This window comes from Furipterus horrens, unplaced genomic scaffold, assembly GCF_987537825.1.
Source record: "Furipterus horrens unplaced genomic scaffold, mFurHor1.1.pri manual_scaffold_5, whole genome shotgun sequence".
NCBI classification, from domain to species: Eukaryota; Metazoa; Chordata; class Mammalia; order Chiroptera; family Furipteridae; genus Furipterus; species Furipterus horrens.
The window spans coordinates 188,750,721-188,822,809 of NW_028327175.1; positions in this window are offsets into that span (position 1 = coordinate 188,750,721).

Consider the following 72,089-nt stretch of genomic DNA (forward strand, 5'->3'; position numbering starts at 1 on the left):
GGACCTAGCCTGCAACCCAGGCATGAGCCCTGACTGGGAATTGATCCTGCAACCCCTTGGTTTGCAGGATGGCACTCAATCCACTGAGCCACACCAGCCAGGGCTGTGTACCCTATTTCTTATTAACAGACCAACAGGAGCCTTTCAGAAAGTGTTACCTATGCAACACGGTTCACGATCAGATGTTCCAGATGACTTTTACTGTCAGTTGCTCTGAGTGCTGCATGGGGAAACCTTCAGGAGTGGGATGGGGAGGTGTGGAGCCCATGGTGAGACCCAGATGACTCACTTTTAATATTTCCTGCAAGGTGCACGGGAGAGTTTGCTTGGGGACAAGGCTCATTCTGATTGGGTGGGACTCTTCCTGCTCCTTCTCTAAAGCTTCACTTCTGATTTCCTTCTCACCTTTGCTCAGCTCTGCTTCACATCTGGAAAGTGCACTGGAAATGTGAACTGCATTGGAATCACTTGAGCATCATCTTGATCACACTTTGCCAAGGCTGATAAGGGTGTCTTTCTAAAGAAGGCTTAACGGGGAATGGATATGTGTGCTGCCGAAATTAATTTGTTGTGAAAACAAAGTCACTTCATTCTCCAAATTCCTTCAAATATTTGATCTTTTCTCTAGTTTTCTGGCCCTCATCCTTCATGACCCATCTCTTTTCTGGGAACTTTTTCCTGGCTTAGAATCCCAGCCTTGCTCTGAATGACGAAAAGGAGGTTGTGCCCAGATCGCTCTGGAGGAACCAATGGGAAGACCCACCCAGTCCACTGAGCTTCAGGGGTGCACGCCAAGGTCCTCAATTTCTTAACATGTCTGTCTGAAAATAGCTTTCTTGTCATAAAGTGGGCCCCAAGGGGGTTGTCAAACTGTCCAAGCAAACGAAAGGAATATATATACATGCCCATTAAAATTTTATATTATTCATGTGATTCACTGTATGGTTTGAATTTAGCCTAATGGCTTTTAGAAATGTCATTTAATGTTTGCTGTGTCCTTAGAGCCTTCTCAAGTCTTCTCCCACCACCTCTCCAGCCTCCCTGGGGCCTGAGTCATGCCTGACACACAGTAGATCTGTCTTGGAAGCAGTCAGGACCCGGGCTGAGCGTTTGCTGATGCTGCCCTTTCACCTGGCTTCTTGGCTGATGCGACATTGCTTGGGTCAGGGTGTGGTGGGTTTTGTGGAAGGCCCCTTCTTCTCCGCTTCTCATTCACTTTTAATTTATTTATCAGTTGCTTGCAATGTCCCAAACACTGTGCTCAGCCCCAGATGCAGAAGGGAACAAACTAAATATGGATCTGGGCCTTATCCAGGACCTTGCAGCCATGCCAGAGGGTTGAGCCATGCTCCTAAATATGGGAACCAGTTCAAGGTAAATAATAACAGGTAACACTTAACTGCTCGCCATGTGCTAATGCTGTGTTTATTGGCATTCACATATAATTGCCTTCCATTTTTACCCTACTGAAAGTGTAAGTTTCCCCATCTCGCCAATGAGGAAGCTGGGGTGCGAGGAAGTGAATGGCCTTCTCCAGGTCCTAGCACTAGAGCTAGGATCTGTCCAGTTCAAACCTTAAAAGGTGATATATACACTAATAGTGATAATTCTCTCATTTCTCAGTTTTGCATCCATAAAGCAGGGTCACTGCCCTGATGCTCTCCCCATAGGGCTGTCGAGAGGACAAAAGCTCACATGGGAGAAGGTGTTGATATGTTGTGAGGACCACGGGGGAGCCAGGTGGTTTGTATTTGTTTTCTGGTGGGATTATAATTAGAGTCTAGAAAGAAAAGAGGTAGAAAGTCTGGCATTTTATGTCCAAAGACATGGCACTCCTGTTGATGGGAGAAGCCTGCTTGCTCGGAGGTGGCTCCTGCCATGGCTGCTGTGACACAGGATGTCCTACTGTCCAGCTAAGCCCCGAGTTGCTGTTCTCTGGGGGATAAATGAGGAGAATCTCTCTCTGCTCCGTTCACCATGTTTCCTGGTCCCTGGGCTGGGCTGGGGGTGGAGAGGAGGGCCCTGACGGCCCCCAGCCCTCCCGCGGACGCTGCGGCTGGTCTCTGCCGGATCCGCTCTCCAGTGCTCACCTCTTTGCCACCCACACTCTTCCCTCCGCAGCTGCCTTTGAGAAAAGGCTTCAGGGTGTTTGGCTCGCCATGAGCAACACCGTGTCATTGTGACAGGTGCCACGGGCCCCAGCTTGTGGCTTCAGATCTGGGATGTAGAAAAGCATGAGCTCAACCATAGCGACACCAAGGCTGATATCAATGCCAGGGCTGGCAATAGCAAGGTATCTTCTGGGCACTTTGACCTGCTCACCTTTGCCTAACAGAGTTGTCTCCCTGCCTCCCTCTACCCCAGATTCACTGAGATATAAATGACATATAACATTGTGTAAGTTTAAGGGGTACAGCGTGTTGACTCTGGATACACCTATATCTTACACTATGATTACTACCATAGCTAACACCTCCATCACACCACATAATTACCATTTCCTTTTTGGGGTGAGAACATTTAAGACCTACTCTCTTAGCTACTTTAAAATATGTAATACAGTGTCTTTAGCTGTAGTCATACTGTTATACACCAGATCTCCTGTTTTTGAACCTAAGCTATCAGGGCCCTTTTCCGGGGCCCTGAGCCTTAGAGAGCCCTACTTTAGCTCCCCTGCTGTGCCCTCACTAGAGGAATTTGCCCCTTTCAAGACTTCATCCCCTCTGGCACTGGGAACCCTAGAATTTCCTGACTGAAGGTCCCTCTTGGGGAGGCCCCTTTCCTGAATCCATATTCCTGAGGTCAAACCATGCTGCTAGTTTGCACAATGGGTGGCCATGGGCCAGGGTGAGGATGGAGGGTGGTGGGGAATGCCATTCTCGGGGGCTATGGATGAAGCTTGGCATAAAACCTGGAATGTCTACCCTTGACAGATCCTGGTGGTATAGAATGGACCTGGGTGGAAAGTGGAGAGGAGTAGGCTGCAGGTCGGGGAGCCTCTGCTTGCAGTTTTGCCCCAGCCCCCTGAATGTTAGGGGTGACCTGTGCTGGGCACCGTTGCTGCATTATCGCCTTGAAACCTCACACCCAGCTCTTGTGATGTGCACCCTATCATCCTGCAGATAGAGAAGCGGAGGCTTAGAAAGCCTTGTTCAATGTCATAGAGCTGGACTTCTAACTCAGGTGTCTGTCCAAAGCTCAGACTATACACCACTCCTTACGTTTATGGACAGTGGTGTCACTGCGGGGTCATATTCCAAATGCAGATTCCTGGACTTCAACCCATACCAGTGCATCAGGATCCCTAAAGGTGGGGCCAGGAGATCTGTTTGTAAACAGCTCCCCATGGGACCATAGGCTCACTAGTAGGGAAAAAATCCAGACCTGCCCTGTCCTAGCTATGCAATCTTGGCCGAGTGAATTGACCTTGTTCAGCCTCAGAGCCCTCATCTGTCAATAGGGATAGCAACACCTGCTCTTGCAAGGATTGCAGTAAAGACAGATCTTGCATGCTACTCATTTGGCATGGGAGAGAAGCTTAGTCAAGGTGAATTGAACATCTCTCCCTTCCTCTGATCTTTCCACTCATCTGGTGTCTCACCTTCTTTGTAGGTCATACTGAGGTCTCACTTCTCCAGGGCTAAATTAATTTATTTCTGAGATCTTGGCTGCTAAGAGTTTATAGCTTAATAATATCTTCTTTCGCTATTGATAGAGGAAAGGGGACTCTTGGAGATGGAAAAATGTTCAGCATCCATGAGTCTGTTTTCCTGACATGAGATTCTGGGATGTTTCAAGGGCAAGGGAGAAAGGCACAGCTTTTTATCAAATGAGAATCACCACAGAGGAAGCTGCAAATTGTGACCCCTCCCCTGACCCAGCTTTTGTAACTCTCTGAACATACCTGTCACTCAGAACCTGCACTTACATCCTTGGGTCTCTACTATAGCTTAGCCTCTCGTTTTTCCAGCCTCCTTTGCCATGAAAGATGAAAGGAAAAAGAAAAAAGGCATCTCCCTTCAGATGGGCTGTGCTCACAGTTTCCATGAACAGAGCCTGCCTCTGGAAGGCTGCAGAGGAGGTGTGAGAGTCTGACAAGTGTCAGGAGAAATTGATCACATGAAGGTAAGATGCCAGGGAATCAATTGCTCGCCCTCCCGGGGTGATGCAGACAGACAAGCTGTGGGGAAATGCGTACACACTTTGTACAGTGCTGTTGTGTTCAGGAGGAGGGAGCAACCTCCATAAATCTTTGTTTAGTCAACATCCTCAATGTGTGCGTTGAGGCTCCAGGTGTTATGAAGGGTGCAGGTGTGGTCTCTGGCCCCAGGAGCCTGGCGCTCACCAAGAAGACAAGGCACCGCACTCAGGAGACCCTCAGTCACTCCATTCTGGGTGGGGTGGGTACCCTTCCAGAGGGCAGAAGACCCAGAGGGTTGAGTTCACTCTCCTAGTCTCAGAGAGGCTTCCTTTAGGAACTGCAGCTGACTGGCCGCGAGGATAGATGGGGTCACTCTGTTTCCTGAAGCACATTCACATCTTTGTCTCACAGAGTGAAGTCACAGAGATGTCTTAGCTAAACTCTAACTGTTCTTACCACTGGGGAGGGCGCATTCTGGCTCCTGGCATGCGTGGCAACTGCTATACTTGGAGAGGACCTCCATCCCTGGGCCTCGCTGACTTGTCCCGGTCACCAGGGCACACCCCTGCCCCTGGGTACTTCTGCCATACAGAGCTGCCTGGGTGCGGCACAATCACTCACCCCTTTGCCCACGTTTCCTTGTGGCCCCTAGAATGCCGCTTCCACCCTCCGTGCTCCAGCCTGGCGGACCCCTGCTCCTGCACAGACCCTTAATGTCTCAGCTCTTCCCTTGCTCCTCTGCCCATTCTCCCCAAGGAAGACTGAGGTGCTCCTCCTCTTTCAGTGCTCCCAGTGTACCTGGGCACATGCCTTCCTCATGGAAATCCCCTTGGGTCTCCATTGTGGCTACTGCAGCAGTTTTCCTACCACACACCAAACTCCTCTAAAGGCAGGGGCATGGGTCAGTCCCCACTGTCCCTTCACTGCTCCTAGCTCTGGCCTGGCCCATGTTTTTGAATGACTGAAGGACTGGGAGGGGGCAGAAACAGTACCAGCCTGAGAATCAAGGGTCGTGAGCTGTAAAGCAGACTTGAGGGGACCAAACAGCCGTGTGACCTTGACCCAAACCGCCCCACCTGTGTGAGATAACTTTCACAAAGGCAAGTGGGAAAGTATAGATAAGAAGCCAAGGTCCTCAGGGAATTGTCTTCATTTCCTGGTAAGCCTGTGACGTCATGGAGAACAGTCAGGGGACATGTTTTTCATCATTAATGGAAGCATGAGAAAGTTGGCCTCGTGCCAATTATCAGGTCCTTAAAGCCAGGAATTTAGTTTAATCACTGACATAAATGGAAAATATGATCCTGGAAAAGGCACATAAGGCCTGGATTTCAGTTGTGGCTTCCCCCTTGTTAGCAGGGTGACTTTGGGCAACATCTCCCTGACTCAGTTTCCTCAACGCACTTGTCTATGACTTGTCAAATACAACCATCAAACGTTCTTGCCCTGCCGGGCCCCCAGGAAGCTGAGGTGGAGGGAGATGGTGAATCATGGGATAGCACACAGGAGGCTGCAGAAATAGGTGGGTCATGCAGGGGACGCAGCCGGCGGCCCGCCCAGGTCCAGCGGCCGAGTGTCGGCCATGAGGGCGCGCAGCTGCGTCTTTCCTGAGACTTGCTGTTGGAGGCATGGGCACCTCCTCGCAGACAGCTGCCCACTTTCCTGGCCTCCCGCAGCCCACGGGTATGACTGTCGACAGGAGGGCACAGAAGAAAGGCCAGCCTCCTCACTTCGAGATGGGCCTATCTTTGGTGCTCTTGGTGCCTGGCATCCCCTCCAAAGTACCTGGTGAACCCCAAACAGCCCCTTTAAAGTGAGCTGCCCTGCTAATCATTTTGTTAATTCTTCAGAGAGGGTCACCTAACTTCCATAGATCAAATATTAAAACCACTAAAAGAACTGGAATGACTAATATGTCTATCTTTTAAACACTGCTGTTCACAGTCCCAGGGTTATGGTGGGAAACCCCGGGGCCTGTTGGCATTTATGTAAAAAAGAGGGAGGCCTAGAGCATGGTGTGGGTTTCTGGGCACAGATCCAACCTTCTCCTTCTAGTGATGAGGTAGGTAGCTGTGGCCCTGAGAGGTGAAGTGATTTGGTCAAGGTCACATGGCTAGTAATAAGCAGAGCATGGTCTAGAAGTCAGCTTCCCTTACTCCACGATTAATGCCTCTTTTATTGTACTTCTTATGCAGCCAGAACTCTGCCAGGAAATGCAATTCCTCTTGGTTTGGTGAGGGTAAGACTTATAGAGGATCGGGCAGGGTTATGAGGACCAACAAAGGATATTGGGGCAACCCTATACAAGCAAGATCAGGAAGCTTCCACCATCTATGAGCTTGCAGAGTCTAAGGGAGAAAAAGGTGTTATTGGGACCCAATGTAGCTGGGTGTGGAGAAGGGGAGGCAGGCAGCCCCTGCCAGAAGTGTGGCCCAGAGCAGCAAGTGGGTGGCAGGGGATTCCTATCCCTTCTCCCGCCCTCTATCCACAGTCAGGCAGCAACTTGGCTCTGGTGATGCAGGTCCTAGGGGCAGGGAAGGGTGGAGTGTGGAGCTGAGGAGGCAGAGAATGACAGGCACAAGCTAACCACTCAGTCATTCCATCTGCCCAGGTAGTAGCTGGTGGCCAGGCAAGACCGCAGCATATTTCAAGGCAGGCTTCCTAGAATGTAGTGTGCTTCGTGGTGAATTTAGTACCTGGGAACATGCTCTCTGTCCCCTAGCCTCAGAGCTGTCTAATGTTCTGAGAGAGGCCTGTCTTTCTGAGGGCCCAAGGAAGAAAAGTTTCCTCTGGTGGAGGGGGAGAAGCTGAGAGGCAGGACCGAGAACCCCTTAGACAACTCCATGAGAAAAGCAGCAAGTTCCAGAGCAGACCAACTCTGCAGACTTGGCATGAGAGATTGATGGGTGTGGATCTGATGGTTTGGACAAAGTCCGACTCCACCCTGACAGACAGGGTGCCCTGAATCCTAATATGTAGATTCTGAGGCTCGTTGTTTGCAAGTTGTCTCTATGATGAACTTTTTTCAGACCTGGGCTGTGTATTATGGTTTTGCATATCCTAAAGAGAAAAGCTTGCTTCTGCAGGAATAATTTTATGATGTATAAAACTCAGTCTTGTCTTGTAAATTCTTGCCCCTGAGGAGCAGAGACTTTCCTTGGCAGTTCTTCAGAGAAAGCCCAGGGGACCAAGCAACACTCCAACTATTTTTAAGTCAAGCATTTCACACTGATTTCAAGTTCAGTGCGATGCTCTTGTTGACTCACTGAGCATGATCCTGCATAAGCAAAGCAATTATTGACTAGAAGGCTATGTTTCAAGGTGGAATAGGGAATATGTTCCCTCGGTGCCTTTCTAGAACTCAACATGACAAAAAGAAAGTGATGCACATTAAAAATAAGATTTCCTGTTTCATATGGTCGTGCCCAGAACATCTGCCACAACAGACTGTTGGCCGTTTGCCTTTCCACACTCCTCCAGGCCAACTTCCTCTGATTAGGGTCTCCCTAGATGTTGCTAGCAATGCTCTATTTTCTGATTGGGTAAGGAGTACCACGCCTTTGAATGTCATCACCTTTAGATTCTTGTGGGTGCAGTGAAGAAAGTTGATGTTATCTAAGCAGATAATTTGAGGGACCCTTGGGAAATCCTGTCCTTTCTACTCTGTGTTCTTCTACTAGGGCTTTAGAAAACCTGTTTAACTCCTAGGTGTTCCCAACTTATATGGGCTGTGTGTACAAAAATTAGCTCCGAAGGAACTAATCTTCTAATTTTCCTCATCAGCATTAGTAGGACATGTTAGAGAAGCTGAGACACAGGAGTCAAAATTGTATGAGTATATGGACAAGCTAAGAACACCTCTATCTTTTAGCATTTGGCACAGGGAGACCACTTATCAGCTACTTCCTTATCATTCCTCTTTTGTTCAACTAATATTTCACGAGGAATTATTATATGTATGGCAACGTGTTAGGCACTAGGGCTATAGCTATAGAGGAGGACAAAACAATCTTGTCCTCAAGAAGCATATAAGTGCAGCTTTTGACTTAAATTTTTTTTTTCAGATTTAATGTGTTTTATTGATTAAATTATTACATTTGTGCCAATTTCCCTTCCCTCTGCTCCCCTCCACCAGGTGGCCCCCCTCCCTCCAGTTGTCCCCCCCTTTTAGATTATGTCCATTAGTTGTGCATACAGTTCCTCCCAACCTCTCTCCGTCTATTCCATTCCCTCCTACCTTGATCCCCAATTCCTATATCATCTCCCTCCCTTTCCCCATTCCCCCTCCCTGTTGACCTCCCCCCAATATGCTTCCCGTACCCACAGTTCCTCTTCCACTCTCGTTGCCTATTTAGTTTGCCTTTGTTTCATCTCCCTAGCTTCTGGTTTTTTTTTTTTAAACCAGTCCCTTTAACATCTCATATAACAGTGGTTTGGATCTAATGAACTCTTTCAGTTTTATTTTGTCCTGGAAACACTTTCTCTGTCCTTCTATTCTGAATGACAATTTCGCTGGATAGAGTATTCGTGGTTGTAGGTTTTGGATTTTCATTACTTTGAATATTTCTTGCCAGTCTCTTCTTGCCTGTAGGGTCTCCCTTGAGAAGTCAGCTGATAGTCTAATTGGGACCCCTTTGTACATAATTCTTTTCTTCTCTCTTGCTGCTTTTAAGATTCTCTCTTTATCTTTAATTTTTGACATTTTGATTATAATGTGTCTTGGAGTGGTTCTCCCTGGGTCCAGTCTCTTGGGAACTCTCCTTGCTTCCTGGACCTGCAGGTCTATTCCCTTCCCCAAGTCTGGGAAGTTCTCCTTTATTATATTTTCACTCAATTTTTCAAGTTCTAGTTCATCTTCCTCATTCTCTGGCAAACCAATGATTCTTATGTTGGGCCTTTTATAGCTGTCCCAGAGGTTTCTGATCCTTTCATTGTTGCTTCCCATTTCCTCTCGCTGCATTGGTTGACTGCTTGTTCCTTCTCCATATTCCAGTTTGTTGAAATGAACTCTGGATTTTATTTCCTTTCCTTCTGTCTCGTATGCTGTTTTGTTCCTTTCGTTATGAAAGTTTTTCGCTTCTTTCATATCTTTTTCCTGCTCTTTTGTGAATTCTGTAAGCCACCTGATAACAATGGCCCAGAACTGAGCCTCTGACAGGTTTCTTATCTGTTCATCTGTCAGGTTCTCTATCTGCTGCCTGGTGAGTTGTGTTACCGGTATTTCTAAAGTTGCCTGCCTCATTTTGACAGATGCGTTCTGTTTTCTTGGGCCGGCTGTCGGCTGTCGGGGGCAGTGCCTGTGTACGCGTCACAAATCAGCGACCGGCCGGCGCCTGCCTGTCCGCGACCTATTTCGCAGCCCTGTGGTGCTTTCTTTGGGGGTGGGGGTCCAAGATGGATTCACACAGTTATTCCGCTAGGAGACCGGGATCCGTCCTCCCGCCCCCCTGGGCCTCACTGTTCAAGGCGATGCGGCGGCCGCTCTCCCCAGTGCCGGAGTCGCGCACCGCCAGGGGCTTGCGCAGCCGGGATTCCTCGCCACCCCGCCGCTGTCTCAGGTGCGACCGCAAACAGCACTGCCCTCTTTAACTCTTACCTGCCCAAATGGCACCGCTGGTTTATAACTTCATATGTTGGACTTCCGTGTAGTTTTATTTTCTGGAATTTCTAGTTATCCTTTGTTTTGAAGTAGTTGTATTCCTCTATAGTTGTAGAGGGAGACCTAGCGTGTCCGTCTAAGCCTCCATCTTGGCCGGAAGTCCTGACTTAAATTTAATGTAGTCTTTTGTTCTGTCCATCAGCTTGTCTTATCACCTGTCCATCCATCCATCCATCCTCCACTTATCATCCCTCCATGTGTTTGCTTCATATTGCCTTACATTGCCACCTAGTTCCATGTTGCTAGAAGGGTGATGGAGGAACACTAAATTCCATGTCATTATCCATAATTTAGCTAACAGATCAGGTAATGTCTACGGGGACCATGATGATGCCTGAGACCCTGTTAGTAAACTGGGAGGACTGAAGTGTAAGGGTTCTCATATGATAGGAAAGATGTAGAGTGTCAGCTGGAAGCAGGAGCATGTCCTGTGGCTCGTGGCTCTTCTCTGGTGCTTCTTGATATTTAAATTTATAATATTTCTTATTGATGCATGCATTCATTCAATAAATGTTGATTAAATACCTGCCATGTGCTAAGTAGTAGGGATATAGAGATGAATAAGGTATGAGCTGTGCCTTCAAAGGATCACAGGCTGGAGGTTTAAACTAATCCTTAGTCAATCTTGAACTAGAGGTTAAGATTTGTCTCCTTCATACTGCCCCAATCCCAACCTATTTGACGGTTTGAAAATGGGCGCTGTTTTTGTTCTCATGACTCTTTCTAGAAAGTTGGGCCAGGCTTTCCACATTCCCCTTGATGTGTCAGTGACTAAGTACTAGAGCAAATACACATTTGGGATCCCTTCATAATAGAGTTTCTGAAAAGCGAATGTCCACGTGGACTTGGGTTGGGTATGGAAATCCAAGACAGTGCAGCATTGGTTTTTTAGCTGATATTCCAGCGCCAAGACCATCCAAGCAAAAGCCCAACTTTCTGACTACTAGTTGGATGACCTCAGACAAAGTGACTTAACTCTTTGTGCCTCTATTTCCTCATATGTAAAAGGGGGGCTATCATTGTAGTCCCTAAATCATAGGTAGACATGTTCTATGTGAGCTTGCGTTAGGGGGTACATGACCGTGCATTTATCAAAATGCAGAGAACCACAAAGAATATATTTCATTGTATGTGAATTAAACCCCCACCCCCACCAGGATGTGTGTGTGTGTGTGTGTGTGTGTGTGTGTGTGCGTGCTGGGTGGGTGGGTGAGTGGAGGGCGTTGGAATGCAGACTAGAACAAACACATCTCATTGTGTTTATAGTGACTCACATAATCACACTAAAGGGTATGGAGGAGAAAAGAAAGGAGCTGACAGAAGTAACCTTGGAAAAACAATGTGTACTTACAGAATCAGTAATCAAGGAAGAAAGAATTGCACGCAAACAACCGTATTGTAATCGGTGAATTTGTTTCTCACAAGAGTGTGGGTTAGCAATTCTGAAACTACTGAAATTTATCTTGCTCACAACTAATGCTTTTTTAATTCAAGGAATTTCTCTTAAATCCTAGAAAATTCCTGACTATTAGTCTTTCCTCCATGATCTATTTTCCTTACTCCTTGCTCTTTCTTTTATGACCCCTAACTTTTCTTTTAGCTTCTCCAAGGACCGTCTCTCTATGTGGCATCCTGAGTATGTTTTACAGGATACACACGCCTCTTCACTACCTCCCTCTTCGGCTGAGACTGTCTATGCTTTGAGTGGTCATCGATGCTAAACCTCCCTGACTCTCCAGCACTCTCTGCCACTGTCCCCTTGCTTGCATTTGCTCCTCAGCTTCTTCAAAGAAGTCATGCTTTTTGCCCCTGAGACTTTGGCACACGCTGTTTCCTTTGCCTTGAAAATCACTCTCCCAAGCTTTCTTTTCCTGGCTGGCTTCGCTCATTCTTAGTTTTCATAGACCTCACTCTAAGTAAGACTCTGGGGAGCTTGCCTCAGAGCTAGATGATATTACTCCTCGCTCTATGTGCTCAACATCCCTATGATTTCACTGAGCTAACACTCCTTTAACACCCATTGACATTCTCCTCCCACCGCCCCCACCCCCAAATTCCTCTTTTTTGCTTGGTGGGAAATGCGACGGGTGCACCATGTCTATGTCATATTCCCAGGACCTGGCTTAGTGACTGGCACAGAGTCTGTGCTCATTTCATATTTGCTGAATGGGGGGGGAGGGGTCAGCATCAGTGTTGGCAGTTCTGATTAGTGTCAGCTCAAAATGGACTTGATCCTTTGGATGGCTTTAGTGCTACTCCTCAGCTGTCATTTTCTTTCTTCCCCCTCTTTTTCCCTTTCTCAATTTCCCCCTCAAGCATGGCAGAGATGGAGAGCGTTGCGTGATTCGGGAGTGTCCATACTTCCCACCTCAAGCCTCCCTAGTTCCAACCTTCTTCTGCATGTGCTTGGATGCAGCAGGAGAAGGAGGAAGCAGATCCAATCTCACGGTCGGCGTCTTGGGTCACCGTGCCCTCTGATGGATTATGTTCTCCTTTTTTCCCATCCTGGGAGTCAGACTTCTAGTAAGTGATCCTGCCACTGAGCACTGCTGAGTGATCAAGCCCTCAGTACGTCCAGAAAGCATGGCTTATTTTTGATTTTCACATGGCTCCTTCTGAGTTCATCTCATTCTGGGCTTCAAAAGAGGATGGCATTTGCTGAAACAGGGCTGAACTCATTCAACAGGGAGTCCTGCCGAGGGAGTCATGTGCGTCCCCATGATGCTCTCGCCTGTCTCACTGCCCTTGACCTGATGTCCTAACCTTTCTTGCCCTGGTAGCCTGGGCTGTGGGGGCTGCCATTTGTTGAGGACCTGGGTTGTTGAGGCGGCCAGGTTAATGGCTTGCTCCTGCTCACCAACAGCCTTGCAGGGCAAGCGGGGAAACTGGCTGGTTATCTTTATCTGTAAGGAGATTCAATCCACATAAACGTCAAACTTGGGCTCTACTTTCACCCCAATGGATCATGGAATGGGGCTAGCAAGGGCCTGTGCAGGACTCAGCTGACTTCCCTTCTCTACGTCTAACAGCTCATTTGGTTCAAGTGCAGCTGCTGAGCACCATAAAACCCCCATAAAAATGCTTATTACAAAAACTTCCAGGAAATATTGCTAATTCACTTGCAGGAGCAGAGACCTATTGAGCAGCACCAAATGGTGTTGATTAACAGAGAACAGGAACAAACATGACTAGAAACCGCCCGGGAGAGAGGCAGGAACAATGTTGCCAACTGAACTAGGAGGGGCAGGCACCAGGGTAGCGGAGGATGGTTGTCTCAGGCTGACCCACTCCCCACCTCCCCTCTTGGCTCAGTTGGGGTTCCTCTAAAAATAGACCCTGAGATGAGAATTTGGTGCAAACAGTTCTTCTGGGTGGTGGTCTCAGGAACCACCATGAAGGAGTGGGGCAGGTGGGCCAGGAAAGAGACAAACCCAGTGAAAGGTGAGCTAGGGAGTGGGAGGGAGCCGTTGCAGGCTGCTGGGGCTCCGTCCTGCTGGAGACTGAGAAATCGTGTAGGCCACACCTCAGAGCTGCTTCTGCCCCTCACCCTGAGGGTGGGAAGAATGGCGATTCCATGGGCTGCAGCACTTATGCATCTATCCTAGCTCTGCCAGAGAACTGCGCCAGGGCGCGTGTCTGCGTGTGTCCACCACTGGAAGACTTAGGTCCCTGCGTAAATCAACTTGAAGGTCAAGATCTTTGCTTTAATGAATCACTTGCTTCTCTGCCCTCCAGAGAGCTGTGTGTGGATGCCTCCTTGGCATTCTGCCTGGCACATGAGAGAAGAGTGTCACATCAGGAGGCCATCAGGCGAGTGACTTGGTGCCACCTCTCATTGTTGGAAGGCAGCTGTGGGAATTCTCACTTGGTGCTCAGCGTTTGGGAAGGGTCTTAGAAAAGCTGGCTGAGGGTCTGTCAGAAGACGACCCAGGCTCAGGGCTGGAGTGCACAGAAGCTAGTCAATGGTGGGTCAAATTAGGACTGTTCTGATAGCCACCCTGAAGTTTAGATTCGATGATTTGATTTTTAGGGGAAGACTGAGATAATTCCCTTTTCAGGTTCTTTTCTGAGTCTTATGCTTAGGGCTTGCTTTTGTTGGTATAAGTTTGTTTGGTAGGTTGCTTGTGTTATGCATGGGGCTGACCATCCTGCTGAATTGCAGCTTGGCAAAATTTGGGGGTGGTGCTATTTTATAGATCTCTCTGATGTTGGGAATCTTTTCCCCACTGAATATCAGCTCTCAGTTTCAGTGGCTTTATGAGTTGGGTCCGTGTTTCACAAAAACCCAACCAAACCCCAGATACCCATATCTAACTAGTTTGAGGGAAAGAAGAGTTTTTTGCCTTTTAAAAAATGCCAAGTCCACAGGCTTCAGACATGGCTGGATCTAGGGCTCAAATGAAGCATCAAACCTCCACTTTCTTTCCTTCTGTTTCTTGGCTCTTCTCCCCTTGGCACAGTGCCTTCATTCTCTGGCAAATTTTTCCCATTTGGAAGGAGAGATGGCTACTGGAAGTCCCAAGCCAGCATCTTCAAAGTTCATAATCCAAAAGGAGGAAGGACTGGCTTCTTCCAGTGTCTATATTTTCGTCCCAGGCATGATTCTGATCGACTCCCCTAGGGAGCGATGCCCATTCTGGAATTAAGCACTGAGGCTGGGGAAGCACACCCAGCTTACTTTTGTGCAATGCATGCCTCAGCTAGCTGTGATTCCTACCCCAGACTCATGGAGTAGGTTTCCTGAGGGGAGGAGGAGTTCTCTCACCAGATGAAGAGGGGGGAAGGGGTGCTGATGAGAGGAAAACAATAACTTTCCACCATAGCAGCCAAGCTGGTTTTTCTGTCGGCCTATGGGGTAGTGTCATGGGCTCTGTTTACACTTCTTCCTACCATTGTGAGGTTATTTAATTGCTTCAGCTGTGTAATTGGCTAAATTGATTAATGTGCCTCATTCTGTGGCTCCATAACCAGCCTGTATGCTCTCTCTTTTCTTTCTCCCATTCCTCTCCTGCCCTCCCCAACCCCCATCCCTGCATGAGTCATCACTAGCGTCTTTCCAGGACTATACTGCTTTGGCAGGGATAATTCCTTACATGTATCGGAAGAGGATGAGAACAATTAGCTGAAGAGCTGGGGTCAGCATCCATCCAGGCCTCCTTGGAGGATTCTGTGTTCTGTGGGAGAAGGATAATCAGGTTAGAAGTAATTTAGGAAAGCCAATGGGATGAGGATGGCTCTTGGGTTTGATGGAAAGGGCACTTCCCATGCCTGCCAGGGTGGAGCATTCTGAGCATCTCAGCCTGAGAAGCTTGGTTTGGGGATATCCTGTGTCTTTGGGCTCACTGAGCAATCATCCAGGCACTGGTGTGTGTGTGCGGGTGGGGTTGGGGGAGGAATAGAAAGCATCATTCTTATTTTCAAAAGATGCTCAGTCTACTTGCAGAGATTTGGAATACAGGAATGAAGCATCAGTGACCAATGAGAGGCTACATACAGTATGTCTAAGCTATGCATTGGGTTAGAAATGAAGAGACAAAGATTAAACTGGGATAAAAAATCAGGGAAGGCTTCCTGGAGGTGGCCTTTGAAGTATGAGTAGGAATTGAAAAAGTAGTGGGAAAAAGTATGCCAGATAAAGGAAGTGCTATCAACCACACCACAGAGAAACAAGTGGATGTGTGCAGGAGCCAGATTGGAAAGTACCCTGGTGAGAGGCAAAGAGGTGTGGAACAGTGGAGACTGGACAATAAGGAGACGAGAATGTGCTGGCCTCAGCCTAAAGTGAGAGATTACCTTCCTGACTTATCCACCATGCAAGAGGCTTTGTCTTTGTTCTGAAACCTCCTAATCTTGACTTTCCTTGATTCCATTTATACCAAATATTAGGTAAATTTCCAGTGCTGGTTACTGCGGACTATGGGAAGTATAGACTCTCCGTGAGGTTAAAGACCAGACAGTAGAAGGACTTCCTATGGGCTCTGGGATGTCCAGGGTTTATTTCTAAAGGATGGAAATGAAGAGGCTTTGGGACTCAAGTTTATTAGTAGACTCTTATTAGTTGGAAGTTAGATAAGGCATAGGACTCAGCAACAGTGGCTAACAGTCTGGAAAGTACCAGGCTCCTATTATGGACGAGGGAGTTTAACAATCATTTACAGAGCCATTACCGACTGCAAGAAGCTTACCATCTAGTAGAGTCTTCAATGGAGAAGAAACGGGCACAGCAGCAAATGTAGGTTTGGTGGTAAGACAGGCCTGACTTTGAATCCTGACTCTGCTAATTGCTACCGGTGTGACACCTTAGACAAGTTGCTAAGATATCCCTAAACCAATTTTCTTCACCTGTAAAATGGGGCTAACCCCTGCTCTGCAGAGGTTTTGTGAGGATTATAGATAACATTTGCAATTTAGCTACCTGGCTCACAGTAAATACAAAGTGTCAGTTACCGATATGATGTGAGAGGAAATCAGGACAGTATCCTTAGCGGAGATGAGGTGACCGCCCTAGAGCATAATGAAGAGGAACCAGAATCTACTTTCTCAGTCAATCTTTACAGGACAGAGCATTTTTTTCATTGGAAATGCAAATGCATTTGTGTTTCCTCATCAGCTAATAATAACATTTAAAGTAAATCATCTGAAAGGCTGACATTTGGGTATATCTCAAATCATAAATTTTGATGGAAGATATTGAAGTGAATGTCATCTCTTTAGCATCCTCTTACTAACCATGACTGTGCTCTGTCCCAGGTTCCTAGCATTGTTGGTCTATTTTGCATTTAATACATATTTATTGAGTGATTACTATGTGCTGGGAACTTTTTAAAGTAATAGATTTTTGATTGTCTATCACAGGTGTAGAAAGGTTGACTAACTCTCCAGTCATCACCCTGGTTGACACTGATGGAGTTGGATGTAAACTCTGGCAGTTTGGAGCTAGAATCCAGCTCTCAGCTTTGACCATGGGCTGCCCATTTTTATGCAGTTCTGCCACCAGATGTTGGCTGATGCTAGCGTAAAATGGAAATACCCCTAAGTATGTTCATATTTTTGTAGGGAACTCTTTTTTGAAAAATGTTTTTTTATCATTACAGTGTTGACATAAGAATGTCCAAACCTGTAGAAACATTTTATGAGTTTATTTGAGCCAAACAGAGCATACACCTGGGAGCAAGTTCTCAAAAGACAGAAAAAAAAAAATGCTTCTTGCAGGGAACACTTAAGAGTAAGCAGGGCCCCACAGACTAAACTTCTAAAAGTGAAATAACAGGGTCTAGGGTTATTTGTTAGTGGCCAAGTTTTTCTCCTGAACACCCCCTTCAGGGCACCTCTGCAAATGATCGTTCTAGCACTGCTGGTCCAAGAACCCCTGGAGTCCCTCACGGGCCAAAGAGTAGCCAATTCCAGGACTCCTGGGAAAGAGTCAGGGGCTCCCTTGAAAGTAGAAGTAGTTGATAGTTAAAAGGGTCTTTGGACACTGTCTGGCCCAGGCTTCTTTCTAGTATGAGATTCATCAAGATCGGCCAGGAAGGCTCCAGCATTCTGTTCTCAGCTTGAACACTGCCTCTGACAGATAGCTCGCTGCAGCTTCCGTTCTGTCCCTGGACAGCGCCAGTTGTTAGAATTTGTTTTCCTCTTTTCAGTCAAAATCTGCCTCCTAACATCCACCAACATATTCCGTTTTACTGATAGAATAGATTTTATTTGTACTTTTGGATGATAAAGTGGTGGAGCGAGAGTACGTTACTGTCGGTGTCTGATGCAGGTTTGGCAGGAACTCCCTGACTTGCTGCCACTCATTTGACCACTTACTTAGATATTTTGGATTCTGACCTCTCTACCTCTCTCTCCAGGGAAGAGATGCTCACGCCTTGGAACCCTGGTGCCCTCTCACTGCTTCTTCTGTGTTTTTTTATCCATCAGTTATCTCTCTTCTCATCTTTAACCTCTTCTCCATTGGCTCAGTGCAATCAGTATTTAAATATATATCTTTTCCATTTTAAAAGCAAAAACGAAACTCTCTGTGGCATCCTCAGCCCACTCCTCTGGTTTTTCCTTCCCCTTCACAGCCAAACTTCTCAGAGTTGTATCCTTCCCGTCTTCCAATTCCTCACCTTCTATTCTCTCCTCAACCCACTCTAAGCTGGCTTCTCTCCCACCCACTCTCGGCAGTGAAAGGCTCGCCAGATGAAAGTTACCTGAGGTGTCTTTGTGCTTAAATCCTGTAGATACTTTTCGAGTCTAATCTCACGTGACCTCTGTGTAATGTGACACCATGCGCCACGCCACTCTTTAATGCAACATTTAGCTTTCATGACATACAGTGCCCACTCCCTACCTATCTCTACCTTACTTATTAATTGCTTTGAAAAACCATATTCTGAAGTCTCAAGTATTGGGTTCATTGGGGTTCTGTCCTTGGATCTCTTCTGACTTGAAGCATTCAAACTCAGCCACAGGCCTTTGACACCACCTGGGTCTGATAGCAACACCATCTCTGTATTGAGTTCAGATGTACCTCCTGAGTTCCAGATCTGTATTCAAATGTCCACGTAGCATTCCCAATGGATGGCCCACAAATCCCCCAACTCTATACACACAAAACTAAATTTGATATTCTTCCTTTGAATTTGCTTCTTTGCTGGTCTTTCCAACCCAATATTTGGCAGTACCATTCTACCTATGTCCAGTCAGAAACTTTGGCGATGTTTCTGACATTCCTTTTTCTCCATATAAACCATGTCTTGCTTATTCTAGTGTCTAAATATTGGGTTGACCAAAAAGTCTGCATGGGTTTTTCCATAAAATAAAAGACACACTTTTCATTTTCACCAACAACTTTATTGATCTGTGTATTTTGAGTATGTCGGCTATCTCCCCCATGGTATGATGTTGATTGCTCTCAATGTCTCAATTTGGTCACTATCAACTTCAGCTGGTCTACCTGCTGGAGTATCATCCACTGAGAAATCTCCATCATGAAACTTCACAAACCACTTCCGACACATTTGATCGGTCACAGCACCTTCTCCATACACTGCATAAATCTTTTTTTGTTGTTGTTTCAGTTGCATTTTTAGCTTTCTTGAAATAATAAAGTATAATATGCCAAAAACGTTTTTTTCTCCATCTTTAATATTAAAATGACTACACAAAAATTCACCAATTTTGATGTTTTTTTTTAAATGCATGCTGATATGACAATTGTCACAATACAACAAAAGTGTTTTGAATGAAGTTAAAAATAAGTAAGCTCTACTAGAGTCATCTTACAGATAAAACCAAACAAATTTTTGGCCAACCCAATATTTTTCAAAACTACCATCCTATCTCTAGTTCCTCTGTCACTACCCTTATATAGTCTATTATATTTTGCCTAGGTTAATGTTTCAGTTGTTATCCACGTATCTATTTCCTCCTCTATTCCTTGCACTAATGCATCTGAGATCTTGTTAAAGGTCCAATGTGTGGGTCTTACTCCTCCACTAAAATCCCTTCAATGGCCCTACATTTCTTTCAGGATGAAGTTCAACTGTGTTAGTGTTCAGTGACCTGAGGTAGTGGTGGGTTGGACTATGGGCAGAGGATCTCAATTAATAGATAAAGCTCAGTCCACTGATGGTGGAACTGTTAGTGAAAATTGAGAGACTAAGAATGGGCGTGGTTGTAAAGGAATAAATCGGGACTATATAACTGGAAGAGCAATGATAAGGAGTTGAACAAGGGCCGGTGCCAGGGGCAGTCCTATAGGTAAGACCGTGTGTGCCCAGGCTGTAGTAGCCATTGAGACAGCACCAGGGACAGCTCCAATGCCTTGGTCCAGTTGTAGCAACTTGACCCCTTGCAATCAAATGGTTTCACACTTTATTAACTTGTTTGGGCCCTTTGATGCTAGAAGGACAGACTGAAGGATGTGACCGACTGCTAGATTGAATGCTGATCCTCCAATAGGCCATATCCTTGTCCTTTCAGGACTCTCCAAAGTTAGAGAGAAGGCAACCCCATAGTTCTGGGTGGGTGATTTGGGGCTCAGGTAAGGGAGCTTGGAGAATGATTTGTTCTTGCCCTTAGGGTTCATCTCATGGGAATCTTTTTTGTCTGAGGACTAGAGCCTTGGTATGGCTCCCTTTTTGTTCCTCTCAACAGCAGATTCCCCTGCTCCTGACTTCAGAATGTATGTTGCTCCAACCTGCACCATGCTGGGTTTCTTCCTCATATAGTTGTGGAATAGTGTGATGAAACATTACAAGCAGATGCTTGGAGTTCTCTCCCCAGGGCCCTCTCAGGGACTTACTCTATCTGGGGAACTTCAGGAAAGGAAATAGAGGAAAATCACTGAGACTGATGTTGCCTTCCTCAGGAAACCACTGTGGGCTCAGTTCAATGGCCAGCCCTTCCATACTTCTTTTCCAAGCTGCTCCTTTCCTAGATATCCAGGTCCTTAATCTGGAAGATTCCAGGGAGTGATAGAAATGGAACTGGGGGAAATCAAACTCTAGTTCTAGTCATCATGAAAAATAAATGAGTTTATTGGGGAAACTGCTGACTGCCCAGAACTCAGAGACAGATCCCAGATACTTTACAGATATACTCCCAGGAAAGTGAATTCAAATTTTAGCATTTTGCCTCCTAGGCTCAGCCAGCAAATGTGTTTCTGCCTCCTGGGGAAAGAAAGTTTTCTTCCTGGCATAGTAATGGAGCATATATCATTAACCCTTTAGGTGGGCATGAGAAATGAAGAATGGTTTTCCTTTGGGGGTCGGGTAAGAAGGGTAAACCCATTTTCTCAAAGACCTATTCGCTGAAGGCAGCAGGCTCTAATGGCCCAATTTCTTCAAGACTCTTTATGTTCAAGAGAAGTAAAAGGAATTTATTAGTTCCACTTGAATATTTGATAATGGCACATGCACAGGACAGAGAGTGGGCCGGATCAACCTTATCACGAAGCTGTGCCAAGAGTTGCTGATTCTTCTTCAGCAGGCGGATGAAACCAGCCTGGAAGACAAGGAGAGGAAATCTTAGAAAACTAACCAAAATCTTTGCAAGGCATCCACTTGGAACTCGTACTTGGATCCTGAGCTACACTGTGGTATTAAGGTGGCAACTGGAGAGAAGAGTTTTAAGCCCATTGTGTGCTTAGTACTGGGGAGAGGGAGGGAGGTAGAACCCAGATCTCTTAGTTGCTGAGACAACTAATACCTGATATCACAACTTTTTACAGGGCTCCCCTAACCCTCTTCTAAAAGCTAACAATTCATAAGTGAAAAAAATCCAAGCAGGAACCCTAGGAACAGTTGGAGGGAGGCCCAGACTTGCATAAAAACCTCCACGTTCCACGACACAACTAGTGGGAATTTTATAATTAGAGGAACATTTTCCACCAATGTTCTCTTAAAATGTTTCAGCCCGATGGACTGCATTTTGAGTCAATGCCCAGGGCCAGCTGCTTGGTTTTCAAAATTTGGGGAGACCAAGAGAGAAGTCTGGAAATTCGCAGAGGGAAGTTTGTCATAATTCTCAATATATTCTGATAGTTCCATGCATCTCAAAATTTTCCCAGATTGTAAGTGGAAACTAACTGGTATGGAGATAAGTATCCTGGAGGTGGGACATGGCTTGAAGGGGTTAAATAAGGCTTTGCCATTTCCTAGCAGGATGACATGGGACACAAACTCTCTGTGCTCCAGTTATCTGTATAATAAATGGAGGAATGGCCCACATCAAAGTGCCACTGGGAGAATTCAGTGATGATTAATGTAGGGCACCCAATGTAGTACCAGGCCATAGCAGGCACATAAGGATACTAGTTGTATGGTTAGGAGACTGGAATTTTGATGTGGTCCCTTCTAAACATCACAGCTCCAGGAAGAAGTTATAGCATGTCTCATTGAATGTACTGTTTGGGAACTTTGACTCTGGATTCAAACATATTCGGGTTCAAATCCCAGCTTTATTGCTTAGCAGCTAGGTGATCTTAGGTAGGTCTTTTAACCTCCCTGTGCCTCCATTTTACATCTGTAGCATAAGATAAAACACCACAGACATTACTGAGTTATTATGAGAATTAAATAAAATAGTCCGTATGGAAGGCTTTGTAGAATGCTTCGCCCAATGAAAATGCTCTTAAATTTAACTTTTTAGTATTGTTGTTTTGTAATTATTGGTTATATGGTGATGTTTTGTTCTGGGTAACTTGGCCTCACAGAAAGAGGGAAAATATGATATAGCTGTATCAGTTAATTGAATATACTCCCCCCTCTGCCCTGAGCTTGATGTTCTTTCTTTTCATTTAAATCTCATCACCAACTTAACAGAAACATTTTCTAGGCTTCAAATTTGGTGGACTTTTCTTTTGTTAAGTGCCTTTGTTAACCCAACTAGTTTTATCTGGGTGGACCAGCTGGTTTTATCCATTAGAATAGCTTCTAATGAAATGGTAATCTCCTCCCCCCAATCCAACATTTAGCACTGATCCTGTCCCAGAAGGGGCAAAGAAGGCATAAATGGATTCAGTAGGCGTTTGCCTTGGGAAGTTGTAACATTCAGTTATTGTACCTGGAATTTGGGGCTCAGGGAAGTGTAAAGTCAGAACCAAAGTTAACCTGAGAACTGGTGCTACAGTCGGGGGAGTTGAAGGACATTGTAGTTAGTCTAGGAGAACCCTGTGGAAAGAAGGCAATACTTGGCACTTTACCATTTAGTTCCCCAAGGGTAAGAAAGGTGATAGGTTTCTGTCACAGGCTGTCTGGTAAGGTTTCTCCCAGTGCCAAGGCTGCCCCTCCAGGAATGGCCAATATCACAGGTTTAGTGGTTCCCATGGCCTGCCCTGTGTGACATCTGGGTAACAACAAGGAATTTAGTACTTTATGTGACTGATTGGCCCAGAGGTGAGTGCCTGATTAAACCCTGATGGATGGCAAAAGACGGCTGATGGGTTTGCTTTCTTGTAAATGAATTATATAATATCACAGAGTCCAACACATGTCTGAGTGTCTACCGTTCTGTAGTAGTATGTCCTAGGTATGGGAACAAGTGAGGAAATGCCCTAGTCTCTGTCTCTGGGAGGCCATTTGGTCTTGGAGTTACAGTTGACCCTTGAAGAACACAGGGGTTGGGGTGCCAACACTCACCCACTCTTGCAGCCAAGAAAACTCACACAGAACTTTTGATTCCCCCAAAACTTAGTTGTCTCTTGGTATCTTCAGGGATTTTTTCCAAGACTTCCCATGGATACTAAAATCCACAGATACTCAGGTTCCCTATATAAAATGGTGTAGACCAATGCATACAGTTGTCTCTCTGCATCTGTGAACTACCAGCTATAGATTGGAAGCACTACAGGTATTTATTGAAAAAAAAAAAATCCATGTATAAGTGGACCTGCACAGTTCAAACCCATAGTGTTCAAGGGCCAACTGTGTTTTCTAGAGAATTTGAGCTCCCTAAAAGAGCTTGAGTAAATCATTTGAAATCTCTACGCCTTTGCCCTCAGTGAAAAAACAGGAGCCAATCAAGATTACCAAATGATGAGAGGTAAGAATATATTGGTATAGCCTCTCTTTCTCTTCTAAATTACCCTCTTAGTCATGGCATCCTTCGTGAAGCAATGATTCTCAACTGATTCACAAAATATTAATACTATGAGATGATTCATCAAAAGAGGTCCTGGGAGAAACACATTTGCGAAACACTTATGTATGCTATCCTCCCTTGCAGAAGCCAGTTGTGGAACTTTGGTGGCAGTGCTGGGGGCCAAAGTGTGTGATCTTTGCGGTTTTGCTGTCTCCCCTGGGCCTGAGAAGGTTAGACATATATGGTAGTGGGAGAAATATTTATGAAATAAGTACCATGTTCCCTAAGAGCCATCACCTGGTAGTTTAACTTGTTCCCAAGCAGAGGAAAGTAGAGATTTAAAATGGAACAGTGTGGGCAGCACATGCACATATAGAGAAACTTATGCACAGATGTACGTTCATCTTGTCTTTGGGATGCAAGACACTGAAATAATCTAGGAGGCTGAACTAAATTGTATCTGTTGTTTAAAAACGTAAGCAAGTTTGAGATGTTTTTCTACTGCAATCACATGTATATTTCATCAGCTGTGTACTTTTAAACAAAACTGGAGTGTATTTAGTTGCTTCCTCTGGAAAGGAATTATTACCACACCTTTATAATAGGCTCTCTCCAACAATCCCCTTTGTCACATTAATTCAGCCCACAGCCACAATCAAGCAAAAGGAGAATTCTAGTTACAAAGGAGAGTTCTATTTTTTTAAGTAATGTACAGTATACATAAATGACAGGCTTGTAGATGTAGGTAATGCTGATCAATTCTTGAGCTTGAAAAATGTACCTTCTTGTAAAGCTGGAGACAATCTAAACCAAACCTCTGCAGAGGCTCCAAGTCATATATAGATCCACTCACTTTGCCTAATAGACAAGGTACAGGTTGTTGCCAGAAATTTGGGCTTCTGTGAAACAAGCATCTTGACTTCTAAATTCTAGTATGAGACTGGTGCAACTGACAGGGTATACTTTGATAAAAATCCTGAGCACCATGGGACTCCAAAATAACAACAGCCAGCCCTGGTTTCGATCCCCTGCAAGCCAGTGGATGTTTCTGATTGACAGTTGCAAAGAAAGACAGAGTACTGTAGTTAAGACCACCTAGCATGGGGCTAGATGGCATGTAATAGGCAGTTGTGAAGCAATACATGTTATTGTAATGGTGTAGGTGGGAAAAGACCAGTTTGGGCTAGAGAGGAAGGGAACTAAATATTTATTGAGTCTTTTCTAAGGGCCTGGCAGGACTTCAGGCACTTTGCATGTATGAACCCCTTTAATTCTCAAGATAGTTCTGTGGAACTGGCATGATTAATTGCTACAGATTGTCCACTAAATGTGGAAGTTCAGTTGAATATATATCATGTCATTAGGACATCTTCAATTTGCAGAATAGTAAAACCATTTTTTCCTCTGTTTTCTAACTTTATGGAACCGTGTAATTTGCAGATGGATAAAGTGGGGTCCAGTTGGGAATGGGGTTACTAGGACTGAGTTGCATGCCTGGATTCAAAGGCCGGGTTCTCTCAGGTACATCCCACAGCCATGACCAGGAGTTTGACCTGCCTGGCAGGCAGCACACTGTTCTACACAGAGGAGCAGAGGAAGTAAAGCCCAAGACAGTCAGCTAGGGCAGGGGAAGCAGCAAGCATCAAAGAGGCAGGACAGCATTTCTGGAGCCCAGGGCTCAGAAGAGTATGCGGTGGCAGTCCTAGGAAGCATGTGATGCTGAAGCCCGGTGCTTCAGACCCTGAGCTTCCAGGCAGGCAGGAAAGGCTGCAGAGAGCTTAGAGGGCTGACTCCACAGAGAATCTCCGCAGGTGGGCAGCCTTTGTGGGAAATGAGCCTTTTCCAGCATCAGCAGAACTGGCGGCCTTTTAGAGGAGGGTTGGCTGTGGCCTGCGCGCACACAATAGTTACAGTCCCAAGAAAAGCAACCAGAATGAATAAATGGATGGTAAGTTAGACTTAAAGGTGAGAGAAAGCAGGCTTCCTTCTATTCTAATAAAGAAAGGGGGTGAAATGCCAGACTTTTCCAAAATACTCCCAGAGAGTGATCTTATTGAAGAGAAAAATAAAAAAATAAAAAATCCCACCATCCCAGAGCACCTGGAAAACTCCACTCAGATTGAGAACTAACAATTCACTGGATTTTTGTACAGGTCAGACCCCAGGCATGGATCTTAGCCATTATACTCTGCTTGCAACATCTTATTTTTCACCACTCTCTTAGTTTGGGGTTTTGAAAAAACCCAGCCACTGTTTTTGTTAGGCAAAAAATTAGCCAAAGAGAATCTGAATGCTGCTCTCTCCTGGAGGCCTCACTGGACTCCCAATGAGCTGCTCCTTCCTGAGGCTCAGCTGCAAAGCAGAGGCCAGAGCCAAACCCAGAGCGCCTTGGAGCCCAGACCCAGGGAGTTCTGGGCCATGGAGCAAGCCGTCTCTCTTCCAAGGCAAAGAAAAATGAGGAAGGGCCATTGGTCTTTTCCTACTGTACAACTTGAGGATTTTGTGCTTAGAGAGGGTAGCTTATGATGTGCCAAGTAAAATAATCATTAAAAAGAGGGGCGAAGTTGTGAAAAGTTCTATTTTAAGTCAATGTTAAGGGGGCAGGAGATGTCTCAGTGCCCAGATAGTTCTTTTACTCATTCTTATTTTTTTCTTTGTTACCTTTATCACAAGTTAGAATTCTGTACTATTTCTCTAACAACTGGTTTATTATCATCTTCCACCGGAGCAAATTCTGCATCTGCTCAGCTGATTGCCGTATTCCCAGGTTCCAGCACAGAGCACAAGGTAGATAGTTCTGGAGGGTATGAATGGATGAGCACCGGGACAGGGTAGGGCTGAGCTGGGCACTGCGCATAGGCTGTGTGAGGGCCTACTGCCTGTCCGTCTCCATCCACAGAAGGATAGGCAAGGCCAGGGGGCCTTTGGGGTGTCACATGAACGGGAAAACAAGGCAGCATGTGTCTGCTGGAACACAGAAGAGAGGTAGTTCATGGAGGGCTGGGTGCTTAATATGCTGTTAATGTCCAGGTTCGGAGGGGGCACCCCAGGGGGGCCCGAGAGCATGAGGCAAGGCAAGCTGAAGCCGCGGGGACAAGTGCATGGGGTGTGTGAGGGTTGACTGCCCAAACCACCAGGAGTATGAACCTTACCTTGGAGCTGGTGGGAAGTTACGGGGAGTCATGGGAAAAGCACTTTAGATGGTGCAGGACAATAACCACACCAGTGACCTAACACTTACTGAGCTCTTACTCCCTGTCAGGCCCTCATGTAAACATTTTACATTAATTAACTCTCCTAACTTATGCATCAAGCCTGTGAGTTTGAAGCAATGACTCCTTTGGTAAAAGAGGAAGCTGAGGCACAGAGGAACTAGGCCAGTCAGTGCAGAGTGTACTTGACTGCAGACCTGCTGTCATTACTGTAACACAACCAGTGTCCCTGACTCATGTCTGGGCTCAATCTCAGCTCAGGTGGGGACAGTTTCACGGTACTTCTCCTGAACCTCCCACTCCAATCTCCATGCAGGTGATGCTAGTCTTTAAGTTTGTCATCCTAGCCACTGACATTCTTGACATTTGGCTATTCCTAACCCCCAGGTGACCCTGCATAGAATCACTTTGGGGTTGTCCTAGAACCAGAAGTTGGTGAGGTGGGCAGGTTTGGGAATCTGCAGGGGCCGCCTCCCAGTCCTGCTCTGCCCCTTCCTAGTCTGTGGCCTCCTGCCTCGTCCTTACAGTGCTGGTGGGTGTTAATAGAGAGAGAGAGAGAGAGAGAGAGAGAGAGAGAGAGAGAGAGAGAGAGAGAGAGAGAGAGAGAGCAAATGGACATGAGACTCCCAGCCTGGAGCTTGGATTATGAGTAGAGAAGCTGGAAAAAAAAGGAGGCTGTTTTAGTTATTAGTTTCTTGCACACACGTCCAAACTTCAGGTGGACTGTCAAGAGGAGGAAAAGCCGCGGCAGGAGAGCTGAGCAGGGAGTGCGAAAAGAAGCTGGGGCAGGCTCTCCACGTCCACCAAAGGCAGGGCTGCGGGCGTGGTGTTTGTGGTGGGAGCGAAGGGCGGGTATTCCAGGGGAAAAAAAAGGTTGCTGTGGTTACAGCCTAGAAAATGAAAACTCTGTGTGCCGAAGAGAAGCCTTTCACAATTTAGTTGGAACTTACATGCGGATGAAACAGGTGTTCTTGCAATTTAATTAAACACCAAAACCGTGTTCAGATCTGATGAGGAGTTGCCAACGAATATGTTTGCGTCGCTCGGGGATGTCAGAGCTGGAATGTTCTGGGCAGGCACTCTGTAGTGCTGAGCGAAGAACGTGCTGCTTGTGCTCCTAAGGTTGCTGTACTCCCAGCGTGACTTCTGTTTCAAGTGTGAAAACAGCCCGGTGCCAGGATGAAGGTGAGGAGAGTGAGGGACTCGCCTCAGGAGCAAAACATAGGGGGCGCCAGAAGATGCAAAGAGCAAGATAAATGATATTTTAACGCATATTTAAAAAAACTAAAATTAATGAAAAAATTATGATAAACAAAATATAGAAACTCTAAATAAAGACAGGATGTGAATAGCACCAAGCCACCCCCTAAACTCGGCCTTTAAATTCCTATATTTAGATTGGAGGAGTCCGACTCTCCAGCCCTGTGGAGTTCAGGGAGTAGTGATGGCTTCTAGACTGTTCCATGGTCTCCTGTCAAAGGAATGGCTCCTCCCTCCCTCCTTGTCAGTCAGCAAACAGTTAAAAAGCACCTACTCTGCGATACTTACTCCGTACTGAAGACTCAGAGAAATAGGCCACAGTCCCTGCTTAGAGAGGAAGAGAACAGACAACCCAGTGATTACTGAGCTGCACGGTAGCAGGATTTGTGGGTGTTGAGGGCACTTGGGATTCTTGTTTGGGGTGTTATTTCCTCAGCAAGGCCCAAAGTTCTTCGTGGCTGGGGGTAAATCATGGGACAGTGCAAAGAGTCAGATGATAGGAGACTGAAAGCCTTATTTTGAATCCCAGTTTGCCATTTCCTGGTTATTCTTGGGCAAGATGCTTGCAAGTTTTTTTTTTAATTTTTTTTAAAGACTATGTTTTTAGAGTCGTTCTAGGTTTGCAGCAAAATTGAGAGAAAGGTACAGAAATTTCCCATATACACCCACATGTGCATAGCCTCCCCTCTGTGCTTACGTAAGCCTCAGTCTTCTCTTCGAAAGAAAGTAGTACCGCCCTACCTCCTAGGTCGTCATGCAGATGGGAGATGATACAGAGAGTTCAGCCCAGTGTTGGTCATGCAGGGAGTGCTTACAAGTGCTGCGCAGAATCATTGGAAAGGCGTGACGAAAGCAAAGGAGAGACAGCCTTGCATGAAGTAGTGCAAAGGGGGCAAAACAGGTCAAAAGGCGATTTTCCTGAGGCTCCTGCAGTCAGAGGTGCTTTGGAGTGACTCACAGGCTCCTGGTGACAGCCACCGATGAGGCACGTTTCATTCTTCCAGAGTCTCCCAGGATTAATTTATTGCATATCCTGATTTAATTGTCTGTCCTTGTCATGCTGTCTCCCAATCCTAGACATATTAGCAACAGGTATAATCCTATTGTTTTATTATTAGACACTCATCATGGATAATGCACTTTGTTTATATCGGCTGTATGAACTTGGAACATGAGCTAGAGTAAAAGATTCTGGGAACTTTATAAGCTGTTTTTAGCTGACCACCCCTCTCTGTATGTGATTGGGCATTGCAGTCTGGGCATCACTGAGTTCTGATTGGCTGACAGAAACAGAACTGCAGGCTGTGATAATGGTTCTTGCAGGAAAATAATGTTTCCTGGGCTTTATATCTATAAATACTTGATATTTTTTTTAAAAAAGCTTTTTTATTACAACATAATGTACCATTTAGAAAAATGCACAAATTATATAGTTTGATAAATTTTACTAATTCGACATGCTCAGGAAACAAACACTCAGATCAAGAAATACAACATCACCAGCATCTCAGAAGTCCCTCCTGCCCCTGCCATGCCCCCTTTGTATCATTACTGCTTCCTTCCTCTAAGAGTAATGGCCGTCCTGACTTGTAGAAGCATAAATTAAACTTGCCTGGTTATTTTAAGTAAATGAAATCACAAACCAAGTATTCTTCTGTGTCTGGCTTTTTTTCATCAATACATGGTTGTGAGATTCATTCATGTTGTTGTTATCCGTTAGAAATCTTTTACTTTTGTTGCTGTATATTATTCCACAGAACAACTATTTCATGATTTATGTATTTATTCTGCTATTGGGTAATTTCTACTTTTGAGCTATGAAAAATGGTGCTGTTGACAGACAGACAGAACAATGGAATAGAGTAAAAAGCCCAGATAAACTCTCTCATATATGGTCACGTGATTTTTGACAAGGGTGCCAAGACCATTTAATGAAGAAGGGACAGTCTTTTCAACAAACAGTGTTGAGAAAACTGGACATCCACACCGAAAAGAATGGAGTTGGACCCTTACCTTGCACCATATACAGAAGTTTAACTAAAAATGGATGAAAGACCTAAATGTGAGAGGTCTTTATTATTTATTTATTGTTATAGCCATCCTAATGGGTATGAAGTGGAATCTCATTGCAGTTTTGATTTGCATTTCCCTAATGATTATTGATGGTGAGCATCTTTCATGTGCTTACTGGCCATTTGTATATCTTCTCTGAAGAAACGTCTTTTCAAGTCTTTTGCCCACCTTTTAAACTGAGTTCTTTGGTTTTTGTTGTTGAGTTATAGGAGTTCTTTATGTATTCTGGATATTTGGATATCAACTCATCAGATATATAATTTGGAACCATTTTCTCCCATTCCATGTGTTACCTTTTCACAATGTTGATGGTGTGCTTTGATGCACAAAAGTTTTTCATTTTAATTTAATTCAGTTTATCTACTTTTTCTTTTTTTACTTTTACCATTCCGGTGATGTGTGTTATCTCATGGATTTAATTTGCCTTTCCATGATGACTAATGAGATTAAGCTCCATTTATTCTCTTTTTGGAATAAACTGTTCAAGTTTTTGCTCATTTTTTCCCCCCAATTTTCAACTGAATTCAACCAGCCCTGCCTCGGGTGACTCCTATTTAAATCTTAATGGTCTTACCACTAGGCCCTCTCTCCCCAGCTGCAGAATAAGCAACTTTCTTGTTCAGTGGCTCTCCTGGATATCTGTCCCTGTAGGTTAGACATCCACACCTCTGCCTCCCTGGCTTTTTGCCTCATGGCCTTCTACATGACTGGATGTCAGTCTTGTATCTCAGGCCCAGGGATATATTTATTTATTGATAGTTTAATTTGTTTTATTAGTCAATTTTTTTTCTTCCAGAATTCCAGATTCCCTTTGACAGAGTCATCCATTCCTGGAGCTGAGTAATTACTACTCAGATTTGGGCTTTGGTTCCTAAGAGCTGGTACAGTATGACAAACACAGAGGTTAAGAGCAGGGATTCGATTGTCAAACTTGTTTTTGGTTTAAATCTCACTTTTCTACTTTTTATCTTGTGGCTTCTGAAAGTTACTTGATCTTCAGTTTCTGATTTCTCAGGTGGAGATAATAAATGTATCTAAATAATTTTTAAAAATATAAGTACATAATAAAAATGGAGATAATAAAATTATCTGCCTTTTGGGGGGGTGATTAAATAAATAATGCATTTCAAACTCATGATTATTTTTATTACAATGCAGCTCTCCTGTGTCTATTTTTTAGGGGGAAGGGTAGCATACTCCTTTCGTCTTGAGCCATCCAGCTCCCTCCCCACTTCATGTGGCCTTAGTGGCCGGGCCAGTAGCAGTCCTAAAGGTAGGCAGTGACAGGGTACACAGCAGCAAGGCATGTAGTCACTCAAGTGACTAATTCTCCAAGGAAGCCTTCTGAGTCTTCTCTCTCACCTGCCAGAGGCCCAGGCACACATTTTGTTTGCCTCACAGCTGTGCTTGTCCCAAGCTGCCCTGAGGATGGCCCATTCAGGCACAAAAAAGGACGGTGGTCCTCAGAGTGATCTGCCCCTTATGGCAAGACCAATTCAAAGGCCTTTCCTGCAAGCCTGACCATATCTCCAGAGCTGGTGCTCATGGAACCTCACCTTATTGGATGTGTTATTATCCTATTCCATGGGATGAAGGGCTTGATGTCACCAGGGCTTGCTCCACCGGGGAAGGAGGCATTAATGCGCAGACATGGCAGAGCACGCTAATCAGTCTGCGGAGCTGGGTGAGCAGAGAGAGGGAGAGGGACCAGCTCCGAGGTCCCAAGCCTTGCAAATGATTTATCAGGAAACTCATTATTTCATTCAGAAATTAATTTCTTCCAGAAAGAGAGATAGATCACTTGTGATATATTTATTTCCTCTGTAATGAAGGCAGGCTTAGCGCAGCTTCCCCTCCTGCTTTCCACCCCCATGTTTGCTGCTGCCAAAATATTTGGAAAAGTGAAAGGTGTGTATGTGGGATGCAGGGTAGGGAACTTGTAAAGACTGGTGCTCAGCTGGCCAGTGGAGTGCACCTGTGTGGGCAGAACCCACCTAGCCTGGAGTGGGCAGCCAGGCACCTGGTTGCTCAGTTGATAGGAGCACAGCCATCTCACACGTGGCTGCTGCCTGGGAGACAGCAAATCATTTTCACTCTGCACCTCAGAAAGGCCCTGGCAGTGAAGCGCAGGCAGCATCATTAGCCTCATTTGGCAGACGTCTGGGCAGAGATGACCAGATGGACGTCGCCTTGCTCAAGCTCCTGCTGAAGCCACCACAGAGTGGGAACAGAGAACCAGGTGATAAGGTCCCTTCTCCATTACTGATGTAACTCTTTCCTTAGCTATCTGACAACTTTTTCTTTTAATGGAAAATTTCAATTACGTGCAACAAGAAAATAGTATATTGAAGTCCCCTGTATCCATCACCTAGATTTATTAATTATCAACATTCAACCCTTCTTTTATCTATCCCCTCAGCTTTGTTTTTACTGGGATATTTTAAAGCAAATTCCAGACATCATGTCATATCACCCAATTCAATATGTATTTCTAACTAGCAAAGACTTAAAAAAACAAGCACCAAGTCTTTACCACAACACTCAGAATTATCAGAAGTTGCTTAATATCATCTAACTCTGTCCATATTTATTTCCCTGATTTATTAAAAATGATATTTTTGTTACTTTAAAACATATAATTTAAAACTGACAAAGACGTTGCAAGAAGAGTGCAAGAACCCTGATATATTCTGCCTAAATTCAACATATGCTTCCATTTTTCTCTATTTGATTTCCTATTAACATGTTTTTGTGAATTATGTGAGAATATATTGATGATTACATCCCTTTACTTGTAAACTCTTCCGTATATATTTCCTGAAGGCAAAGGCATTTTCTTACATAACCACAGTATACTTACCAAGAGCCAGAAATTTACCACTGCACTCCACGTTCAAAATTTGGCAATTTTCTCAATAATTCTTTTATAGTTATATTATTTTCTCCCATTTAGTTATTATGTGTCTAGTTTTTTTCCATCTGGGAAAAATCCCTTAATCTTCTCTCTGTTCTTTATGACCTTGCCATTTTTAAAGAGGGTACAGGCCAGTTATTTCATAGACTGTCTTGGCTGGGTTTGTCTGAAGTCTCCTCATGACTATATCTATGTCTTTTTGACAGCAATATCAAATCTGTGAGGTTGTTTTGGTCCCTGGGCATCACATCAGGAAGATTTTGGTGATGTGGACTTTGATCATTTGGTTAAAATAGTGTCTCCAGGTTTCTCCATTGTACAGTTAGTTAGTAAGTAATTAGTGGAGAGCAATTTGTTCTTTGAACACTTCCCTGATTTCTGGAGTAACAAGGTGTCCCCAATCTCCTGGCTTTCCCTGTTCCAGCTCTGGAATCAGCTCTTTCAAAAAAAAAAAAAAAAAAAAAAAGAATTTTTTATTCTTTTTAGTGGAGGATAGTATTTAGAAACCAAATTCTGGGTACTAGGTGTGCTTCCTGCTTCTGTTATATCATTGCTTTTATGCTGTTTCAGTGGGCAAAGATAGGAAATATATATATATAAAAGCATTAAATTTTTTTTATGAAAGTATGCATTACTTAAAGCTATATTAAAAACTGTAAATTAGTACTGGTGCCTCTAGTTCCAATCAATACATTCTAGTTGTTCCCCTTTCTACCTTTGTATCTTGATCCACCAGGACCGAGATACCTAGCCCTATTACTGTTTACTTGAGCCTAGAATATAGAATATTGTACACAGACTGGTTTCAGAATTGTTATGCTTACCCCTGTGACGAGAAACCTTGTGGACTAGAATTCAGTATTTGTTTATAGTTCTTCCCTTGAAGGCTAAATTTACTTAGAGAGATGTGCAAATCTTACATGTGTATTTCCATAAGTTTAACAAGTGTACACTCTCTTGTAATTCACCTACTTACCAAGAAATAGAGCATCTCTGTCATCTCAGAAAGTCTTCTCATAAGCTTTCCCAGTGAGCCTCCTTTCTAGAGGCACCCACTTTGTTTTGCTTGCTGCAGCACTTCATGTAAAGGAAACCATACAATATTCCTTTGTGTTTGAATTCTTTCATTTAGCATGGTATCTGTAAGATCCATCCATGTTGTACATATAGCATTTCATGTCTTTTCGTTAAGAACTAGTATTCCATTGTATAAAAATATCACATTACCACATTTGTTTATCATTCTCTTGTTGATGGCCATTTTTTCCCCATTTCTGACTGTTATGAATAAAATGTCTATGAACTTGCTTGTGTGCATCTTTTTGTGGGGACATGTTTTCATTTCTCTTGAGTTAATAACTAGAGGTGGAATTTCTGGGTCATAGGATAGTAAATGTTTAACTATTACCTTGTTAACTATGGCACCGATAAACTCAAAGCCTTTTTTTTTTTTTTTTTTGCAGTTAATTGTATAGGATCTAAATAAATCCTCAAAATTGTATGTAATTTTTTGTCTCTATCAAACTCTTTCCCCCCCTCCTTTTAAAATGGTATTTTATTTATTGGAGGTACCAAAACATTTGGTTTGCAGAATATTTCACATTCAGCATTTGCTTGATTATTTTCTCACTATGTCATTTAGCTTGTTACTCTATTCCTGGTATTTCCTGTTATCTTGTAACTGTATATAGAAATTGAGCAGATTCAGGTTCATCTTATATTTTAGACAGGAGCACATCATAGGTTCATAAGTGTTTGTACTGTAAGCGTATGTAGAGTCTGTGGTTCTCCCATTTTCGTGTTCAAAGATAGATTTGTGTGTTTCACGGTGTCAGCTTGATCTCTCCATTATAATATTCTCCATTGGCCTTTCAGCTACTGAATTTTAGCATCTATTCTTCGCTATTGCCTAAACCTTTTATTGCAATGTGGTTGTGAAATGGTGATAGTCTTATTCCACCACTTCCTCTGCCTTTATAACCTTTCTATAGTACTTCCCCCTAACATTCTTTTTATTGCTCTGAAATGAAATTTATTCAGGAAAGGCAAAGTAAATGTTTGATCTTTTCACTTTATCAATTTTTGGAGTATTAAGTTGGTGCCTTAGCAACCTCCAGTGGTGATAAATGAGATTTTTTTTTTTTTTATCATGATGAACTCATGAATTTTTATGTATTTGGTAAATTTCAATTCATTGCAGTCATTAGTTATTTGATCACATGGTATCTCTTGGGTCAGTATGTATGTCTCATTGTGACCGTTTGGCATGACCCTGTCTGTCTTGGATAGCTTCCTTGCCTTTCCTGGTGCAACAAGGTATCAGGCTCACCTTGTCTGTTTCTAACCCCAGACTTGGAATGAGTCATTCCTTTGAGGAGTGCTGGTGCCTTTTTTGTGGGAAGTAATATTTTGAAAGGACAATCTGGGCACTAGGGTTGCTCATTGCTACTGGGTTGGCATTGCTTCTAGGTCTTTTCAGGGGTTGGAACTAAATATATAGATATTTTTAGAAATGGAAAAAATATGAGTAAGTACTGATATTTTTTCATCCAAATTTAAATTTATAGGGTCTATTTTTTAAACCTCTTTGATTTATACTTTTATATTCAACATTTTGATTCTTAATGTCATCAGATTGATAATTTTCTATAAAATACATGTAACAGTTAACAAAACCCCATATGCATGTTACTACTGTATGCAGTTCTGCTCCATGGGGCATCAGTGGTACTCACGTGGTGTCTGGGCTTGGCTGGGCTGACCAGGGCGATCTAAGACAGCTCATGTCCATGCCCAGTACCTTGGCAAGATGGCTGGGTATCCATGCTCATCTGGGCTCTCCTCCTTCTCCAATTAGTTTCATGGCCTTTCTGTGGGGTGGTCTCACTCGCAGGGTAATAGACTTCTTACTTGATGGCTTAGGGTTCTAAGAGAGTAAATTGGAAGCTGCGAGCTTTTTCAAAGGCTACCTGTTGACTGATCTAGTGTCATTTCACCACGTTTTATTGGTCAAGCCAGACCAGATTCAAAGGTAGGAAAATAGGTCTTTCTGGAGCCAGGGGTTATTGCCTGGAGACATTTAGAGGAACAGGAAGTAGGTAGGAAGCCAACAGGAAGAAGCAAGTCTCTCCTTTCTCCTCCAGCCTCACAGCCTCTCTCTAGGATTCCTTATAATTAAAGCCATGCAGGAGAAAAACAATCTGTTTAGGTCTGCTGGACACTTAATAAAGCGATCTTAACGTTTGCATGGCCTGCGAGCTGTAGTAATAATCAATACAGTTTTCACTCAGGTGACAAAACTGATATTGGGTTGGCAGAGTCCCATGGCTATACACACATGGGTGGGTTTGGAGCTGAAGGACAATAAATTAATAACTGGCAGTGGATGTTAACTCTCTACTGGACTATTTTACTAAATTATTTCATTGTTTGTAGTAGTTTTACCCATGACTCTTTTGGGTTTTGTGAGTATATAATTTTCAAATAAATATTTTTACCTCTTCCTTTTCAATTTTTACTGCTAATTTCTTGATCTTGAGTCCTAAAATGCTTCAAACACAATGACTAGGAAATCTTAAGTCACACTGCTTTTGGAATAAATTGCTCTCCATTCTTGGAGTAATTTGTGGGGAGGGGACTGTACAGGAGGAGAAAGCTTTTCTTCATTGTCTTCCTTGCTGAGAGCTTACAAAAGCCAGCACAGCACAATTTCTTCCCTATGTTCAGGACACCAGAGGTGCCTATTAAATGCTAAATACTGGTAAGGTAGATGTGTAGGTTTGCCTGTCCATCCAATTCTCCTTGTTCTGATTTGGTTACATCTACTCTCTTTTTTCTATCTGGTTATATTCATTCTCCCTTCTTCTGACATAAAACCAAGACTTGTCCAATGAGGACATTCCTTCTATGTTACTGCAGTGACTGATTCAGGGATTGGCATGTGGTCTAAGCCAGCCAACGAGGCTTAATGTCAGAACTTTTGATGAAGCTAATGGAAAGAAGCTCTCTCTCTTTTCTTTGAGTCTTCTCAGCCAGTTGCTTCTAAGCCTGGTGCTCTTGATGGCTATTCTTGCTTTGGCTTGAAGAAAACTAATATAGGGAAGTAACTGGAGGGAGAGAGAGATTTCTGATGGTTTTATTTGAGCACCTGGATCTAGCTGTGTCTGAAATTTTAGATCCAAAGCCATTTACAGAAGCAGTACATTTTTTTTTTTTTACTTAAAGCAGTTTGAGTTGGCTTTTCCATTCTTTACAACTAAACACATCCTAATTGATTAAGTAATAATTGTATTCATTATTACTAACAGTTAATGAACCATGGAAACCTCTGAGATCTCTTTATTAAGTGTCCGGTACTACAACCCTGGACAGGTTTACTAGGATTTTCACAGTGTTCACAGATCTTTCTCTGCTTTGAGCAATGACCTTGATTCTGGCAACCTCATCTCTGCTCTGGCCTTCTTGCCTCTGTTCCATTCTGACATCTTCCCATTCTCTATTGAGGAGAGTCATGGACCACTCTTCAGCCACAGAATTTGCTGCTGCCCTTGAACCCTGAACATCAGTGCACTTTTCTTTGAAGAGGCAGAGAATTAGAGAACCACAGCATTTCTAACCCACCTCCTCTGTCCTCTAGTCCTTCTTGGTTTTATGCTATGGTGTTTGCTTTCTGTTCTATAGCTCAGCTGAAGTGAATTGCCTTGAATGGTATTGCCTTACTGCCTAGATGGGCACTCCATGTACACAACATTTTTGGCTTCTACATTGATCTCTATTTGAACCTTGCAGCTATCCCTCCTTAAAGGTTACTATGCATCTTCCCTGGATGAAATTGCTAAGGAGCACCCAAAGATTAATAAGACATGACTTCTGCCTTCAGAGGGAGACAGACAGGAAGGAAGTGTTAAATTGTGGTATAAACATTGGGCTGTGGGGATGCAGAAGGTGTGTGTCAGTATGTGTCTACAAGAAACACTTCATGGAAGAAATGACTGTTTAAGCTGAGACTTTAGGAATAAATAATAGATTAACTGTAGGTCATCAATTGAGTTTGGCCCGGTCATTCAGTTGGCAAATATTAGCATTATTTCAAATCCTGTCCCAATAACAGAGGAGACAAATATAAGAAACCCCTTGGAAGACCATGAAGGGCAGCATTATTTCACTGGTCAGTGTAACTGGTCCCAATTCAGCGCCATCTGAGGTGGCAGACAACCAGAGGTCAGGGCCCTGATCTTTGCAGGCAAGGAAGCAGAGCAATCTCAGAGACCTTGGGTGACTTGCTCAAGGACATGCAGTGGAATTAAGGAAGTGTCTTGAATAGAGCTTCAGGATTTCTGTGCTTTTTTTCTTTTCTTTTCAAAAAAATTTTACTGTATTTTATTCTTGTTTATTTTATTACAGCTGTCCCAATTTTTCCCCCTTTGCCCTCCTCTGTCCAGCCCACCTCCTGACTCCCAGCGTCCATCCCCACAATGTTGTCCATGTTCATGGGTCATTCGTACGTGTTCTTTGATTAATCCCTTCTCCTCCTTTCCACCATCCCCTGCGCCCTTCCTCCCTTTCCTCTGGCAGCTGTCAGTCTGTTCCCTGTTTCCATGTCTCTGGTTCTGTTTTTATCATTAGTTTATACACAATCTACTACTACGCAGCAGAATGAAAGAAGAAGGAATTCCTACCCTTTTTGACAGCATGGATTTCTGTGCTTTACATCTGGCACCTTGCATCCCTGGGGAATACAACTGGCAAATAAAGGAAGTAGGAGGGTGGAGGCACAGGGAGGATGTGTGTACAGATGAAGCTTTTTCTTTTCAGTAACTTCAGGGAAGGTGCAAAGGTGCTGGTCAGTGAAGCTGTGGAAACTGATTGAAACTCTCACCTTGCCTGATTATTACCATTAATCAAGATAAAACTTCATTGTGTGCTGAAAGTGTAGCTAGCATAGTAGCAACCATAGTTGTGCATGCAGTCTTCATAAAAAAAGAAGACAGTATCCTGGCCGGGTGGCTCAGTTGGTTGGGGCATTGTCCCATACACCAAAGAGGTTGTGGGTTTGATTCACGGTCAAGGCACATACCTAGGTTGCAGGTTCAATCCTTGGTTGGGGCATGTACAGGAGGCAACTGATGGAAGTTTCTCTCTCACATGGATGTTTCTCTGTCTGTCTGTCTGTCTCTCCCTTCCTCTCTCTCTAAAATCAATAAAAAAAGTATCCTTGGGTGAGGATTAAAAAAATAAAAGAAGACACTAATCTATAAAGCAGCAGGAGAAGACAGATCATCTAAGCGAGGAAGGTCATGCTGCCTTCTGGTTTCATTTTGTTTACCTTTAAGACCTTTCTACAATAGAGGCTTGTGCCCTAATTGCAAGGAAGCCAAGCTTCTATAATTTGCATGATGTTCATCTGTTAAGAACACAATGTTTTGCTCAAAAATCATTCCAGCTGCACTCATATTCTATTTTGTGCCATCTCCCTTTTAGATCAGGAATAAAAACAGTAGTCATGCTTTGCAAACTTTCATTATAAGAACTGGGAAGAAAAGTAATAAAAGAGGGATGTTCTCAAGAGGAAAACTTGGAACAAGGCATAATATATCAACCAAATACAAGGAAGAATTGCATGAAGCTGCCTTCTAGCTTACGACTCTATCAGACATGGAGAAAAAATAAGCCGGGTTGATTAAAACAACTTATCACCTTAGAAAATAAAAATTCAGAATGACGATGTCTGGGTATATCAATTATACTTCTGTTCAGCCACTGCATCAAGGTTGCTTGAATGGAGTTCTTCAAGATATCACTATAATCTTTATATCCTCTTCTTATCTCTTGCCTCCTTTTTGTAGTTGGTATTTGTTTCCTTTGGTAAGTGAGAGCTTTTCTTCCTTCCTTCTGTTATTCCTGCCCTGAAAACTGACCTTAAAAGTGGGCCTCCTGGGCTCAGTCTAACGATGAAGATATAAAAACCTCTCTGTTGCCAGTCTTACTATATGAAACCTTAGCCACTCGGACACTTTTATAGCAGTCGGTCATTCAGTTGTCAAATGTTGTGTGAGTTGAATTTAAATTTATAAACACCCTTGGGCACCTACAAAGTGCTTGGCACTAGGAATGCTGTGATGGAAAAAAGAGATTTCTACCCTCAGTTTTCTTATAATTGAATGGGGAAAGCATTATGCAAACAACAAGAATGAGTTTATATATTTTGGGGTACCCTCTCCATGTCTTCCATAAATGTCCTGCAGGATGGTAGGAGCCATTACAGAGGGATAGAACAAGGACGGTGTGGGACCAAAAAGTGGAGTGGGCAACTCTCCCTGGGTCCATGCGGAAGGGCTTCACTTATCAGATTGGCTTGAACCAAGAGGGAACTTACCAGGTGGGCCAGGTGAAGAATGACCAAGGCACCTGGGAGAGAAGCAGGTGGCAAGACATCTGTCTGAAGGTATGACTGGAGTGTAGAGAGCAAGGGGATGGGAGTTGGCGAGAAACAAGACTGGGAAGGAGCACAGGTGCCAGAGGAGAAGAGGTAGTGCCCGCATGCTAAGTAATTGGGGCCGCATCCTCCTGAGAGTTGGGAGCCTTTGAGCGCGTGAGCGACTAGATCAAATCTGCATCTGTGTTTAATTTTCTTCAATACGACTTTGCAAATGAAGATGAGTTACCATCAGCAGAGTGTGTTGGCTGATGGTGGGAATGAGTTTGAAATGAATCCCTGTCCTGCCTTCCCATTTCCTTAGGGACCAGTCACATGTTCTGTGAGATGAGAACTCTTGGGTGGGCCTGGGCACCTTTAGTTCCTGAGGGGAGCCAGATTAACCTGCAGTCTCAGCCAGGGGCCTGGACAGCTATACTCTTGCCTCTGAGCTGTTTAGCTGTGGCTGCAAAGAATTGCTATGTCATGAAAGGGTGACTGCAAGTGGGCCAGAGTTTATGGGTCGATTAGATGATGACTATTTGGGGCTTAGATTGCCATCTTCCTTAAAAGTAGAAAGTCTAAACAGCACTGACCAAGAATGCCTTGAGAAGTTTTTATAGCCCAATAGAAAATGCTCATTGGGTTCAGTCAGCTCCAAGACTTTGCATTCTGAACCAGGTTTGACTATAAGGAGGAGCTGTTCCAGTCTGGCTGTTCCAGTCTGACTTGATGGGCTGTAATTGGCTCCTGGTTACAGGAAGCCACAAGAGTCTCAGCACTGTGACTATCTCCATGAGTGACTCTTTTTGCTCACCAAATCCTCAGTCTGCCATTTGGAAATAACAGGGAGAGGGGGAGAGAGAGCAGGGAAAGGGGTTGGGTGGGGGTGAGATGACCCCTGACTCTGTGGTCAGATGTTCTTTCTACAGTGATCCATGTATGTGGCTTGCGTGTAGGTGCTAAGAGTAAGATTCCTGAATACAGGGATGATTAGAGCCTTGTTGGGGAAACAGGACAGAAGCTACGAAGGCTTGATAAGTTATCATGGTAGTTATCATGATAGCCACCACCATTTGTTGCACACTTAGTATGTGCCAGCACTCTGTGCACGATAAGTGTGTATAATAGTCAGAAAGTATAAAAGTACCCTTTTATACAATACTTTCTAGCTACCATGAGCTGAGCACATGGGATTGATAATGTTATTCCCGTTCTACAGATGAGGAAACTCAAACTCAAGGAGGTGGGGTCACTTGCCCAAGATCCATGTACCTTTTAAGGGGACAAGGAGGTGGTCTGTGATGCGCTCATCATTGAGAACCCAGAGTCTATCAGATAAGGTACTTAATATTGGGTTGGCCAAAATGTTCGTTTAGTTTTTAAAGTAAAAATAAAAGACATGTTTTTCATTTTCACCAATAACTTTATTGAACAACATATTCACTGTTTTGTTCCACTACCTTCTTGCCATCTTTCAGGAAACTTAGTAATTCCATCTTCTCAAGACTTTTTATCTTTTTGAGCAAAGAACTGTTCCAGATGTCTTTTGCAGTCTTCCAGGTAATGGAAATTTTTTCCATTAAAAGGATTTTACAAAGACTGAAATAAAAGGAAATCTGAAGGTGGTGAAATGTTTGGTGAATACAGTGGATAAACCAGAACTTCCCAGCAAAGTTGTAACAGTTTTTCAAGGTCATCAAAGAAACATGTGGTCTTGCACTATCCTGAAGAAAGATAATGTGCTTTCTGTTGACTAATTCCAGATGCTTTTTGTGCTGCTTTCAGTTGGTCTACTTGGGGGCAGTACTTGGAATTAATTGCTTGGTTTTTTGGAAGGAGGTCATAATAGAGGACTCCCTTCCCATCCCACCATTTATACAACGTCAACTTCTTTGGATGAAGCCTGGCCTTTGGTGTGGTTGGTGGTGGTTCCTTTTGCTTGCCTCACCATCTCTTCCTTTCCACATTATTGTATAGTATCCACTTTTCATCAGCCATCACAATTTGTTTTAAAAACAAAATGTTTTTGTTATGTTTAAGTAGAGAATTGCATGTGAAAATATGGTCAGGAAGACTTTTTTCACTTATGTGGAATTCAAACATCAAAGCGATTAACATGACCAAGCTGGAGCTAATGATTTTCAGCACTTGATTTGGATATTTTGAATATGTGGGCTATCTCCTGTGTAGTATAATATTGATTGTTTTCAGTTGATGTCCTGATTTGATTTCTATCAGCTTCAACTAGTCTACCTGACTGTGGATCATTGTCCAGTGAGAACTCTCCAGCATGAAATTTCACAAATCACGTTTGATACATTTGACTGATCATAGTACTTTCTCCATACACTGCACAAATCTTTTATTTTGCATTCAGTTGTGTTTTTATCTTTCTTGAAACAATAAAGCATATGCCAAAAATGTTGCTTATTTTCATCCATCTTCAATATTATTACAAAATGGCAACACAAACATTTACCAATTTTGATAAGTTTTTCTTTAATGCAGGCTGATATGACCATTGTCACAATACAACCTAAAAAATTTGTTCTGAATGAAGTTAAAGACAACTAAGTACTATTAGAGCCATTTTATAAGAAAACTGACTGAACCTTTTTGGCCGACCCAATAAATAGTTAATGGGTGAGTAGACGGCAGTCACACAGGCAGAAAATGCCCAAGGTGGGATTGGAATCCAAGTCTGTGGGATTCAGGAGCAATTTTTTTCTGCTTTACTCCATTGTCATGGAAGAGAAGGCAACAGGAGAGCATTGCCAGAATCAGTGTGATGATGGCAAATGACTGAGAAGATTCAATGAGAGAGTGTTCACTGTAGCCTTATAGTTGGCAGTGAAGGTGTCACGAAACAGCGGAGTATAAGCGGAGCTTCAAAGGTTTATCAAAGTTTTGGTAGCTGGAGGGGAAAGGTGGGCCTCTCCTGGGTGGCTTCAGAGGCAGAATGACGTCATAGTAAAGAGCTCAGCCTCCAGGGTCTATGTGACTGAGTTTTCTCATCCGCCACCAGGAGTAGTTCAAGATGACCCATATAAGGACTTTTTCCACACTGCGCCTGACACACAGTAATGGGCCAATAAAGGACAAGTTCCCATTAGATCAGAGCAAAGCACTTCTTTCATATGGAGTGGGGAGAAGAGTTGGGACCGCAAGATGGGATCAGAATGCCCTGTGTCTGGAAAGTGGAGTAAGGAATCTGAACTATGCTTTCTGTTTAAAAAAAGGTCAATGACTCTGACACGGACTAAATCATTGCTAATTTGACGTCATTCCTTGCTTATTGTGAACTGGCCCCTTTGTTAAAAAAAAAAAAAAAAGGTTTGAATGTTCCAAGCCACCAGATAAAGTTCCTAATTTTGTGTGCACTTGTGTGTTATTTTTCTGGGAGGCTTGGGTGACGATCTCTCCTGAGGCCCAGTGAATGGAGGCCCAGCTGTAAGCAAAAGCAAAACCCAAAAAGCCCAATAAAAGGTGGATGGATCAATAAATAAACGCACAGCCTCGAGAAAGGTAAACTCTGTAAAAGCATTTGAACATTGAGAAAATCCTGAAACCAGCTCTGCCCTGTCACTATAACCACTGCACTGAGAGATGGCTGCAATATTCTCAGGCTTTTTGCACGTTAACGCCTAAAAAGCTACAATAATCGAGATTGCAGATGTGAAATTTACTTAGGAGGCAGCCTCTTTGCTGTGATCATTGACTTGGGATGCTGGTACTTGGGATAATTTTGCAAGTGGATAAAGATGCCAGCCTTCATCCCAAATGATAGATTAGCATTGAATCATGATCCTCAGTGAGCATTCTTCATCCATTGCTTTAAAGTATTTTATAAGATAGAATCCTATTATTTCCATTACATGTTGATACACCAGATTGTTTAATTTTTCCAGACAATTTATCTCTGTTCTTTGCCCATTTTTCCTCAGTGTCACCCCCCCACAACTGCTTCCTTCAGAAGACTGAAACCCAGAAGATAATTGTGAGAATAAATATAATCCAAAGAAGGTTGCATGAGACACACCAAAGACCATGACCTTGGCATTTGTGGCATTGAAAAGAACAGATCTGAAAATTGCTGTTATTAAGAGAAAGGTAAAAAAGTTAAGACGGGGCAGTAGAGAAGGAACTAAAACATAGGTCAATAGAAATGCTTAAAGGAGATATGATAATTGAAAGCACAGGAAAGCTTGGAAACAACATACGACTTTTGAAAGTCCAAGGCAGGCAGCAGTGATGAAAAGATTAAATGAGTTTGGTGAAGCCAGGAAGAGCTGGGTTCCCATCCAGGATCCACCATATAACTGTGGAACATCAGGCATGGTACTTCTTTGGCCCTTGGTTTCACCATCTATGATGAGGATTATAACACTGATTTTATGAAACTGTTTTTGAAGAATAAAATTGTGTATGTTGAGTGCCTAGGACAATGCCTGGCATATTATAGGTACTCACTAAATGCTAGTTAATGGTAACAATAGGTGTATATAACCTTCTATTATAAGAAAGGTGTGAATGAAATAACGCATGCTGTCCTTGCAACACATTACATGGTGATGTAGTTTTGTTCGGAGTTAGAAAAACAGCTAAAAGAAGCTGGCATTTGTGGGATGTATTTGAGGTGTAGAAGTATGAGGGTTATGCTGACTTTTCAATAATTGTCAGGAGCCAGGTCTGGGAAGAGAAAAATTGCTTTGAGGAAAGCACCAGACAGAGAGTTGTCTTTAGTCTCTGTAGGGACTCACTAAGTCTGATAACCTTGATCCAAGCCTTGATGACCGTTGCCATAGAAACCAGCAGGTGTGCACAGCTAAAGTTCATTTCTCAAAGCTTCCAGCCCATGCCAACAGAGCATGGTTCTAGAAGTGAGAGAACTTCTCTTTATCCCAGAGGGGAGGTCCTGGCACCTGGCAGAAAGTTGATTCAGTTCAATTTGTGACGACCCGAGAGCCCTGTCCCAGAGGAGAGATTGAGCCAAGAAATCCTACCCCAGTAACATTCATCCCAAAATGATCAACGCACAACTGGAAAAAAAAATCGAAACGTTGCTATTCTAGATTGATTGGAAACTTACAAGACATGATTTTCCAAAGAAAGCAAAGGGCCTGCCTGTTTTTACACCATGTAGTGATTCATCCTGAAACATTTCTCGGTCTTCTTTTTCTAGAAAATGTCAGTGCTGCTCTGGGAACACCCAGCTCTGTTCTTGGCTCTTTGTCTTCTGCCTCCTTCCTGGGGACCCAGAAGCCCACTAGAATTCAACTTATAAATGGAAACTGGCTTTTCACTTTACAACATGATAAAAATTATATGAAATTTAATACATATATACGTATATATGTGTGTGTATATACATATTGCTCTTCCCACTAATTATAAAAATGGTTAAATCTACACTAAGGCGAGTTTCATTTCCCTGGGTACCGAGTTTGTATGTAATTGTTTTCAACTTGGGCAACATTTAAAAGCTGAACCTTTACATCTCTCTGACAAAGGAAAAAGAAGAGAAATGTTTTTTGCTAAAGTGCTTTTTGCCCAGGTTTGACAACAGGTGGGCTGATGACTGGCTAGCATGGTGGGACTGGAGTAACTTAATTAATGGGATGATGAGAATTTTTAAGTTAAAAATAACTTCTTAGGCTATAAGCTCATGGTTTGCTAGAATTTCAGTTGTGCACCTGCAGAGATATAGTGAAAGTTCATGCTCTGTGTTAGTCCATAAATACCAAGACTCACCAAGTGACTTCTTTGGCAGAGGGTACAAGATGGAAGACACCTGAAGGTTTAAGTAGTCATTCACTCATTGACATGTTTCCTTTCCTCAAGTAGCATCTCCCCACACACAAAATAAGTTGAGAAGCGTTACTCCTTGTAATTGAAGACAACATAAGTTAGTTTTCTAGACATTCTGACCTTCAGCTTCGTGTGCCTGAAGCTGACGAATGCATGTGCTCATTTAAGGGTTCCAGCATTCAGAAAGGTCAGTCAAGTATAGGGTTGGCCAGAAAGTTCATTTGTGTTTTTTTTTTTTTTTTTTTTTCCTGTAGGATGGCTCTGGTAGTGCTTAGTTGTCTTTAACATCATTTGTAACAATTGTGTTAGATTGTATTGTGACAGCTGTCATATCAGCGTGCATTTAAAAAAATCGGTAAATTTTTGTGCAGCCATTTTAATATTGAAGATGAAAGAAGACATGTAACGTTTTTGGCTTATTAGGCTTTATTATTTCAAGAAGGGTAAAAATGCAACTGCAGTGCAAAAAGTAAAAGATTTTGTGCAGTGTATGAAGAAAGTACTATGACTGATAGAATGTGTCAGTTGTTTGTGAAGTTTTGTGCTGGAGATTTCTTAGTGGACAATGCTCTGTGTTTGGGTAGACCAGTTGAAGTTGATCGTGATCAAATCAAGACATTAACTGAGAACAATCAATGTCATACCATGCAGGAAACAGACAACATACTCCAAATATCCAAATCAATAGTTATTCTTGAAAATGATAAATGTGTCCTTTATTTTACAGAAAAAATCATATGGACTTTTTGGCCAACCCAATATTTCCCTGGAGAGGGAGGCCAGGTATGGTTGGGAGAAAGGTGCTCTGGGCCAGTCTCTCTAGGACTTCTGCAGCACTGGGAGAACATCCATGGATCCAGGTGTGTCGCGGTCCCTTTCCTCCCCCATGCCCTAAGGCCTACTGCCTTTCCAAGGTAGTGGACCTCATCCTTTGCCTCTAGGACAGAGGTTCTCAAACTTGAGAGGACATCAGACTACCTGGGGTCAGAAAAGGCTTTTTTGCCAGTGCAGATTTCCAGGCCCCCAGGGGTTTTCATCCAGTCTGTCTGAGGTGGGTCACAGGGCTCTGCATTTTGTCCAGCTACCTGGGTGGTTTACTGGCTGTACTTTGGCTCTTCCTGGAAGATTTCTCCTGTTGTAAGAAGTCCATCTTTCTCCTTATAGATGACTTGTGGCAGCAATAAGATCAGCTGTCCCAAGGTGATTAACTTGTTTGATTTCTTCATTACCTTGGCCTTGTTCCTGTCTTTACTTCTACATAGTAAGAAATGACCTCCTGATCACTTTATACTCTCCAATGTCAGGAAGAAAGAGGCTGGGATATGAGCCAGTTTATTAGAGTTTAAACGCTAGCTTCCTAGGATTTGTGAGGCCTTGACCTCAGCTTTCCCAACTGCGCACAGAGAGTTGATAACACCCTGCCCTGTTGTGAGCTTAAATGAAATACTGAATAGTGTGTGTGAAAGTCTCCAGTACACAACCTGGCACACTGAGGCACTCACCTGATGTGTTCTAGGTGTTAAAGCGCCATTTACACGGTCTCCTGTGGGATCCATCCACATGCTGTGCCCACCATGGGTGGCTGAAGTTCATTGAGGAAAAGGCACCTGGGTTACCTCTGGGAGTTCCTCCCAGCATTTTGGTTGTACCTGTGAACAGGTATCAGATGAAGGAAGAAAGAGAGGTGTGAGGCAAGCTGGGGAGGCATATTTTTGGAGAAGACTTCCCATTAGAAATGCTGGAGAGGTATAAATGAAAGCAGTCATTGTTTACTCCAATGTGGCAAGTATTTGGCACAAGACAAGGGGCGGGGGGCGGGGAGACGGGAGAGAGAGAGAGAGAGAGAAAAGAAGAAGGAGGAGGAGGAAGAGGAGGAGAAAAGAGAAAGAGAACTTAAAAAATAGAATAATAAAGGCAACTTGGAGGCATCTAATCTGTCTTTTTGCATCTCAGCCCAACTCAGTTTAATTCCTGTGATGGCCATGAGTGTTGAATTGAATATATGCTAGAGCCAAAAGATAGTTATGTCCCTAGGTCAGGTTTTAGAATGTCTTTTGCACCAAGGAAATGAGGTCTGACATATGTCAGGGATGTTTTCTCAAATGGTTAATGTCACTGAATGAATCAGGCCTTGTGCTAACCACTGATGCCTCAAGGATGAGGAGAAAGCAGCCCCAGCCCTCAAGGAGCTCCTGATCTAAAAGGAGAGACAGAATAGTGTGGTTGTGGCTGTGATGTGACAGCAACCCTGAGGTCAGACTACTTGGGCTACAATTTCTGCTTGGCCACTTGGGCAAGTCACCTAACCTTGCTGGACTTCAGGACTTCCTCTACAACTTTGGGATTATGATTTTATCTATTTCATGGAGTTATTGAGTGGATTAAAGAAAACAGTTTAAATTTTTTTGACACATTGTAACAATAATAATACAGTCCTGTGTCATTTAATGACAGGGATACATTCTGAGAATTCCATCGTGAGGCCATTTTGTTGTTGTATGTCACAGAGTGTACTTACACAAACCTAGATGGTATAGCCTACTGTACACCTAGGATACACGCCAGCATTAACAGTGGGATTCAAACAGGATTGTAATGAAAATACAACACAACATTAAATTAAGCACAAGAGAAAATGATGGTAAACACAACATACTGTTTTAAGCAAACAGTTTTTATAAGTAGAAAGAATACACTGTAGAATAATAAAAGGTATAGAATAGTAAATACATAAACTTGTAACATACTCATTTATTATCATTATCAAGTATTATATACTGTACATAATTGTATGTGCTATACTTGTATATGACTGACTGTGTGCTGGATTTGTTTATGCCAGCATCACCACAAACATCGGAGTATTGTGTCGTAATGTGACATTAGGGCAACTATGATGTCACTAGGCAATAGAAATTTTTCAGTTCCACTATAATTTTATGGGACCACCATAGCGTATATGATCTGTTGCTTGAAACATTGCTATGATTCTAAGACTTACTTTATTATTATTATTATTATTATTATTATTATTATTATTAGTAGTAGTAGTAGTAGTAGTAGTAGTAGTAGTTGTAGTAGGAGCCCTAGCAGTGGTACTTGTAGTGGTAAATACAATAACACTAGACAAGTGTTGCCTCAAGTGTACAGAACACCTATGGGGGAAGCTAACGACTTAGTTGAATGTTACGGGATGTGATTAACACGGTGCTTGTTGCTGCTCTTGCTGCTGGTGGAGGCAGCTCGAGGGGGTGCTTACTGGGGTAGAAGCAGAACAGATGTACAACCTCACTGCAACCAAGGAAGCCTGGAGAGCCCCCCACCTCTCCACCCTAGCAGAACCCAGGCCTTCAGCTCTTCTGGATGATAGGCCAGTACACGCATCCTCAAAACTGAAGCCTAAGTTAGGGTGTATGCTGTATGTGCCAATACATAAAAACTGCACCTCTCTGATTTATCTGGTGGGGCTGACATTGTCTGGCTGTCTGGCAGCCGCTGTATTTGTGAAGAAGCGGTAGTGGAGTAGGGAAAATTTCCACCGGATGGTATTCCCAACAAGGAGGGATCTTCAGGGGTAGAGGTCACGAGTATGGGTGTGTGTGTGTGTGTGTTCTTGGGATCATTTTTTGTTACTCATTGGCTCATTCAACTATTTAGCAAGCATTTCAGAATTTGTGAATGTCACAGATATTAAATGAATATCTATTATGCGCAAGACTCTTATCTGGCCCAAGGACACACAGCCAGTAAAGGGGTTTTGGGATTCAGACTTGGTCAGCTTTAGCCACTAGAAACTCCTTGGGATAAACTGTTGCTTTGGGGATAGAGTTCGTGAGCCCTAAAGAGAGGCTCGTTGTTGGGGCTTTACCCCTATTCATTCATTGACTCAGTGCATTGATTTATTGACTAAGTCATATGTTCACTTAACCAATTATGTTAGAATTTATTCACCTCAGAAATGTAAATTGAGTCACCTTCAAATGGCAAGGCTATGTGCTATCTGCTGGTATGCGATTTCTCCCCACGCGAAAGCAGGGAGACAGTGGGGTATTTTAAGCATAAGGTGACTTGCTCGATATGACCTAACTGGTAAGTGATGGTCCTGGGGTTTGCACTTCTCCTTGCTGTAGCTCACTGTTTTATGTTTAGCCAGGGGTCACTTGAATAGTCTAGATTAAGAGCATTATTATAATACTGCTCTGTTCCATCCAAGACTCTAGACTTGAGGTTTTCTTTGAGCTAATGACTGGATAATGCGTGCTATGGTAAACTGTCTGTAAGTGCAGTGCCCAGCAACTCCAGCACTGCTGGATGCCCAGGTTACTCTTCCCATTGAGGGGTGAGGTCTAGTTCTCTTCTCCTTGGATTAGTGCTAGTCTTGTGACTAAGAGAATGCAGTGGACTGACTGTGCCAGTTTTCAGATTAGTACTCAAGATACCGGGCAGCTTCTGCTTTTGCCCTCTTGGAAGCCATGCAGAGGAGTCCACCTACTCAGGAGCATGAGAGACTATGAAGACAGAGAGACTCAGCTGGCTGCCATTCCAGTCTTTTCCAGCTTAGGTGCCAGACGTGTGGGTGAAGCCACCTTTGACTCTCTGATACAAAAGAACCACCCACCTGCCACCACACAGAACAAAGACAAACCCTCCATCCTGAGCCCTGTCCAAGTTCCAAAATCATCAACAAATAAATGAGTATTGTTTTTAGTCATTAACTTTAAGGATGGTTTGTATGCAGCAGTAGGCACTGAGATGCACATACTAAATATGATCATATTTAATTCTCACGGCAGCCTTTGTAGTATCCAGCCTCACCGGTTAAGTACAGTTAACCTGCCCTTTCACTTTGGAGTATGCATGACCTGGCCTAATACCCAGAAAGCTAAGAGCTCTGCAGATGAGGGCACTAATGGAGGGAGGGTAGGTAACTTGCCTAGGGTCACACATTTAGTAGTGGTGGAGGTAGGTTTCAAACCCAGGCAGTCTGGCTCCAGTGTCCATGCTTGAACTAACCATGATGCTCTACTACCCAGATTCTACCAGCTCCTTTGGTGTGACCGCACCTTTCCTGCCCTGAGTCAGATGCTTAGAGCTGTGCCACTGTCCTGGATTTGATGGTGTGTAGTTGGTTATTCTTGGCCTGAACCAAGTCCACACTTCACTCACTCTGGCCAACCATCCCCGTACATGCTGCAGGGAAGAGGAAGCACAGGTCCTAATGAGTGCCTCATGCGAACAAGCCCCGCCACCGGACAGACCATTCAGAAGCAGCATCTGGCAGTTATTTGAGATAGTGACATGCTCCTCCAGGGAAAGAGGGACACCTGCTATGGGTGACCCCTTTCCACACCTAAGGGAAGGCATGTCTGAGCCACATGCACGGAGATCTCCTGAGATCCCACCTGAGCCTGCAGGGAAGCTGCAAGGCCAGCTGGCATTGCTTTTAATGTACTTGCATGTCAGGAGCTTAGAATCCACACTGGCTGCAGCCTGGCGCGGGCCACGAAGGCCTGCCCTAATCCTCCTACTCCTGCAAGATGAAGTAGTGATCAACATTCTCTGGTGCTCAATGTCTCTGTACCCCACTGCTCCTCAAGAGAAGCCCCACAAAAGTTGCCTTCTGCTGGGGGTTGTCAGTGAGAAGGGTTCTCACTGTATTTGTATTTGTTCATTAATTCAGTCCTTCCCCCCACGCACCAAGTGCCCATCTGTATCAGGGGACACGTTGGTGAATGAGACAGACAGGATTCTCTTCCCGAGGAGCTCACATTCTAGTGTGGAGAACTTCCCCAAATGAAGGGGTGGAAGAAAAGACCCCCCGCCTCAACTGTTTACTATGAAACTCAAAACAGGCAAGGTTTCAAATTCCAGATGAGTTATTTATTCGGGAATTTGTAAATGATCGCCTACTCCTTCACTCTGCATGTACACATGGACACACACATTCTGAGCTGATACAGGTTCCTTACCTGTCCTAGATCTGGGATAAACAGGCTCGCTGAAAGAGCAACAAAGTTTTTCTCCAGCAGGTGGAGTTCTGGAAAGTTAAAGGGAAAGTTCCAAGTTAAAGGGAGGCTGGGGATCCCAGTTGAACAATCTGAGCTTGGTAGAGAGAGGCTAATTAATTAAACGTACAATTGTTCGTTTGTTTATTTGATGTTCATTTGGCACTTGGTACTGTACAAATGTTGTTGATGATACCAGAATAGTAGTGATAATAAAATTAAATGGTTTTAGTCTTTAGGAGGGTTAGATCTAGGTTAGCAAGAGGACATTGCCAAGTGGAAGCTTCAGAGATGATACAAAGTTCTCGGAAGGGCGCGATGTCTGTATGCTGTGGCATTTGGGGGTTTTTGAGTTGGTGGAACCCTGCTGGGGCTCAAAGTACGGGTACTTCTCAAAGAGGGGGAGGGTAAGCAGGAAAAGGTTCTTTGAGGAAACAATAGTGCAATTTAGTGATTAGGAAGAAGGAGGGAACAGTAGAGGCTGGTGGGAGCAGAAGGTCCCTGAGAAGTCATGTAGCCTCTGGAGTGTGGAGAAGGGGCCCTCAGAGGTCAGCTGGCATAGCCCTCTCACTTGACAGTGGAGCAGAATGAGGGACCCAGAAGTTACCGACCACGGTCGGGGGAATCTGGAGCCCCCGTGCCATGGTCCACCAGCTTGCAGTGTCCTCAGGAGCTGGGGTGCAGGTGGAGCCAGCCTGGAGTGGGAAGGCATTGGAGAGGGGGCAGAGGCTTTACAGTTGTGTCCTGAAAGCTGCAGAAAACCACTGAAGGTTTCTGAGCAGCCAGCCATGGGGTAATTCTGATATTTTATTAAGAATCATTGGCAGCTGAGTGTTGAAAATTCCCCATTAGACATTTTCTGCCCCAAACCTGCTCGTTGGGCCCCTGATCACCTGAGCCTTTCCTTTCTTCCCTCCTTCTGTTTTTCTAAGTAGCATCAACTTCTTTCCTCCGTCCTCCCTGCCCAGGGTTTCTCCCAGGAAGTTTAAATTTCTTGCTTCTTTATTACACGGAGTAATTTTTTGGACTACCTTTGTGTCTTGAACTTGCTCTGGGAGGCTTACCCTTCCCCAGGACTGGTTTTCCTTCATCATTCACCCAAGGGGAGACTCTGGCCTGCAGTTTTGTCTATAGCTTTCATACCGAAAAGGTCAGTGGCCGCAGCCATCAGACGTCTATGACATGAAGGGTAACAAATGCCTTGGGTACAAATGCAGGTTCTTATTGTGGGATTTCATGAAGGTTTCCACACTCTTGGGAGCATGTTGGCTTGGTTTGGGCTGTGAATTGGTTGACAACATAAACATATGGGAAAGCATGTGGAGAAGGGGGCTGGACTTGGCAGGTGTTTGTGTGTGTACACAACCCTTTGGGTCCCTGGGTGCACAGGATACAGGTCTGCCAGCATTTCCTGCCAGCAAGTGCCTGCAAACGCAAAGAGCAGCTGGGATCTTGCTTAGCAATCAGAAGACAAAATCTCATGCAGAAAAGTCTTAGCCTCGTCGTCTCTGTCTGTATTGGAAGAAACATTGATTCTGGCAAAATTTTGCTCCATCTGACGCCGCGTTAGTTTGATAACCTCCATTCAAGATTCCTCTGCCAAAGCCAAGGAGTTGAGTTCCGCTATTATTTAACAGAGTTTCAAGATAGGATTTGAAAAAAGAAAAAGATTTGCTTGTGTTGGTGGGTAAGGAAGGCTTGTTCATTTCTCTGTCTGTATTTATTTATTTTATTTTTTCCACATAGACACTGATTATAGAAAATAGCCTTGAGGCTGATAAAAACCAGCCTTCTTCAGTCTTCCTCTGCCTGCTCAGAGAGTTGCCCTTATTTCCAATTATCCAACCCACTGGCTGCTAAAGTATTGCTCTTTCAGCGCTACAGACAAGAGGAATTAGTTACGCAGGCAAATTGCTGTGCTGTGTTTCTCGCCTGAGCCATAATTCATGTAAAGGAGTGTCCAGCATTGAGCACAGATCCTTATTCAAAGTGCAAGTGGGCATGCAAGCTCTCTCCCATGTGGGTCCCACTAGGTGAATCACCCACCTGTCACCCAAACCGGAGCCAGCAAAACACTCCCTCCATCCATTTCCTTTGGTTCAGGAACCCTCACATTTTGATACCACCACAACTTATAATTTTTTAATGTTCCTAGCTTTTGGAGCTAGGAGCACCTGGTTTGGGTGCAATGTTCCACGAGTGAATATTTGGGAGTATTATATTTGCTGTCATTCACATCTGGGTTTGAGTCCTGCCTCTGCCACTTAGCAATTCTTTTCAACCTCTGTTTTGTCATCAACAAAAGGAGAACGTTGTTTATCCTAGAGGTGAGACAGGAATGGATGAAATAGCATGTAAGTCACGTCTCTTGGTCCCTGCTACCTAGCAGGACCTCAACTAGTTTCCTTCTTTGATACAGGTGGATTCTGCTCAATGCACCCTACTTATTGATTGTCTATAGGATGTCAGACACTCAGTGGGGCCATGGGGATACAGCAACAAGTGAGGTGTGACCCTCTCCTCTCTGGAGTCTTATAGCACAGCAGGAAACTGTTGAAAGTAAAACTAGAGTGACTTACTCTTTCCTGACCATTTTGGCTCTGCAGGGAGCCTGATTGCTGGAGAAGTAGGTACAGTTTAAAAGCCGTGGGGGTGCAAAGCACAAAACAGGGAATAGAGTCAATACTATTGTAGTAACTATGTATGTGTCAGGTGGGTACTAGACTTATGGGAATTGCTTTGTAAGTTATATAAACGTGTAAGCACTCTGGTGTACACCTGAAACTAATATAATACTGCATGTCAACTGTAACTGAAAAATTTTAAAAAATCTTTTTTAAATAAACAATTTAGTTTCCTTCTTAGTCAGTGCCTTTTGGCTTTGATTCTGTCATTCTTTTGTCATGAGGACTGGGACAAGATCCTACAGCCTGTAGAGTCTTGAGGGGCAGAAGTCGCAGAGCTTTGTGAGGCAGGAAAAATGATAGATCACATGTGTCCCATCACCTAAATACTCAATCTTACCCTGGCTGCTGTGGCTCAGTGGATTGAGCATCAGCCTGCACGCCAAGTGTCACTGGTTCGATTCCTAGTCAGGGCACATGCCTAGGTTGCACGTCAGGTCCCCAGTTGGGGGCACAAGTGAGGGGCAACCACATAGTGATGATTCCCTCCCTCTCTTTCTCCTTTCCCCTCTCTCTAAAAATAAAATAAACAAACAAATAAATATATTATTAAAAAAAATTAATACTCAATCTTTAGTCTAAACTGGTGCTTTTCAAAAAAGTTTCAGGCCTAGAAGTTTCTCTAAATCGTGAGTCTTTGGAAATTTGTGAATTCCCAGATATGGCATACTTGGTGTCTTACCTCATCTTGCCTCCCACTGTGCACTGGGCTCAGGGTTGTGTCTGAGCCAGGCTGGTTAGCTCCTGAGGGCACACCGCTGGGTCTGTAAGATGAGAGAGGATGGACAGGCCCAGGAGGGACCTTTGGAAATGGGAATCCACGGTTCAGGTGTTTCAGAAACCTTCATTTGCTCACACTGTATGCCCAGCTGGAGGATGGAGTGCGGAATTGGAGATGGATGTGTGTCTGGGGTAGTTGTGGGCATGTAGGGGTGGTCTGATTGGATGTGAGAGGAGTGTTGAGTATGAGGTGTCTCATTTCCAATGTTTTGCAAAGTGAGCTTACTATTTTTACTTGGACTTCAAGTTTATTTTATTTGGGGGCAGGGCATGCTGCTGATAGAGAGTATTCATACAGCAAATATTGAGTGAAGGTCTGCTATGTGCCAGGCATTATTCTAGGTACTAGTATGTAGGGGTGAATAAAGCAAGGCCCTCAGCCCTCACGGAGATATCCTACAGGGATGCTAAAGTCCCCCCATCATCCCTTATCTTGTAGCTACTTTTTAATCTCTAGTATTATTTCTGCCCATGACATCTTAACCATATTGCCTGGGATTCCCCTGAGGGTGGACCAAAGTAACCAAGCAGGTACAGGGAGTTCATGTTTTCATATGTGAACTGAGGGATTGTGAAGTAAAAAAGGAAATAATTTATAAGGGGTTCTACTGTTTAGAAATACATTAGAAAGAAGACATAAGCCCATGCAGGTGAAAAGGTGAGCATTGGTTATCATACTGCATTATTACAGGTATTTCTTAAAAATAAATAGGCACAAACACAATTTAGGCCGAGTTGTCTTCAGAACTACACTGGCTTGATGTCGTTTCTTAAACAGGTTCCCCTGAATACTAAGAAAGGAGGCCAGGAAGATATTAGTGTCTAAGCTGCTTGGGTGAAGCTTAGCTACTGTCAGTGGTGCTGGTTTCTTGTGCCTTTGACCTTAATTTTGGCACCAGCTTGCTGTGGGAACTTGAACCTTTCTTTCCCTGTGGTTGGCCACTGGCGTCTCAGGGCCAGAAACCTCAGAGCTGGTGATGGTTTGGAAGACCATGCAGCTAACCACACAAGGTATTAAAAATAGAAACGATCTTTCCTTAAATGAGATACATGCCTATTGTGTCAGCTGTGGGGGTTTCTCCCTTAGAAGTAAGTATAACCTCAGCCAGCCTGAGTCATGGATTTCTGAAAAGTAATGTATGGTTTGGGATGGTTCCCAGGAGTACGTGCCTAGGTAGCCAGGAGGATTCCCCTCCCCTCCTTCCTCTGCTGTTCTCCTCCTTCCCTTCCCACTTTTCCTCCTTGCCCCTCACCCTCTTACTCTCTGAAAAGAAGTGCAATGCAAAGCTCTCTCCTGGCCTCTGGCATGTGGTCAGAAAGTCTCCCAGAGGTCCCCAGAGCGGTCAGTCTCAGTTGCCCAAAGTGGAAACCTGCTCAGGAACACACCCTTTTATCAGCTTCATTCCCTTCCCTGACTCACGTCCTCACTCCTTTTATGGGGCTTCCTGGAATTTCCTTTCAGATAAGAGACTTGCTCCCAAATCCTTGTCTGAGGGTCTGCTTTGGGGGGAACCTAAGTTCAATCCTACAGATCCTTACACAGAGGCAGTGACTGTACCCACTCTTCTGCACCTTCCTTTTTGGCATTAACAGCATATCGTGTTGTTTGCTTATCTCGAGTTCCGTTGTAGGGTGCCTTCAACCCTGGCAGAACTTTCCATTTCATTTTCTAAACCAGTCTTACAGAACAGAACATTTTTGTTGTTGTTTACTGAATTCCAAATACTTGTGGCACTGGGCTGGGCCCTGGGGTGTGAAAAACACAGGCTCTGGGTGGGCCAGGCCTGGATTCAAGTTCAGCCATCTCAGTCCAGCTGCATGACCTCGGACAGATAACTTAAGCTCCCTGAGCCTCACTTTCTTTGTAAAATGCCTACCTACCTCAGAGCACAGGGGAAACGAGGAAGACAATGGCTGCAAAACGCCAGGCCCATGATCATTGCTCGCTGTTGGTGATCTGCATGCTGACCTCCAACCCATCCTCATGGGTTTCCCGAGATGTTGTAGCATCTGTCACCTTGCTCTCTAGTTGGTGGCTTTATCTGCACTATTGTGGGACATGAAGGAGGGAGGGCATCAGGATTAAATTCAATGGAAAGCATTGGGTAAAGTGTCCCGGAGGAGGTGACATTTGACATGGGCCTTTAAGAGTGATTAGGGTTTTGCTAAGACAAGCAAGAAGGAGCGCAGACACTCTGAGCATTGTTCTGGGTAATTACAGCTCACCTGGCTGGAGGTGACAGGTGCTTAGGCAGTCCCACTTACAGGCTCTGCAGGAGGCTGGTCATTTTGCTTGATCACTAATTTCTGTGTCATCCAATGGTTCAAATCCAACACTGGCCTTTGTGCCTCAGACAGGACAGAGTGGATCTTGAAGGATAGCCTCTTTGTTACTTTAGTCTCTGAGGTCTACAGAGAACATGAGGTTTCCCTTATTTCAGCCCCTAGTCTTTAGGGCAGGGTTTGCGGCCAACACACTTATTTTATTTAGTGCTTAAAAAAAAAAAAAAAAAAGAAGAAAAAGTTGGTAATTAAGACTTGGGAGAAGTCATCTGAAAGTCCAGAAAAAATCTTTTGTAAATTGGGAAGATGTGTCAAAGTGTAACCAAGGAAATGGGGGCTCATGCACGTGGCATCTTGGTGCATGACCCAACAATTGGTGTTGAGGGAAACAGGTTTTTATTTATAGGATTCCAAGCTCAGGAGGTGGGGCAGGGGTTGGGGGGGGGGGGTGGGCGCTGGAAGCACTCCTGCTTGGAGCCCTGTTCTCCCATGAGCCCTAGCACTCCCCTTGCTCCCCACCAGGCTATAAGCCGAAAACACGCCCAGAAGTTCCCCATTTCCTTATCTGTTCTTAAGCTGACTTCGCCGACAGTTCTCCATCCCCTCTGGAAGGTTCACTTGTGGGTTTCAGAGTTACCACCCTCTCGCAGCGGCTCTCTCCTTCAGGGTCTGGGGTACGCTGCCAGTTCTCCCATATCTTTTATCTTTTTTCAGGTGACATCTTTAGTCAGGGCAAGCGTTCTCAGTGACGCACGAGCCTCTGTCTCCCGGCCTCTGGCACAGGCACTGTGTAAACTCTCCAGCTACGTCAGGTGTCGCCAAATGCTGTCAGAGTCACGTAGGACTTTTACCTGAGGCAGTAGCACAGCTCTCGACTAGCCAGCAACTTGCCATAGTTATGCAATGTATCTTAAGCTGTATCATCCTCTCTTGCTTCCCACAACCGAGGGCTGTGGGCTGTATTTGGGGGATCCCCCATTCCGTACCCTATTAAAATTGCTCTGGCCATGTTCTTGTATGCCAATGGTCCATTGGAGCCTGGGGGGCTCCATCCCCCTTTCCAGGCAAAACCTTTGCTCTCCTGCTTACTCCAGGGACCCCATCACTCCTCCACTCTGAGCCAAGGGCATTGTTCCTTACACTATGCTTGCACTATTTTTTTTATCTTCAATTGAGGATATGCTTATTGATTTGAGAGAGAGAAGGAGAGAGAGAGAGAGAGAGAGAGAGAGAGAGAGAGAGAGAGAGAGAGAGAGAGAGAGAGAGAAACATTGATCAGTTGCCTACTGTATGCACCCCAACTGGGGATTAAACCCACAACCTAGGTATGTACCTGACCTGGAATCAAACCTGCAACCTTTTGGTATATGGTACGATGCTCCAACCAACAGAGTTACCCAGCCAGAGCTATGCTTGTACTATTTTTATTTTAAAAAATTTTGTGTATATTTTAAAATTTATTTTAATTATGTATTATTGATTATGCTATTACAGTTGTCCTGATTTCCCCCCTTTTTTCCCCTCCGCCCAGCATTCTACACTCCCTCAGGCAATCTCCCTACATTGTTCATATCCATGGGTCATGGTATAAGTTCTTTGGCTGCTCCATTTCCTGTACTGTACCTTACATCCCCATGGCTGTCCGTAACTACCTGTTTGTACTTCTTAATCCCCTCACCTCTTCACCCATTCCCCTACACCCCCCTCCCAGCTAGCAACCATCAAAATGCTCTCCTTGTGCTATTTTTTTAAATAATAGAGAAAGTTTTCTCTGCAGCCATGTCTCCATCAGAAGACTGGTGGTCACTTGCAGCTTTCCTGGCTGCAGGGTGGAGCAGTCAGTTTTCTGTCTTTGCAGATGTGCTTCTGGAGAAGCAGCTCCATTTTAAAGAGCTCTTTGATCCCCTTCCTATTTAGAAGGAAAATTTTAAAAGAAATTTATTATCCCTCTTTGAATTAGGACTCACTCCCAGACAATGACTCAGAGAGACTTCTTTCTTGTTGCTGATAACACATTGTGTCCAGCTGGTCTTCTCTCTCCTCTCTCTAGATCACCCCCCCCCCCCCCCCCCCATCTATATCTCTGGGCCAAAAGGTGTAGCAGTAAAACCCTCTTTCTGCAAAAAACATTTGCTGTTTGCTCCCAGGGTACCAAACCCGTAAGCATGGCAACTACTTAAAAAAAAAAAAAATCACTTCTCTGGGTCTATTAAGCTTCCTCTGGAGAGGGCATACATAAATCCTCCAGGTAGTTTTGTGTCCAGTTACATTTCAAGAGCCACTATCTTGACTGATGAGGTGAAAATTGCTTCTCTTTGTTGCGAGGTGTCCCAGACAAATGAGGTGAAATTGATTCATTTGGGGACCAAAATCTCTGCTGTCCAAGACAAACAAATGGGTCTGAAATGAGAGAGCTGGGGCACAGTGATTCCCCTCCCCCACTTGGGGCCTTCTTGCTCTCAAGATAACATCTGAACCCATCAGGCAGGCCATGAGGTGGCCCCTGTCTTTGGAAAGGCCTGGGAAATGGCTCCTGGGAACAGGGAGGGATTCTCCACAGGATATTTGGGCATGTTTTATGGTTTCTGGGAGATTAGCTGGCAGTTTTCATATTTTTATATAGAGTTTTCTGGGAAGCAAGGAGTTATACTTGCCACTCCAGGATTAGGTTAGACCTTTTGTTGGAGGCCACAGCTCTACTCAGAAGAGAGAGCTAACTTGGGATGGAGATCAGCCCCAGGGGTCAGTTCAAATGTGGGCCCAGAAGGCGAAGCTGCCAAACAATTGAAAACAGAAAAGTCACCTGGGGCCCTTATTAAAAAGTTCAGTTTTCTGGGCTCCACCTGCTAACAATTGGGTTTGAAAGGTTAGAGGTGGGACCCAGGAGTCTGTATTTTAACAAGTGCTGGCCCTTTCTGTGGCAGGCACTCTCTTGACCGTGGTTTTGCAGAACTCCAGCTCAGTCTCTCTCTCTCTCTCTCTCTCTCTCTCTCTCTCTCTCTCTCTCTCTCTCTTTTCAAAGCCACTTCATAAATTTTTTTCAGCTAGTTAGAAAAGTGCTTAAGGATTTATGAGTATGTCCTCAAACTGTGGATTCGGCACTGCTTCAACAGACAGCCTTATTATTTTGGATTTAACACAATGGGATTATAAATTATTCATTCCTGGTTGGAAAAGGGAACTTGACTCAACATCTGGGGGCTGAACGCAGCATACAGATTGCTTATGCTGTTTCTATAAAAGTGGAATTCAGCTTCCACTGAGGCCTGTTTTGCCTGAAGTTGCGGGCTGCTCTGTCCTGCTGAGAGCCTGAAGAGGGCTTGTTAAGTGGGGCCAGGTTGGCAACCAAGCTGGCCATCTGCTTCTTCCGGCCATTCTTACCTTCCCTGGGCCTGGGCCCAGATCACTGCTTCTCAATGTTGGCATGCAAATAATCTGCTGGAGAGCTTATTAACAATGTGGATTCCAGAAATTCTAATTCACTTGCGCCGGGTGAGGCCTGAGACTCTGGATTTTAATCAGCAAACTTGGTGGACCATGGCTCTACCACACCTCAGGGACACTCTTGGGACACCTAGTTATTTATTTCTTGGGCATTCTAGGCACAGTGTCTGCAGCCTAAAAGCTTTTCTGAGGCTGACAGAAATGTTATGTGGGCTCCAACATAGAAAAAGACAACTACAAAATCAAAATTGTCTATCAAGCATTACATGCCAACTGTATTTATTATTAAATTTAATATTCATAAAATTTTTATTACATTTGTGAACAATCTGTAGGCTACATTTTTTTCTTTACTTCACAAGAATTCTTAAATGTGCACAACAATTGTTAAAAGGCCATAATTTATGGTAAGTGACTTGTAACCAGATTTCAAAGGCAAAGTTATAAAAATCTCCTTTAAAATATTTTTATGGTGAATATTTATTTATGCTCACATGTATAATTATGTTTATTATGAAATGTAGCTATGATTTAGTAGTTTTGATGCCATATTGGGATGACTCTTTCAGAAGTGAAGGTTCTGATGTCTTTAAAGGGCTTGAAATGTCCCAAGAGTACATTTAGGATTTTTTTTGTTTCTGGGTCACTGAGTTCATAGTACCCCATTTATTTGTGAAGTAGACAGTGATGTAATCCCTACTTTACATAGGCGGAAGTCAAGTAGTTTACTGATTTACCCTACAACCAATAGCCAGTAAATGACAGTTGGAATTGAAACCCAAGTGTCAGGACTCAAAATTCACTATATCTTGTACTTCAGTGTCAGGAAACATGCAACCCAAGACCTTATATACTACTATCTTGGGAGGGCCCGATCTTTGTATCAGCCAAGAACCAATCATATCAGAGGGGCAATTTAGAGACCTTTGACCAAAGTAGAAATAAACCTCACATTTTGGGTCAGAAAGCAACATACTAATAATAATCTTTGTGTGTACGAGAAGCCAGCTAGCAGAGAGATGGCTTTGGAGTCATGACAGTACAGCTATTTTTGCTGAAGATAAGGGAAGTAGGGCTATTGCTTGACATATCTATAGATCTGCTTTTTGAGCACATTAAAGCCTGGGCAATCTTGAAGCATTATTCCAATAAAGCCAGAGCAAGAGAGTCCATGGATCATAAAAGCAGCCTGATTGCTTAGAGGACAATAGTCAAAAATCAGAAAAGACCCAGCAGACTGTGTCTGGTGAACTTTGTGCTTCTGACCAGACTGCAGAAGCCTCATTTTGAGAGCCTGGGCTCCTAATGTTCACCCACGGTGGTCTCCCCACTACTATTGCCCATGTTTTTCCTCCTACGATTCTCTCTGGGGTTTAAAACACTTTTAAAAAGAAGTGAGGGAAGAGAGCTATTTATTGATCAGGTTATTTTTCTCCATCTGTGAACAAGAAATCCATGTTCATTGAAGAATAATGAGAAAATATGGTGAAGCCAGAGGGAGAAAGAAAGCTTTGACATTTTTCCACCCAGAATACCTGCCATGAATATCTTAGTATATATCATTCTGGATTTGTGTTATGTATAAAGACATGCCTCCTAGTACTAAAATGGGACCACTTCTTTTTCATAACCCACTTTTTTCCACCTGACATATTGTGAATTTTCTACCAAACAAACAGACATCTATGAATACAGATTACATTTGATAAACAGTCTTTACTGTATGGCTGCACTACATTTTTACCAATATCCTATTATTGGGAAATGCAGCTGTTTCTAAATTTTTGCATTTATAAACAATGCTGGAGTGAATACGACTTTACATATAACTCATATCTTTCTTAAGATGAAGAATTGCTCAACACCTTTGCATAGCCAAGGCCCTAAACAGAAATAAAGGGAACATCTATAAGAAAGTGGGTACTTTTGCCCAGAATGTTCAACAAAGCACTTTTCCTTGGCAGCAAACTTTGGTAGGTGGGCCTCCTGGGTCAAGAACTGTGAAGGTTCTGAAATTTCACTCTATTTGCAAGATAACAAGTTAGACTTGCAACAGTTTTATGGAGGCTGGCAGAAGGTATGAGACTCTCAGTTCAGAAATAAAGGACAGTTTATTACTTACAACAATAACAACAGCCCAAGTATCAGCATTTTCACCAAGTTTCCCAAGCCCGAGTTTCCACAGTGACACGTGACAAGAGCCAGATGACAGCTGACTTACCGTGTTGTGTGTTACAGAGAAGGAGCCCTGCGTTTAGGGAACCTGAACCTTTATTTTACTGGATAGTAAGCAAACTGCCCTCCACTCTGCAGGGGAAGACTCTATCTCTTGGTTGTTCTCTACACAAAAATACTTGAAAAGATAATATAGGACAAAGGCTGTTGACATCTCTATGCAAGACCTCAGAAATATGACAGACCCACAGACCCATGTTGAATTGTGTTCCAATATTCTGTCTGTCTGCTGGTAGCATTTTGTTCAAAGTATGAAGTTATTATATATGTAATGGCCTGAATATTTCTGTCCCTCCAAAATTTGTATGTTGAAATCCTAACTCCTAATGTGATACCTTTGGGAGTGTCTAGGTCATGGGGGTGTAGCTGTCATGAATGAGATTAGTGCTCTTATAATAGACACCCCAGAGAGCTCTGTCACCCCTCTGCCATGACAGCGAGAAAATAGCCATCAATGAACGGGGAAGTGGGCCCTCCTCAGACTGAATCTGCCAGAGCCTTGATTTTTGGACTTCCCAACTTCCAGGACTGTGGGAAGTAACTTTTTTTTATTTTGAAGCCATGTAGTCTATGTCATTTTTGCTATAGCAGTCTGAATGGGGATTTTATATCTATCTCTCTGAGATATGGGATAATGGATGTTGACAGGAGTACTAAATAAATACCTTTATCCAATACAAATATCTAAAATGCTCCCTGAAAGGTCATCCAAACCAGTCTTCTGCCTTCGCCTAAAGTATTTTCCCATCTGTTATTATTCTCTTGCTAGTTCCAGTTCATTAGGTGTTGTGACAGATCACACTTCTGGAATAATAAAAGAAAGAGAATACATCTTACTCTCGAATGTACAATATCAGTGCTAAGATTATTCTTAAACTTGTCCAGCTGTGAAGTATCTAGAATTCATGGTACTTCGGGGGAATATCATGAAATATATTATTTTGTGATATATTGAGTTTAATAAACCAGATATCTTAGAGGAAATAGTAAAACATGGCTTAAGAAAAATTTGTAGGATACAGCTTTTAAATTGAGAAACTATTATTCATTAACTTAATCTTATGTGGCCTGAAAGACTGTCATTGTTCAATTTTAGTAGTGGAATACCTCTGCATACTCACAGAATGCTGATGTTTCGTGAGTCCTTAGTTTGAGAAACTCTGATTCCTGGAATTACCTTAAGCTAATCACGTCCTCTTTCTGAGCTCCAGCATCTTCATCTAGATCAGGATGCACCCAGGATTAGGACCCTGGTCCCCCAACACCCAGTGTAGTACTTTTATACAGCACCACACACCTGAGCTGACCTGGTGTCCCAATTGCTCTCTGTCACCCTTCCCCATCAGAAGGTTCTTCCCAGGTCTCAATAGTCACTTAAGTCTTAGCACATATTCTCTTACTTTTTTCTTGAGTCGTACATGATGACACCTTCCACAAAATAAATCATAAAACAAAACCCCCTGAAACAGACTTTTTGTGATTCTTTTTCTTTTTAAAGATGAAGCTTTGTGCATATGAATACTTGCATGACTTCCCTGCCTCCTGTCCTGCTGTCTCTATAACCTTCACTGCCCTCTCTTTGGGTGGCACATCTTTTGACAAGAGGTACTCATAATTTTTTTGGAAAACCCATCATCCCTTTGTGATTTCCCCCTCTTAAGTTTCCTTTTAGATTTCTGCCTATGTGAGATGAAGATTTTTTTCAGCCCTTCAGATTCCTTGGATTTGGTCTCATATCTCTTTAGATGGATGACAATGAACTTTTCAGCTATCATTAAACTATTCAAGTAGCCACTTTACTCCAGCTTCTTCATCTTTATGGTTAACTCTACATTTGGCAATAAATACTGTTGGAAGTTTGAAAACATGGCCACAAATTCTTTGACGCTACTTTCATTAAGAGGAGGGGGGGGTCTGTGTTCCTTCTTCTTTCATCTGGGCATGGACATGCCTGCTTTGACAACAGAGTACATTAGAAGGGCAGCTCTGTGGCTTCTGAGACTATGTCATGAAAGTCTTTAGGCTCCTGAGACACTTGTTCTTGGACTCTTGGGCTGCCATGGAAAAAGTCCAGCCCTGAGAGTGTCATGTTAGAGAGGTCATGGGTAATTATTTAAAAAAAAAAAAAAACAGTCCATCATTCCAAGTTCTAGTCCCATGAATGAAGAAGCACTCTTGAAATTGAGTCCTCCAAACCCAGGTATACTAACCTCTAGCTGCTGAGCCTCCCATAGTTCTGTGAGTCATCTCAACTAAGGACTCAGACACAGTGGGCCAGAGAAGGCCCAACCCTGCTGTGCCATTTTCCAATTCCTGCCTACAGCATCCCTAAGCATCAAAAAATTAGTTTTGTTTTATACGACTTAGTTTTGGGTGGTCTGTTACATTACTGTAGATTATTAGAATACAATGTAGCATCTAGAAAACAAAACAAAACAGAAACCTAAAACAAGTGGCATTGGCTTTGGCACTAGATGACAGGTAAACACCAGAAGATTCTTGAGGAGGCTGTGTGCAGAAGCCTGACCTTGAGGAGGCTGTTGTGAGGACTGGAAGGGAAGTGAGGACAATGTCACTGGAAGCTGAAGTAGAGGGGAGCCTTGCTTGGTGACAGTGGAAAGTTGGTCAACACTCTTACCTGTACTAATATAGAAATCAGGGATGTATTGAATGGACTCAGTAACACGACTAAAGAGAATTCCAGGCATAGGGTTAGAAGGGCCCCTTGGATTTTTCTTTATGTCTTTGAAAAAATGTTGATGGAGAAAGATAAATTAAAGAATGAATTATTTATTTTGAATGCAATTTGGAGCAAACATAAATGTCCCATAGACAATTTTTCCACCCAGAAAAAAAGTTCTCAAACTAACAAAGAACCCCAGGGGAAAAATTAAGTCCAGAACACTGCCAGGAAAATGTGGTCTCAGGGTAAAGATGAAGCCAAGAGTGTGACTGTAAAACCCTCCCTTTTTGGGTAAGACTTCAGAATGGTTTAGATGATGCCTCATTAGCACTTTTACATAGATAAAAATCGTGTAAGAATATTAAGAATGTGTCTCACAGACCATAAGAATATTAAGTTTTTGTTCCACAGCGGCTTCATAGGAAGCCCAGGAAAGAAGAAAGTTTATCTGGACGAGTTGTGTAGATATAGTTTCTATCTAATAGAGTAGATTTTAAATTGATCATAAGAGACCCACCAAGTTTTTAAAGAAATTATACCATATTGGACTAAAAAGGAAAGAAAAAGCACAAAACGGAAAGAAGACTTTGGACTCCCCATGGTTTTATGAGCAGGAGGCAGGTGAGAACCTACTCAGATACAGACAAGGGGGTCTTTATTGAACAAGGATGACTCAGAGGGCAGAGCTAAAAGCTCTGGAAAGTCGCTCCCAAAAAGCAGAGCTGGACCCTGGGAAAGGAGCTGGTAACACGTGCCCTGATGGCTTGCAGAATTGCCATGGACCATTGACTGCTGTGTGCCTCTAGCTTTCCTCTTCCTTGAGCAGGAGTATCTGTATTCATTTTCTCATGCTCGTTCCATGGTTGTGTATGTGTGCGCGTGCGCGTGTGTGTGCGTGTGTTTTGGGGCAGGGGCACAAATAACCAGTTTCTTTAGATAATGAATTTTCAGATCAAGAGAAACTGTAGCTAAGGCACTGACCTTGAAGAGCCTCGTTTGCACATGTCCCTGATTTAGAAAATGCTGTTCAGAACCTTGAGCCTAGGCCTGATTCTATTTTAGGATGATACTCTTAGGGGTCTTGAGGGGGAGCTGAGTACATTTTGCCTAGGGGAAGAATATAAATGAGTTGTGGCTGCAAATTAAATATGATTGTAAATTCTCTGTCTCTCTTTTCATCAAGAGGTGATATCTTTGTCCCTTCCTCTTAATCTGGGTGGGCCTGTGTTGACTTTAGCAAATAGAGTAGAGTATAGCAGAAGTAATGGCTTCAGTGGCAAGATTATAAGCATCCATTCAATTTTCACCTTGTATTGCCGAGAGCATTTGCTCTTGGAGCCCTCTGCTTTCATGTAAAACTGCAAACTGCCCTGAGATGCCTGGCCATACTGGCAAGGCCACCTGTAGGCGCTCTGGTCAAGAGTTCCAGCTGATCTAGCCTCCCACTATTCTAGCCCAAGTTCCAGGATCATCCTGGTTCAACTGTTCCTGCCCTAGCTGTTTCAGACTCCTCTGGCCACTAGAGTCACCCAAACTAAAGACGCAACCATCACAGACTCCTGACTCATAGAATCTATGTGCATCAGACAATTATTATTGTATGCCACTAGATTTTGATGTAGTTTATTATGTAGCAACAGTCAACTGGAACAAATGCTGCATTATTTAATTGTTTGTTCCTCATTCCCAAAACATATTATATGGTAAAAGAGCCCAAGGGTTTTACTAGGGATAAGAAGTCTGGATCAAAGGGTTTCTTGGAGGAAGTTAGAATACAGCCCTTTGCTTGGCTCATAGATGAATAAAGAGACTTAGCCATCTAGAGCAATCTGCCAATTACTAAAAGAGAGTAGGGTCATCCTATCCTGGGCAAAGACCAGGAAAGGCCCACTGCTGCCTTCCACTTCAGGTTTAGTGAGATGCAGGGAAGGAAGAATATTGGATCTTTGGGTGAATGGTGATCTTAGCAGAAAATCCTTTGTTGTCTGGTGATAAGGAGAGTTTATGGTAGAAAAGTATGACACAAAGATATTGTTAGGGCATTTAGTGGTTTGGGCAAAAGTTTTAATCTAGAACACCAAGAAATTCATGGGGGCAATAAGCCAGGACCTTCCTTATTAGGAATCTGGAATGTTTGTATGACCCTTCAAATTAAAAATTTTTTAAACTGTGGCTTCAATATTTTTCAAAAGTGTAATGAATTTTAGTACCACTGTTCAAAGTCTAAGGTCCCCAGGTGTGAAGCTGCCTTCTTTAAAATTCCTTGGTACTAAAAATAAGGCTATATCAGTACATTAGAGTTGATAATAAGCAACAATCTATGCAGAAGATCTGAGTGTGCTAGGCTTTTCCCTGTTTCTGAAAGTTCTATAAATTCTTTGGAAAAGATGTATTTTTCTTTCCAGCTTTCAGAGCAGGCATTGGTACTGGAGTTATTTGAAGAGATAGTTTGTCTTAGGGCAGACATTTGATATGACAAAGGTGAGTGAAGTTGGTTCTATTCAACTGAATTGACTGATACTAACTGAGAAGAATTTTCTCTGTGACAAACGTTGTGCCAGGCTCTGCCTTAAATAGGAAAGAAGTGATATGAACCCTTGTCAAGCAGTTAGTTGCACTATGGAACAAGTTTTTAATCCTCAAAGCCTGGTTGGCTCTCATTTGTCATAATCCTCCTTTTACAGATTTGTTGCAAAGGTCAATTGAAATAAAAGGAGAACAAACGCAATAAGATTTACAAAACATTTGTGTCAGAACATGGTAGCAGCTGGAATGCTGCCTGAACTTCTGATGTATGCAAATCAAACATATGTAAATTAAACTGGTCCTAGCCCCTCCCATAGGAAATGAAAATGGACCTTGCTTGTTTCCAGAAGAAATGTTGATGGACCTAGCACAATATATTGACTGGCCTGGTGGGGGAAAAGCAGGGAGATGTAAATACCCTGCTGAATGTGTTGATGGGTAAACTCACCCTAACTGAAATGTGCGTTTGGCAAAGTGTGAAGATGCCACCTGCAGAGCCTTGGGCAGGTGGACCAGGAGTCTCCAATCTCCTTTTCCTTGCTCCTCCGGGCCCTTGAGTTGGTCCAGGAGTTTCCTCTTCCCTTCACTCCCCCTTCTCCCTTTTTTCTCAATAAACTGGTTTAATCCTAGGGAGGTCTCCAGGTTATTTCTCAGAGCAAGGCTACCTGACAACTCTCACATTCTAGGAGAGGATGGTATCTCACTCAGCCATTTGCTAGTGCGACACACTTTGTCGTGCGTCTGCCCAGTACTTAGTGTATAGCAGCAGCTCAATCAACATTTGCTGAATGAATGGATACATTCAAGAGCAGTAGCTGTTGTTCTTTACAGGTAAGATTTGACTCCATGTCCTTCAGTCCTAACAGGCAGTCCAGCTGGAGCAGGGGCCAGTGTGAGATTCCCTTGCCATTCACATTGCAGCTCTGAGGTGAGTGGGGTGACTGGGGGCCATTGCTGTCTCTGGGAAAACATGCTCCCCACAGTGAGGAAAGGTGAGTACAGGTGTGGGACTGAAGGTATCCGTTTGGAAGCTCTGTTTCCTTAAGCCAGTGAGTGGACATGGAAAGGGCCCCTGGGGGTGGTAGTACAGGCACAGAGAGAGAAATCAAGATATCTGACCCAGGAGATGGATACATGTCTTAATAGTCAATAGTGCAGACCCCAGAGAACCCCTCCCAGACAAGGCTGAACAAATCTCCAGACTAGAGCCAGGAGGGCCTCCCATTCATCCAGGACCCCAAGTTTAGACTTGGCACATTTCTACATGCCATCCTTGAGCTGGTCTGGTAAGACTGAAAGAAGACATGCGTCATATATTAAAGTTGTGTCCCTTTATCTGGTGACAGTTTTTGAAATGTAAGCATTTAAAATGTTATAATTTTGTAACAATGGCACAACATTTTTTCATTTTCAACATTCTGGCAGCTGCAGACAAAACAAAAAGATCAAATGGACATGACTTAGTCGTCTCCAGTCTCTGAAAGTCCCTGACAGGGGCAACCTATCTGTGTTCAGAAAGTTTAAGAGGAACCTGAGGGGTCAGTGGGCAAGTATCTGACTTAAGTCCTGCTCGGTGGCTGTGTCTATATCTGAAGCAGCAGCAAAGGCAAACCTAGGATCTCTGAAACAAGGTTTGAAAGGATCACAGAGTTGTCACGAAAGCTGAAATGGCAGGCCATGGACCCGCCTGCATTATTTTTGGCTACCACCATGGCAGTTCCGGCAGAGACAGCTGGGAATGCACACTAAGCTGGGGGAATGTGGGGAGCAGGGATCATCAGCTCATGCTGCCCAGATCTGGCTCGAGAACTGAGGGATGATTACCCATTAATGGCCATTCCACCCAGGCTGTCCTGTACTTGCCGTCTTGGCCAATGGTCCTCTTGTTGTAAATTTTGCTTTAAATGGCCACGCTGCAACCTTGTTTCTTTGTTCCTGTTCCAAGCTTTTCAAGCTGCAGGAACCCACCATTACATAACCGTTTACACACTTTCCTTGCATCTGCACTTAAAAAATGCCTGATGGAAGGAGGAGGATAGCATGTGATGTGGGTTTGCACATGGACACAGTCATAGCTGTAATGAGCGCTGTTGAGAATAGCCCTGTACTACCCCATTATTCTTTAATTTGATTTAATTTTTTAATCCTCACCCAAGGATATGTTTATTGATTTTAGAGAGAGAGGAAGGGAGAGAGAGAGAGAGAGTAAAACATAGATGTGAGAGACAAACATGATTGGCTGCCTCACATGCACGCTCCAACCCTGGATGGAATTTGCAACGCAGGTATGTGCCCTGATCAGGAACGGAACCCACAACCTTTCTGTGTATGGGATGATGCTCCAACCAACTGAGCCACCCAGCCAGGGCCAGTGCGACCCCATTATTAATGCACTCCTTCGCCCGAGGAGAGAAGGGCTTCCTACCAGCAGTGTATTGCTTTCTGTGATGCCAAGAGGGAAGTTGGTACAGGAAATCATGTCCACATTTGCTTAAAAGAGAGAATGTGAATTCTACTAATATTGTCTTTTCCTTCTGAGTATGTGTCTGCCAGGGCTTGAATGAACAGAGGGCACCGGAGCCCTCCCATGGGTGCTGGCACTGACAGTGCCTCTTCCTTTGGGCAGAGACTGTGTCTAACTCTTTATGCCCTCAGGGCCTAGCACAGTGCCTGGAGCTTGGTGAGCATTCGCTCCTCGTTTGCGGGTTGCGTGAGTGGAAGGAAGAAATGAATGCATGCATTTAGGGCTGAAGAAAAAAAGAATGGCCTCTAAGAACTATCAGTTCTCTCCTCCTCCCTCCAAACAGGTCATTTAAGTTGAACATTTACCAGATGCCCCTTGATCAAGTTTTTGTGCTTGTTGGGCAGATATAGAGCTGTAACCAATGGAGTCAGTCAGTCTTCCTGGGAGATAAAGGAAAACAATGAGCTTTTGTGGTTCCTTTGACATGTATAATCAATGGCTTCATTAGTCATGGGCATTTGAAATTTACCAAAAAACAGTCTCAGGAGTTAATCTTTTTCTATAGATTATTTGAGAGTTTCCTATATGCCAAGCAAACTCTTCTAAGCATTTTAGTCATAATTTCTTACCTAACCCTTCTCCTGTTTTTAAGAAGTGGGGCCTAATGTTACTTTCAGTTTTACAGATGAGGCTGAGACACTTGTCCTAGATGATAGGTTTGGTAAAAGACTTCATTGAGACTCAAACCAAAACATTTATGGCATCTCAGGAGGATCTGGAAAGAGCTATTAAGTTCTGATGACCATGAGGACGTTCCCGTGTACCAGGATGGTGAGTGGGTGGAACAGAGAGAGACTTATACTGTCTGTGGTTCTGGGATTCTCAGGTTCTAGATAGGCACTATTGAATCACTGTAGGTAGAGTATAAA